Genomic DNA, 72,089 nt, shown 5'->3' on the forward strand with positions numbered 1-72,089 from the left:
ATTCAGTGTTTTAATATAGGCCTCAGTGGGCTGCAAAATGGCTCCCTGTAGACTCTACAAAAAGAGTGTTACTGACCTGCCATATCAAAAGCAAGATTTCACACTTGGAGATGAACTCACACATTGCAAAGCAGTTTCAGAGATAGCTTCTTTCTAGTCTGTATGTCAGGATATTCAGTTTTTCATTATAGGCCTTACTGCACCTTGAAATATCTCTGCAGATTCTATAAAAAGAGTTTACAAACTGCTGATTCAAAAGAAAGTTTTAACTCTCTGAGCTGAAACCACACATTACAAAGCATTTCACAGATAGATTTTTTTTCTAGTTTTTATTGCATGATGTTCGGTTTTTCACTATAAGTCTCAAGGCCCTCCGAAATGTCCCTTTGCAGATTCTACAAAACATGTGTTTCAAAACTGCTGAATTAAAAGTAAGGTTTAATTCTGTGAGCAGAATACACACTTCAGAAAGCATTATCACTGATAGCTTCTTTCTAGGTTTTATGGTGGGACATTTGAGTTTTTACTATAGGCCTCAATGAGGTGTGAAATGTCCCTTCACAGATTCTACAAAAAAAGTGTTTCTAACCTGCTGAATCAAAAGACAAGTTTAACTTTGTCAGCTGAATCCACATCTCACAAAGCGGATTCACAGATAGTATCTTTCCCACAATTATGGCTGGACATTTGATGTTTTACTATAAGTCTCAGTGGGCTGAGGAATGTCCCTTCACAGATTCTACAAAAATAGTGTTTCCAACCTGCTGAATCAAAAGAAAGGTTTAATTATGTGAACTGAATCCACAAATCACAAAACAATTTCAGATACTTCTTTCTAGTTTTTGTGACTGAATATTGGGTTTTGCACTATATGCCTCACTGTGCTCAAAATGTCCCTTCACAGATTCTACAAAAAGAGTATTTGCAAACTGCTGATTCAAAAGTAAAGGTTAATTCTGTGAGCTGTTTGCACATATGACAAAGCATTTTCACAGAGAGCTTCCTTCTAGTTTTTAATCTAATACAATTCTGTGTTTCACCATAGGCCTTACTGCACTAGGAAACGTCCCTTTGCAGATTCTACATAAAGAATGTTTCCAAAATGCTGAATCAAAAGAAACACTTAAATCTGTGAGGTGAATCCACACACCACAAAGCAGTTTCACATATAGCATCTTTCTAGTTTTTAATCAAGAAATATTTGGTTTTTCACTACAGGTCAAAATGACCTTTGAAATGCAGCTTTGTGTATCCTACAAAAGAGTGTTTTCAAACTCCTGAAGCAAAAGAAAGATTTAAACCTGTGAGCTGAATATCCACATCACAAGGCAATTTCACAGATCAGATGTTTCTTGCTAGTTTTTATCAAGGCATATTCTGTTTTTCACCATGTATCTTAATGACCTTCAAAATGCTGCTTCACCAATTCTGCAAAAACAGTATTTCCAATCTGTTTAATCAAAAGAAAGGTTTCATCCTGTGAGATGAATCCACATGTCACAAAGCAGTTCTACAGATGCCATTTTTCCAGTTTTTATTGTGGGATATTCAGATTTTCACTGTAGGCCTCACTACGTTCTGAAATGTCCCTCTGTAGATTCTTCAAACAGACTGTTTCCAAATAGATGAATAAAAAGTAATGTTAGCACTGTGAGCTGAATAAACACAGAACAAAGAAGTTTCACAGATAGCTTCTTTCTAGTTTTTATTATGGGATATTTAGTTTTTCCTTATAAACCTCAGTTTGCTTTGTAATGTCCCTTTACAGATTATACAAAAAGAGTTTCCAACCTGCAGAATCAAAAGAAAGCTGAATCGACCCATCACAAAGCAGTTTCACAGATAGATTTTTCTAGTTTTTATCATGGGATGTGTATTTTTTCACCATAGGCCTCAATGCACTACGAAATCTCCCTTTGCTGATTGTACAAAAAGAGTGTTTCCAAACTGCTTAATCAAAGAAAAAAAAGTTTAATTCTGTGAGCTGAATGTACACACCATAAAGCAATTTCCCAGAGAGCTTTTTTCCTACTTTTTATCACAGGTTATTGGGTAGTTTAATAAAGGTCTCAGGGGCTTCTTTCTTCACAGATTCTACATAAAGAGTGCTTCAAAACTACTGAATCAAATAAAAAGTTTAACTGTGTGAGGTGAATCCACAAATCACAAAGAAGTTTCACAGATAGCTTCTTTCTAAATTGTATTGTGAGATATTCAACATTTTACTATAGGTCTTAGTGAGGTGTGAAATGTTCCTTGGTTGATTCCACAAAAAACAGTTTCTAACCTACTGAATCAAAGATAGGTTTAACTCTGCCAGCTGAATTCACACCTAAAAAAGTGGATTCACAGACAGCATCTTTCCCATTTGTATGGCTTGATATTCTGTGTTTTGCTATAGGCCTCAATGGATTGAGAATATTTCCTTAGCAGATCCTACAAAAATAGTTTTTTCCAACATGCCTAATCAAAAGAAAGGTTTCACTCTGTGAGCTGAATCCACACATCACAAAGCAGTTTCCTATATAGCTTCTTTCTATTCTTTACCAAAAGATATTCAGTTTTCCACTATAGGCCTCAATGCTCTTTGAAGTGTCCTGATGCACAATCTATGAAAATAATGTTTCCAAATTGCTGAATCAAAAGTAAGATTTAACTCTGTAAGCTGAATGCACACATCAAAAAACAGTTTTACAGGCAGGTTCTTTCTAGTTTTTATTTCAAGATATTCAGTTTTTCACTATAGGTCTCTGTGGGATCAGAAATGTCCCTTCGCAGATTCTACAAAAAGAGAGTTTCCAAACTGCTGAATCCAAACAAAGACTTAACTGTGAAGTGCATGCACACATCACAAAATGGGTTCACAAATAGCTCCTTTCTTGTCTTTATTTTGGGATATTCTGTTTTTCACTTAATCCCTCAGTGGGCTTTAAATACTCCCTTCAGAGATTCTGCAAAAAGAGTGTTTTTAAACTGCTGAATCAAAAGAAAGGGTTAACTCTGTAAACTGAATGCAGACATCACAAAGCAGTTTCACAAATAGGTTCTTTCTAGTTTTTATCGTGGGATATTTCCAGATTGATGAATCACTCTGTGAGCTGAAAGAAAGGTTTCACTCTGTGAAACTGTGAGCTGAATCCACACATTACAAAGCAGTTTCACGTATAGCTTCTTTCTAGTTTTCATCATGAAATATTCAGTCTTTTACTATATGCCTCCATGCCCTCTAAAATTTCCATTTTGCATATTCTACAAAAAATCCTTTCCAATCTGCACTATATGTCTCAACAGACTGAAATGTGCCCTGGCTGATTCCAAAAACGGTGTTTCCAAACTGCTTAATCAAAAGAAAGGTTCAACCCTGAAAGTTGAATCCACACATGAGAAAGCAGTTTCACAGATAGATTCTCATTTTTATGTTAGGATATACATGCATTCACTATAGGCCTCATTGGGCACCCAAATGTTTCTTTGCAGCTATTATAAGAGGAATATTTTCAAACTGTTGAATCAAATGTTACATTGAACAATGTGAACTGAATGCTTATGTCACAAAGCAATTTCGCAGATAGATTCTTTCTAGATTTTATTTCAGAATATTGTTTTTCACTATAGGCCTCACTGGGGTCTGCAATGTCACTTTGCAAATTCTACAAAAAGAGTGTTTCCAAAATGCTGAATCAAAAGTAAGGTTGAAATCTTTGACATTAATGTACACATCACAAAGCAGTTTCACAAATAGCTTCTTGCTAGTTTTTATTTTGTGATCTGTTTTTCATTGTAAGCCTTACTGTACTCCAAAATGTCCCTTTGTAGATTCTAGAAAATATGTTTTTCACAATCTGCTGAATCAAAAGAAAGCTTTCACTCTGTGAACTGAATGCACACTTCACAAGGCAGTTTGGCAGGTAGATTCTTTCTAGGATATTTTATTTTGGGATATTCAGTTTTTCACTTTTAGGTCTCAGTGGGCTCAGAAATGTCCTTTTGCATATTCTACAAAAAGAGTGTTTCAAAACTACTGAATCAAAAGTAAGGTTCAACTCTGTGAATTGCATGCACACATCACAAAACAGGTTCACATATAGCTTCTTTCTTGTTTTTATTTCACGATATTTGGTTTTTCACTATAGGGCTCTGTGGTCTCTAAATTGTCTCTTGATGGACTCTATAAAGAAACTGTTTAAAAACATCTGATTCAAAAGTAAGATTCAACTCTGTGAACTGAATGCTCACATCAAAAGCAGTTTCACAAATATCTTCTTTCTAGATTTTATCTAGAGATAGTCAGGTTTTCACTATATGCTTCAAAGAGCTCTGAAACGCCCTTTGCAGATTCTACAAAAAGTGCGTTTCCAAACTGCTGAGTCAAACAAAGGTTTCATTCTATGGGCTGAATGCATGCATCACAAAGTAGTTTCAAAGATACCTTTTTCTAGGTTTTTATCATGCTATATTTGTTTTTTCACGATAGGCCTCAATGCCTTCCAAAATGTCCTTTTGGAAAAACTACAAAAAGAGTATTTCCAACTTGCTGAATCAAAGGAAAGGTTTACCTCTATGAACTGAATTCACACATTACAAAGTAGTTTCACAGGTAGCTTTTTTGTAGTTTTTGTCTTGGGATATTCAGTTTTTCACTAAATGCTTCAGTGCATTCCCAAATGTCGCTTTGCAGATTCTACACAATGAGGGTTTCCAAACTGCTGAATTAAAAGAAAGGTTTAACTCTTTGAGCTGACTCTACACATCACAAAGCAGTTTCACAGATATTTGCTTTCTAGTTTTTATCAGAAGATTTTTCATTTTTCACTATAGGCATCAATACACTCATAAATGTACCTTCTCAGATTCTACAAAAAGAGTGTTTCCAAACTGCTGAATTAAAAAAAAAGAAAAGTTTCACTCTATGAATTTAATGCACACATCACAGAGAAGTTTCATTGACAGCTTCTTTCTAGTTTTTATCATGGGAAACAGTGTTTTTCAGTATAGGCCTTTTGGGCCTTGTAATATCCTTTCACAGATCCTACAAAAAGTGTGCTTTCAAATTGTTGAATCAAAAGTAATGCTGTACACCATGAACTGAAAGCACACAACACAAAGCAGTTTCACAGATAGCTTCTTTCTAGTTTTTATTTCAGGATATTCAGTTTTTCACTATTTGCCTTAGTGGGCTCCTAAATGTTGCTTCACAGATTCTACCAAAATAGTGTTTCCAAACTGCTGAATCAGAAATAAGGTTTAACTCTCTGAGCTGAATGTATGCATCACAAAGCAGTTTCACAAATAGCTTCTTACTAGTTATTTTGGGATATTTTGTTTCTCACTGTAGGCCTTACTATATCCCAAAATGTCACTTTATAGATACTGTAAAAAGAGTGTTTCCAATCTGCTGAATCAAAATAAAGGTTTTGCTCTGTGAGCTGAATGCACACATCCCAAAGTAGCTTCACAGATAGATTCTTTCCAGATTTTTTTTTTTTTTGAGATGGAGTCTCAATCTGTCACCCAGCCTGGGGTGCAGAGGCTTGATCTTGGCACACTGCAACATCTGCCACCCTGGTTCAAGTGATTCTCTGGCCTCAACCTACAAAGTAGCTGAGATTTAGGCTCCTGTCACTGTGCCTGGCTAACTTTTGTTTTTATGCAAGCAATGGGTTTTCACCATCTTGGCCAGGCTAGTCTTGAACTCCTGACCTCATGATCCACCCACACAGGCATCCCAGAATGCTAGAACTACAGGCATAAGCCACCATGCCCAGATAATTTGTTTCTAGTTTTAAAAGTGGCTATTCATTTTTTCAGTATAGATCTCAATGCCCTTTGACATATCCCTTCACAGATTCTAGAAAAAGAGTGTTCCCAAACTGTTGAATCAAAAGTTAAATTTAATTATGTGAGATGGATGCACACATCACAAAGCAGTTTCACAAATAACTTCTTACTAGTGTTTATTTTGAGATATTCTGTTTTTCACTGTAGGCCTTACTGTGTCCCAAAATATCACTTTGTAGATTCTACAAAAAGAATGTTTCCAATCTGCTGAATTAAAATAAAGGCTTAACTCTGTGAGCTGAATGCACACATTACAAAGCATTTTCACAGATAGCTTCTTACTAGCTTTTATCCTGGGCTTTTCAGTTTTTCACTGCAGACCTCAATATACTCTGAAATGTCTCTTGGTAGAGTCTAAAAAAACAGTGTTTCCAAACTGCTGAATGAAAACAATGGTTTAGCTCTGTGAGTTGAATGCACACATCACAAATCAGATTCAGAAATAACTCCTTTATAGTTTTTATTGTGGGATAATCCATTTTTCATTATAGGCTTTACTGCACTCTGAAATGTCTCCCACAGATTCTACAAAAAGAGTGTTTCCAAACTGCTGAATGAAAACAAAGGTTTAAATCTGTAAACTGAATCCATACCTCTCAAAGTGGTTTCACAGAGAATTTCTTCCAATTTTTTATCAAGGAATATTCAATGTTTCACTATAGGCTTCAATGCCCTCCAAAATGTCCCTTTGCTGAATCTACAAAAGGAGTGTTTCCAAACTGCTGAATTAACAGTAAGGTTTAACTCTGTGAGCTGAATGCACACATCAGAAATAAGTTCTATGATAACTTCTTTCTACTTTTTGTTGAGGGATATTCTTTTTTTAACTATAGGCCTTAATGCAATTTAAAATGTACCTTTGTAGATTCTACAGAAAAAGTGCTTCCTAACAGCTGAATCAAAAGAAAGGTTTAACTCTGAGCTGAATGCATACATAACAAAGCGGTTTTACAGATAATTTCTTTCTAGTTTTTAGGGATATTTGGTTTTTTAATATGGGCCTTGCTGTTCTCTGAAATATCCCTCACAGATTCTAAAAAAAGAGTGTTTCCAACCTGCTGAATCAAAACATAGGTTTAATCCCGTGAGTTTAATGCACACATCACAAAACAATTACACAGATTTCTTCTTTCTAGTTTTTATCATGGAATATTCGGCTTTTCACTATAGGCCTTACTGTGCACTGAAATGTCCCTTCACTGATTCTACAAAAAGAGTGTTTCAAAACTGCTGAATCAAAGAAACAGTTTAATTCTGTGATCTGAATCCACATTTCATAATTCAGTTTCACAGACAGTTGCTTTCTAGACTTTATCACAAGATATTCAATTTTTTCCTGTTGGCATAGTGGGCTCTGAAATGTCTCTTCTAGATTCTACAAGAAGAGTGTTTCTCAACTATGGAATGAAAAGAAACTCTGTGAGATGAATGCAGACACCACTAAGCAGTTTCACAGTTAGCTTCTTTCTGTTTTTATTATGGGATATTCAGTTTTTCACTGTAGGCCTAATGGCCTCTGAAATGTCCCTTCACAGATTCTACAAAAAGAATATTTCCAAGTGTTGAGTCAAAATAAAAGCTTAAAGCTGTGATCTGGATGCAGACATCACAAAGCAGTTTCACAGATAGTTTCTTCCTAATTTTTATCATGGGATATTGGGTTTTTCACTATAGGCCTTAATGTGCTCTGAAATGTCCCTTAGCAGATTCTACAGATAGAGTGTTTCCAGGCTGGTGAATTAAAATACAGGTTTGACTCTGGAAGCTGAATCCACACATTGCAAAGCAGTTTCACTGATAGCTTCTTGTTAGTTTTTATCACAGGCTATTTGTTTTTTCACTATAAGCCTCAATGTCCTCCGAAATATGCCTTTGTAGATTCTACAAGAGATGAATTCACACACCAGGAAGCAATTTCACAGATAGCTTCTTTCTAGATTTTATCACGGGATATTCAGTTTTTCACTATAGGCCTCAATGCCTTCCAAAATGTCCTTCTCAGATTCTACAAATAGTGTGTTCCAAATGGCTGAATCAAAAGTAAGGTTTAATTCTGTGAGCTGAATGCACATAACAAAAAGCAGTTTCACATATAGCTTCTTTCTAGTTTTTATCTAGGGATATTTGATTTTTCACAATAGGCCTTACTGCACTTCTAAATGCCCATTTGCAGGTTCTACCAAAAAGTGTTTCCAAACTGCTGAATGAAAGGAACAATTTAACTTTGTAAGCTGAATCCACACATCACAAAGCAGTTTCTCAGATAGCTTCTTTCAATATTTTATCACAAGATATTCAATTTTTCACTACAGGCTTAGTGGCCTTGGAAATGTCCCTCACAGATTCTACAAAAAGAGTATTTCCAAAATTCTGAATCAAAGGAAAGGTTTAACACGTGATCTGAATGCATGCAACACAAAGCATTTCACAGATTGCTTCTTTCTTGTTTTTATCACAGCATATTCAGTTTTATGCTATAGGCCTTAGTGTGCTCAGAATGGTCCCTTAGCTGATTCTACAAAAAGCATTTTCACACGTAGCGTCTTTTTAATTTTTATCTCAAGATATTTGGTTTTACACTCTCAGCTGTACTATGCTCTGAAATATCCATTTGCATATTCTACAAGAGTGTTTCTAAACTTTTGAATCAAAAGACAGGTTTAATTCTGAGAGCGGAATCCACACTTCACAAAGAAGTTTCACAGATAGCTTTTTCTAGATTTTAATGGTGAGATATTCAGTTTTTCAATATAGGCCTTTGTGCACTATGAAATGTCCCTTAGGTGATGCTACAAAAAGAGTTTTTCCAAACTCCTGAGTCAAAACAAAGATATAAATCTGTGATCTGATTCCACACATCACAAGGCAGTTTCACAGATAGCTTCTTTGTATTTTTTATTGTAAGATATTATGTTTTTCACTATATACCTCATGGTGCTCTGTAATGTTTTCTCACATATTCCACAAAAATAGTGTTCCAATCTGTTAAGCCAGAAGAAAAATTTAACTCTTGAGCTGAGTCCTTTCATAACTAAGCAGTTTTATACAGAACTTCTTTCTAGTTTCTAATCATAAGATACTCAGTTTTTCACTATAAACCTCTATGTGCTCTGAAACGTCTCTTCTATAAAAAAAGTATCTCCAAAGCCAGGTGCAGTGGCTCATGCATGTACTTCCAGAACTTTGGGAGGCTGAGGCAGGCAGAACGCCTGAAGTTGGGAATTCAAGACAAGCCTGACCAAGATGGAGAAACCCTGTCTCTACTAAAATTACAAAATTAGCCAGGCATGGTGGCATATTCCTGTAATCCCAGCTACTAGGGAGGCTGAGGCAGGAGAATCACTTGAGCCCGGGAGGCAGAGGTTGCAGTGAGCTGAGATCGCTGCACCCATGCTGCAGTCCAGCCTGGGTGACAGAGTGATACTCCATCTCAAAAAAAAAAAAAAAAAAAAAAAGTGTTTCCAATCTGCTAAATCAAAAGAAAGGTTTCCTTTGTGAGCTAAATGCAGATGCCACATAGCAGTTTCACATAACTTCTTTCTAGTTTTTATCTAGGGGTATTCAGTCTTTTACTATAGGCCTTACTGCCCTCTAAAGTGTCCTTTCACAGTTTCTACAAATAGAGTGTTTTCAACCTGCTGAATCAAAAGAAAGGTTTAACTCAGCTGAATCCACATATCTTAAAGCAGTTTCACAGATAACTTCTTTCTAGTTTTTATCACAGGATATTTGGATTTTCACTATAGACTTATTAGGCTCCAAATTGTCCCTTGCAGATTCTCCAAAAACAAAAAAAAATTCCAAACTGCTGAATCAAAAGAAACCTTTAAGTTTCTGAGGTAAATGCGGACATTACAAAGCAGTTTCACAGACAGTTTCTTTCTAGTTTTCAACACAAGATATTTTTTTTTTCACAATAGGCCTCACTACACTCTGAAATGTCTCTGCAGCTTCTCCAAAAAGTGTGTTTCAAAACTGGTGAGTCAAAAGAAAGGTTTGGCTCTATGAGTTGAATACAGACATCACAAAGCAGTTTCACAGATAACTTTTTTTTCCAGTTTTTATCAGCAATACTCAGTTTTTCACAAAAAGCCTTAACGTGGTCTGAAATGTCTCTTCTCAGATTCTCCAAAGGAGTGTTTCAAGCCTGTGGAATCAAAATAAAAATTTAACTCTGTGAGCTGAATCCAAAATCACAAAGCAGTTTCACAGATACATTCTTTCTCGATTTTATTGTGAGATATTAGGTTTTTCGCTATAGGCCAAGTTGTCTCTGAAATATCCCTTTGCAGATTTTAGAAAAAGAGTGTTCCCAAACTGCTGAATCAAAAGAAAAGTTTAATTTTGTGAGTTGAATGCAGATATCACAAAGCAGTTTCACAGATAACATCTTTTTACTTTCTGTCATGGGATATTCTGCTTTCACAGTATGGCTTACTGTACACTGAAATATCTTTTAGCAGATTTCACAAAAGGGGTGTTCCAATACCAGAATCAAAAGAAAGATTTAACTCTCTGAGCTGAATTGAGACATTCCAAAAGAAGTTTCACAGATAGTTTCTTTAAGATTTTATGGTGAGATCCTCTGTTTTACACTATCGGCCTAGTTGTCTCTGAATTGTCCCTTTGCAGATTTTCCAAAAAGGGTGTTCCCAAACTGCTGAATCAACAGAAAATTTTAACTCTCTCAGCTGAATGACATCACAAAGCAGTTGTGCAGATAGCTTCTTTTTGTTTTTATTGCATGATCTTCTGTTTACTATTGGCCTTCCTGTGCTCTGAAGTGTTCCCTCACATATTCTAGAAAAAGAGTGTTTCCACTGAACCAAATAAAATGAAAGTCTTAACGTTGTAAGCTGAATACACACATCTCAAAGCATTTTCACAGAAAGCTTTTTACTAGTTTTTATTGTAGGCTTCAATGTCCACCGAATTGTCCCTTTGCAGGTTCAAAAAAAAGAGAGTTTCCAAACTGCTGAATGAAAAGAAAGGTTTACTTCTGTGAGCTGAATCCAGACATCTTGAAGCAGTTTCAAAGGTAACTTCTTTTACTTTTTATCATGGGATATTCAATTTTTTACTACATACCTCAATACCTTCCAAATTATACAAAATCAAAAGCAAAAGAAAGATTTCCCTGTGTGAGCTGAAAGCACACACCAGAAAGCAATTTCACAGATAACTTTTTCTAGTTTTTGTTTAGAGATACTTGGTTTTTCATTGTAGGACTTATTGTGCTCCAAAATGTCCCTTCTCTGGTTCTACAAAAACAGTGTTTAAAACTGCTAAATCAAAGGAACAGTTTAACTTTGTGAGTTGAATCCACATTTCACAAAGCAGGTTAACCAATAGATTATCTCTGGGTTTTATCATGGAATATTCTGTAGTTCACTATAGGCCTACTGGATTCCAAAGTGTCACTTTGCAGATTCTACAAAAAGAGTGTTTCCAAACACTGAATCAGAAGAAAATTTTAACACTGTTAGCTGAATAGAGACTTCACAAAGCAGTTTCACAGATAGCTTCTTTCTAGATTTTACTTGAGATATTCAGTTTTTTTCTTACTGCACTGTGAAATGTCCCTTAGCAGATGCTACAAAAAGAGTGTTTCCAAACCACTGAATCAAAGGTAAGTTTAACTTTGTGAACTGAATGCACACATCACAAAGCAGTTTTGCAGATGGCTTCTTTTCAGTTTCTGTCGTGGGACTTTTTGTTTTTTACTGTAGGTTTCACTTTTCTCTGAAAAGTCTCTTCATATATTCTACAAGAAGAGTGTTACCAACTTACTGAATCAAAAGAAAGGCTAAACTCTATGAGCTGAATCCACACATCACAAAGCAGTTTCACAGATAGCTTCTTACTAATTTTTATCACAGGCTATTCATTTTTTGACTATAGGCCTCAATGTCCTCAGATATGTCCATTAAAGATCCTGCAAAAAGAGTTTTTCCAAACTGCTGAATGAAAAGCAAGGTTTAATTTTGTGAACTGAGTGCATACATCACAAAGTGGACTCACAACTACCTTCCTTCTAATTTTTCTTGTGGGATAATTGGTTTTTCACTATAGAACTTACTGCACTCAGAAATGTCTCCACATATCCTACAAAAATAGTGTTTCCAAACTGCTGAATCAAAAGACCAGTTTAATTCTGTGAACTGAATGCACACTTCACAAAGCAGTTTCAAAGATGGCCCCTTTCTAGTTTTTTATCATGGGATATTCACTTTATCATTATGGGGCTCACTGTGCTCCAAAATGTCTCTGCATATTCTACAAAAAGAGGGTTTTCTAACTGGTGAATCAAAATAAGGTTTAAATCTGTGAGCAGAATGCAGAGGAAGCAGTTTCACAGAAAATCTCTTTCTAGTTTTTATCTAGGAATATTTTATTTCTCAATGTAGGTCTGATGGTGGCCTGAAATGTCCCTTCACAGATTCCACAAAAAAAGTGTTTCCAAACGGCAGAACCAAAAAAATGGTTTAACTTTTTAAACTGAATCCTCAAATAGCAAAATAGTTTCTCACATAGCTTCTTTCTAGATTTCATCATGAGATGTTCACTTTTTCACTGTAGGTCTAGTGGTCTAGAAGTGTGCCTGCACAGATTCTACACAAAGAGTATTTGCAAACTGCTAAATCAAAAGAATGGTTTAACCTTGTGAGCTGAATGGAGACTTGACAAACTTTTTCACAGACAGCTTCTTTCTATTTTTTATCATGGGATATTCAATTTTTCACTATAGACCTTACTGTGCTCTGAAAGGTTCCTTCACAGATTCTGCAAAAAGACTATTTCCAAACCACTGAATTAAAAATGGTTTAACTTTGTGAGCTGAATGCACCCCATCACAAAGTAGTTTTACAGATAGCTTCCTTTTAATTTTTGTTGTGGGATATTCAGTTTTTCACTATGGGCCTTACTGTGCTCTGAAGTATCCCTTTGCAGATTGTACCAAAACACTCTTTCCAAACTGCTGAATCAAAACAAGTTTTAACTCTGTGAGCTGTATACACACATCACAAGGCAGTTTCACAGATACCTTCTTTCTAGATTTTATTGTGGGATATTCTGTTTCTCTATAAACAAAATGGGATTCAAAATGTTCTTTGGCAGATGCTACAACAAGAGTTTCTCCAAACTGCTGAATGAAAAGAAAGGCTTAAATGTATGAGCTGAGTCCACACATAACAAAACAGCTTTACAGATACATTCTTTCTAGTTTTTTAGTGGGATATTCCATTTTCAATGTAAGATTCACTGCACTCTGAAATGTCCATTTGCAGATTTTACATAGAGTGTTTCCAACCTGCTGAAAAAAGGAAAGTTTTAACTCTAGGAGCCTAATCCACACAGCATAAAGCCATTTCACAGATAGCTTTCTTCTGTTTTTTTATCACAGGGCATTCAGTTTTCCACTAAAGCCCTCAATATCCCCTCATGGATTGCACAAAGAGAGTTTCCAAGCAGTTTCCAAGCTGTTGATTCAAAAGTATGTTTTAACACTTTGAGCTGAATTCATACATCATAGAGCAGTTTTATAGATAACCTCTTTCCAGTTTCTATTGTGGGATATTCAGTTTTTTAATATTGGCCTTACTCCAATCCAAAATGTGCCTTCACAGAATCTATAAAAAGAGTGTTTCTAAACTGCTGAATCAAAAGAAAGACTTAACTCTGTGTGCTGAATCCACACAAAACAAAGCAGTTTCACAGATAGCCTCTTTCTAGTTTTTAATGTGAGATGTTTTGTTCTTCACTATAGGTCTTAGTGCATTCCAAATTGTTCATTAGCACATTCTACAAAAAGAGTGTTTCCAAACTGCTGAATCCAAAGAAAGCTTTAACTCTGTGAGCTGAATCTGTATATCACAGAGCAGTTTCACAGGTAGCTTCTTTTTAGATTTCACATGGGCTCTTCTGTTTTTGCTGTATGCCTGGTAGGCTTTGAATTGTCCCTTCACAGATTCGACAAAACAGAGTTTCCAAACTACTGAATGAAAAAGAAAGTTTAAATCTGTGAGCTAAATGTAGAACTAAGAAAAAAGTTTCAGATATAGTTTCTTTTTAGTTATTCTCATGGAATATAGATTTTTCACTATAGGACTTACAGTGCTCCAAAATCTTCCTTAGCAGATTGTACAAAAAGAGTGTCTCCAACATGCCGGAAGTAAAGGGAGGTTTAATTCTATGAGTTGAATACATATCATCAATCAGTTTCACAAATAACTTCTTTCTAATATTCACATAAAGATATCTGATTTTCTACTATAGACCTTGCTGCCCTGTGAACTGTCCCCTCACAGATTCTTCAAAAGAGTGTTTCCAAACTGCTGAATGAAAGGAGTGGTTTAACGTTGTGAGCTGAATCCACACATCACAAAGAAGTGACTAATATAGCTTCTTTCAATATTTTATTGTGGCATATTCGATTTTTCTCTGTAGGTCTTACTGTGCTCCAAAATGTTCTTTAGCAGATTGTACAAAAATAGTGTTTCCAATATGCTGAATCAAAAATAAGGTTTAACTCTGTGAGCTGAATCAACAAATTGCAAAGCAGTTTCAGTTTCTGTTTAGTTTTTCTCATGGAATATTCGGTTTTTTACTGTATGCATTACTGTGATCTTAAATGTCCGTTCACATATTCTACATAAAGAGTTTCACACCTCCTGTATCAAACTAAAAATTTAACTCTGTGAGCTGAAACCATTCATTGCAAAGCAATTTCACAGATAGTTTCTTTTGAAATTTTATCATGAGATATTCTGTTTTTCTCTATAGGTGTAATGGGCTTCAAAATGTCCCTTTGCAGATTCTACAAGAAGAGTGTCTCCAACTTGCTGAATCAAAACAACAGTTTAACTCTGAGTTGTATCCACATATCACAAAGGAGTTTCACAGATAGCTTCTTTATACTTCTTATCAAAGGATATTCACTTTTTCACTATAAGCCTCAAGGTCCTTCAAAGTGTCCCTTTACAGATTCTACAATAAGAGTGTTTCCAAACTGCTGAAACAAAAGAAAAGTTTAACTCTGCAAGCTGAAAGGAGACAAAGCAGTTTCACAGAAAATGTGTTTCTTTGTTTCTAGGTATATTTGGTTTTTCACTATAGGCCTTACTGCTCTCCAAAATGACCCTTCGTATATTCTAAATGACCTTTTGTAGATTCTAAAATAGGAGTTTCTGATATGTGGAATCAAAATAAAGGTTTAGTCTGTGCTGAAGTCATATGTCACAAAGCAGTATCACAGATAGCTTCTTACAAGTTTTTATTGTGGGATATTTGGTTTTTCACCATAGGCCTTAAATGCGCTCCAAAATTTCCCTTCACAGATTCCACAAAAGGAGTGTTTCCAAACTGCTGAATTAAAAGAATGGTACAATCCTGTGAGCTGAACCCACACATCACAAAGCAGTTTCATGGATACCTCTATGCAGATTCTCCAAAAAGAGTGTTTTTAACCTGCTGAATCCAAAGAAAGGTTTAACTCGGTGACATGAATCCACACATGACAAAAGCAGTTTCACAGATAACTTCTTTCTAGTTTTTACCCGAGGATATTAGTTTTTACCCAATAGGACTTAGTGGGCTCTCAAAAATCCCTTCATAGATTCTCCAAAAAGAGTGTTTTTAATCTGCTGAATCCAAAGAAAGATTTAACTCTGTGAGATGAATCCACACATCACAAAGCTGTTACATAGATTCTTTCTAGTTTTTACCTGTGGAAATTCAGTTTCTCCTCATAGGCCTCAATGCGCTCACAAAAATCCCTTCACAGATTCTCCAAAAAGACTGTTTCCAAACTGCTCAATCAAAAGAAAAGTTTAACTCAGAAAGATGAATCCATACATCATAAAGCAGTTTCATAGAAAGCTTTTTTCTAGTTTTTGCCTGGGGATATTGGATTTATCCCCATATGCCTCAACGGGCTACCAAATGTGCCTTTGCAAATTTTCCAAAAAGATTGTTTCCAACATGTTGAATCAAAGAAAACGTCTAACCCTAAGAAGAATCAACAAATCACAAAGCAGTTTTACAGATAGCTTCTTTCTAGTTTTTACCTGGAAATATTTGGTTTTTCACATTGTCCTCAATGGGCTTCCAAACATCCCTTTGCAGATCCTCCATAAAGAGGGATTCAACCTGCTGAGTCAAAAAAGTGGTTTATATCTATGGGATGAATTCACACATCACAAAGCAATTTCATAGGTACCTTCTTTCTAGTTTTTACCTGGGAATATTTTGATATTCCCCTTAGGCTTCAATGGGCTCACAAATATTCCTTAGCAGAATCCCTAAAAAAGAGTGTTTCCATCCTGCTGAATCAAAGGAAACATTTAACTCTGTGAGATGAATCTACACCTCACAAAGGAGTCTCACAGACAGCTTTTTTCTTGTTTTTGACTGGGGATATTCAGTTTTTCCCCATATGATTCAATGGGCTCCCGAATATTCCATTGTAGATTCTCTAGAAAGATTGTCTTTTACCTGCTGAATCAAAAGAAAGGCTTACCTCTGTGAGATGAATCCAGGCATCACAAGGCAGTTTCCTTGATAGCTTTTTTTCTATTTTTTACCAGGGAATATTGTGTTTTTCCCCATAAGCTTCAATTGGTTCCCAATTGTCTCTTCTAAGATTCTCAAAAAGAGTGTGTCCAACTTGCTGATTCAAAAGAAACGTTTAACACTGAGAAATTAAGCACACATTACAAAGCAGTTATACTGATAGCTTCTTTCTGGTTTTTACCTGGGTATATTTGTTTTTCCTATGGGCCTCACTGGGCTTCCAAATTTTCTTTTACACATTCTCCAAAAAAAGTGTTTCCAACCTGCTGAATCAAAAGAAATGTCTAACTCTGTGAGATGACTCCACACATCACAAAGCAGTTTCACAGATATATTATTTCTAGGTTTGGGGAAAAATTGGGATTTTCCTTGCTCCCAAATGTCTTTTTGCAGATTCTCCAGAAAGAGGGTTTCCAACCTGCTGAATCCAAAGAAATGTTTAACTCTGTGAAATGAATCCACACAAAACAAAGCAGTTTCACAGAAACTTTCTTTCTAGTTTTTACCTAAGGATATGTGGGTTTTTTCTGCATGGGCCTCAAAGTTCTCTTAAGTGTCCCTTATCAGAATCTCCAAAAAGAGTGCTTCCAACCTGCTGCATCAAAAGAAAGTTTTAAACTGTGTGAGATGTATCCACACATCACAAAGCAGTTTTACAGATAGCTTCTTTCTAGTTTCTACCTGAGGATATTCAATTTTTTCCCTTAGGCCTCAAAAGTGTCCCAAATGCCCCTTTGCAGATTCTCCAAAAAGAGTGTTTTCAAACTGCTCTATCAAAAGAAATGTCTCACTCTGAGAGATGAATCCACTCCTCATCTGTGGAACAAGGCAGTTCCACAGAGAGCTTCTTTCTAGTTTTTACCCGGGGATATTCTGTTTTTCCCCATAGGTCTCAATGGCCTGTGAAATATCCCTTTGCATATCCTTCACAAAGAGTGTGTCCAATCTGCTGAATCAAAGAAATGTTTCACTCTCTGAGATGAATCCACACATCATAAATCTGTTTCACAGATAACTTCTTCTAGTTTTTACCTGCAGATATTCAGGTCTTCTCCATTGACCTCAATGGGCTTCCAAATGTCCCTTTGGAAATTTTCCAAAAAGAGTGTGTCCAACCTGCTGAATCAAAAGAAATGTTTAACTCTGTGAGATGAATCCAGACATCACAAAGCAGTTTCACAGATAACTTCTTTCTTGTTCTTTTCCTGGGGATATTCTGTTTTTCCCCATTGGCCTCAAAAGGCTCCAAAATGTTCCTTTGCAGATTCTCCAAAAAGAATATCTCCCACCTACTGAATCAAAGCAAAATTTAACACTGTGAGATGAATGCACACATTATAAAGCAATTTCATATGTAGACACTTTTTAGCTTATATCTGCAGATATTTGATTATTTCCCTTAAGCCTCAAAGGGTTCCCAAATGTCCACTCACAGACCTCCTGAAAGAGTGTTTTCAACCTGTGAAATTAAATAAATGTTTACCTCTGTGAGATGAATTCACACATCACAATGCAGTTTCATATATAGCTTCTTTCCAATTTTGATATGGGGATTTTTTTTTTTTTTTTACTCTAGGCCTCAATGGGCTCCCAAATGTCCCATCAGAGATTCTCCAAATACAGTGTTTTTTAACTGCTGAATCAAAAGAAAGGTTTAACTCTGTGAGATCAATCCACACACCACAAAGCAGTTTCACACACATTTTTTTTCCAATTTTTATCTGGGGATACTGTGTTTTTCACCTAGGCCTCAATGGGCTACCAAATGTCCCTTCACAGATTCTCCAAAAAGTTTGTTTCCAATCTTATGAATCAAAAGGAAGATTTTACTCTTTAGATGAATCCATGTATCATAAAGCAGTTTCACAGATAGCTTCTTTTCAGTTTTTTCTCTGAAGATGTTTGGTTTTTCCCCATAGGCCTCAAAAGGCTCCAAATTTTCCATTTACTGATTCTCCAAAAAGAATGTTTGCAACCTGCTGTATCAAAGTAAGATTTAATGCTGTGAGATGAATCTACACATCACAAAACAGTTTCACAGACAGCTTCTTTCTAATTTTTTTATTGGGGAATATTCATTTGGTCCCCACATGCCCAGATGAGCTTCCAAATATTCCATTGCACATTCCCCAAAAAGAGTGTTTCCAACCTGCTCAATCAAAAGAAACATTTAATTCTGTGAGATGAAACCACACATTACAAAGCAGTTATACAGATAGCTTCTTTTTAGTTTTTACCTGGTGATGTTCAGTTTATCCCCATGGGCCACAATGGTCTCTCAAATGTCCCTTTGCAGATTCTCCCAAAAGAGTTTTTCCAACCTGCTGGATCAGAAGAAATGTTTAATTCTTTGCAACAAATCCTAACTTCACAAAACGTCTTCACAGAAAGCTTCTTTCAAATTTTACCTGGAAATGTTTTTTTTTCCTTATAGGTCTGAAACGGCTACCAAATATTCCTTTGTAAATCCTCCAAACAGAGTGTTTCCAAACTCCTGAATCAAAGGAAACGTTTAACTCTGTGAGGTGAATCCACAAATTGCAAAGCTGTTATACAGATAGCTTCTTTCCAGTTTTTACCTGGATATATTCAGTTTTAATTTTGGGCTTCAACGGGCTCCCAAATGTCTCTGTGTATATTCTTCAAAAACACTGATTTCAACCTCCTGAATCAAAGAAAGGTTTAACTCTGTGAGATGAAGCCACACATCGAAAAGCAGTTTCACAGAGAGCTTTTTTCTAGTCTTTTACTGGAGGTACTCCTTGTTTCCACAGTGGTAACAAAAGGTTCTGAAATGTCCCTTCACTGATTCTCCAGAAAGAGTGTTTTCAACTGTTGAATCAAAAGAAAGGTTTAACTCTGTGAGATGAATCCACACATCATAAAGCAGTTTCAACGATAGCTTCTTTCTTTTTCTGGCAATATTCAGTTATTTTCCATAGGCCTCAATGGGCTCCCTAATGTCCCTTAGCATATTCTTCACAAAGAGAGTTTCCAATCTACTGAATCAATATAAAGTTTTAACTCTGTGATATGAATCCACATATCACAAAGCAGTTTCACAGATAGCTTCTTTCTAGTTTTTAACTGGGAACGTTTTTTATTGGTCTCAACTGGCTCCCAAATGTCCTTTTGAGATTCTACCAAAAAAGTGTTTCCAACCTGCTGAATAAAAGGAAACATTTTACTCTGTGAGATGAATCCAAAAACTACAAAGCTGTTATACATATAGCTTCTTTCTAGGTTTTACCTGGAGAGGTTGTGGTTTTCCCATTGGCCTCAATAGGCTCCCAAAATTTCTTTGCAGAATCCCCAAAAAGAGTGTTTCCAACGTGCTGAATCAAAAAAAAGTTTAACTCAGTGAGGTGAATGCACACTTCACAAAGCAGTTTCACAGATTACTTCTTTCTAGTTTTTATCTGGTGATATTTGCTTTTTCACCATAGTCCTCAATGACCTCCCAAATGTCCCTGTGCATATTCAAAAAACAGACTGTTTCCAATTTGATGAATGAAAAGAATAGCTTGTCTCTGTGAGATGAATCCACACATCACAAAGCAGTTACACAGATAGCATCTCTCTAGTTTTACCTGTGGATATTTTTTCCCATGTGCTTCATTGGACTCCCAAATGTTCCCCTGCAGATTCTTCAAAAAGAGTGTTTCCAACCTGCTGAATCAAAAGGAAGGTTTAGCTCTGTGAGATGAATCCACACATCACAAAGCAGTTTCACAGATAATTTCTTTCTAGTTTTTACCTGAGGATATTAAGTTTTTCTTCTTAGGCCTCAATGGGCTCCCAAATAACCTTTTGCAGATTGTCCAAAAAGAGTGTTTCCAATCTGCTGAATCAAAAGAAAGGTTTAAGCTTGTGAGGTGAACATCCACATCAAAAAGAAGTTTGACAGATTGCTTCTTTTTAGTTTTTACTTGGACATATTCATTTCTTTCACACAGCTGCAATGTTGTCCCAAATGTCCCTTTGCAGATTCTAGAAAAAGAGTGTTTCCAACCTGCTGATTCAAAAGAAACTTTTGTCTCTGTAAGATTAACTCACACATCACAGAGTAGTTTCACAAATAGATTCTCTGAAGTTTTCATCTGGATATATTCCATTTTTTCTTAGGCCTGAATGGGATCCAAAATATCCCTTCACAGGTATTCCAAAAAGAGTGATTGCAACCTGTGAAATGAAAAAAATGATTTAACTCTGGGAGATGAATGCACACATCCAAAAGCAGTTTCCCAGATAGCTTCTTTCTAGTTTTCCCCTAGGGAAATTCTGTTTTTCCCTTAGGCCACAATTGGCTCCCAAATGTCCCTTTGCAGATTTTCCAGAAAGAATGTCTCCAAACTGCTGAGACAAAAGAATGTTTTATCTCTGTGAGATCAAGCCACACATCACAAAGTAGTTTCTCATATAACTTCTTTCAAGATTTTATTGTGTGATATTCAATTTTTCTCTATAGGTCTTACTGTGCTCCAAAATGTTCCTTAGCAGATTGTACAAAAAGTGTGTTTCCAACCTGCTGTATCAAAATAAAGGTTTAACTCTGTAAGCTGAATCAACACATCACAATGCAGTTTCACAGTTTCTTTTTATTTTCATCATGGGATATTCGTTTTTTATTGTACACATTACTGTCTTCTGAAATGTCCCTTTGAATATTTTACAAAGAGTGCCTCACACATGCTGAATCAAAATAAAAATTTAACTCTGTGAGTTGAAACCATGAAATGCAAAGCAATTTCACAGATAGCTTCTTTTGAAATTTTATCATGAGATATTCTGTTTATCTCTATAAGCATAATGGGCTCCAAAATGTCCCTTTGCAGATTCTACAAAAAGAGTGTCTCCAACTTGCTGAATCAAAACAATGGTTTAACTCTGTGAATTGTATCCACATATCACAAAGAAGTTTCACACATAGTTTCTGTATACTTTTTATCACAGGATATTCAGTTTTTCACTATAGGTCTCAAGGTCCTTCAAAGTGTCCCTTTACAGATTCTATGATAAGATTGTTCCCAAACTGCTGAACCAAAAGAAAAGTTTAACTTTGTGAGCTGAATGGAGACAAAGCAGTTTCACAGAAAATGTATTTCTTTGTTTCTAGGTATATTTGGTTTTTCACTATAGGCCTTACTGCTCTTCAAAATGACCCTTCGTATATTCTAAATGACCCTTTGTAGATTCTAAAATAGGAGTGTTTCTGATCTGTGGAACCAAAATAAAAGTTTATACTGTGTATTGAAATCATACCTCACAAAGCAGTATCACAGATAGCTTCTTACAGGTTTTTATTGTGGGATATTTTGTTTTTAACCATAGGTCTTAATGCAGTCCAAAATGTCCCTTCACAAATTCTACAAAAGGAGTGTTTCCAAACTGCTGAATTAAAAGAATGGTATAACCCTGTGAGCTGAATCCACATATCACAAAGCAGTTTCACGGATACGTTCTTTCTCGTTTTAATTGGAGGATATACTGTTTTGTACCATCAGCCTCAATGGGCTCCCAAATGCCACTTTGTAGATTCTCCAAAAAGAGTGTTTCCAACATTCTACATGAATAGAAACGTTTAAATCTAAGAGGTGAATCTTCACATTACAAAGCAGTTTCACCAGTGGCTTCTTTCTTATTTTTATCTGGGCATGTTCAGTTTTTCCCTATAGGCCACAATGGGCTTACAAATGTCCCATAGCAGATCCTCCAAAAAAAGTGTTCCCAACCTGCTGAATCAATAGAAAATTTTAACTCTGTGAGATGAATCCACACATCACAAAGCAATTTCACAGTAGCTTCTTTCTAGTTTTTATAAGGGGATATTCTGTTTTTCTTTGTAGGCCTTAATGGGCACCCACATGTGAGATATTCCAAAAAGAGTGTTTCCAACCTGCTCAATAAGAAGAAAGTTTTAACTCTGTGGGATGAATCCACACATCACAATGCAGTTTCAAGATAGCTTGTTTCTAGTTTTTATCTGGAGATATTCTGTTTTTCCCCTTAGGCCTCAGTGGCTCCCAAATGTCCCTTTGCAAATTTTCCAGAAAGAGTGTTTCCAACAAGCTGAATCAGAAAAAAATTTAACTCTGTGAGATAAATCCACACATCACATAGCAGTTTCAAGGATCACTTCTGTCTAGTTTTTGTCTTGGGATATTCAGTTTTTCCCCATGGCCACAGTGGGCCCGCAAATGCCCTTTTGCACTTTCTTCAAAAAGAGTGTTTCCAACCTGCTGAAACAAAAGAAACGTTTCCCTCTGTGAGATAAATTCACATATCACAAAGCAGTTTCACAGAGATTCTTTCCAGTTTTTATCTCAGGTTTTTGACTTTTCCCCATAGGCATGAATGGGATCCCAAATGTCGCATAGTGGATTCCTCAAAATGTGTTTTTCCAAACTGCTGAATCAAAAGAAATTTTTAACCCTGTGAGATTAATTCAAACATCACACAGCAGTTTCATGGAGAACTTCTTTCTAGTTTTTCTGGAGATATTCTGATTTTCCCTTTAGGCCTCAATGGACTGCCAAATGTCCATTTTTCAGATTCTCCACAAAGAGCGTTTCAAAAATGCTGAATCCACATAAAGCTTTAACTTTGTGAGTTGAATACACACATCACAAAGTAGTTACACAGGTAGCTTCTTTATTGTTTTTATCTAGGGATATTCAGTTTTTCCCAAAAGGCCTCAGTAGGCTTACAAAAGTCCCTTTGTAGATTCTCCAGTGAGATTGTTTCCAACATGCTGAACCATGAGCATGAAATATTCTTCCATTTGTTTGTGTCCTGTTTCATTTATTTGAGCAGCGCTTTGTTGTTCTCCTTGAAAAGGTCCTTCACATCCTTGTAAGTTGGATTCCTAGGTATTTTGTCCTCTTTGAAGCAATTGTGAATGGGAGTTAACTCATGATATGCCTCTGTTTGTCTGTTATAGGTGTATAGGAATGCTTGTGATTTTTGCCCATTGATTTTGTATCCTGAGACTTTGCTGAAGTTGCTTTTCAGCTTAAGGGGAGATTTTGGGATGAGACAATGGAGTTTTGTAAGTATACAATCATGTGATCTGCAAACAGGGACAATTTGACTTCCTCTTTTCCTATTTTAATATCCTTTATTTGTTTCTCCTGCCTGATTGTCCTGGACAGAACTTCCAACACTATGCTGAACAGGAGTGGTAAGAGGGCATCCCTGTCTTGTGCCAATTTTCAAAGCAAATGCTCCAGTTTTTGCCCATTAAATATGATATTAGCTGTGGGTTTTTGATAAATAGCTCTTATTATTTTGAGATACATCCCATCAATATCTAGTTTATTGAGAGTTTTTAGCATGAAATGCTGTTGAAATTTGTCAGAGGTCTCTTCTGCATATATTGAGACAATCATGTGGTTTTTGTCTTTGGTTCTGATTATAGGATGATTATGTTTATTGATTTGGATATGTTGAACCAGCCTTGCATCCCAGGGATGAAGCCCACTGGATTGTAGTGGATAAGCTTTTTGATGTGCTGCTGTATTCAGTTTTCCAGTGTTTTATTGAGGATTATTGCTTCAATGTTCATCAGGGATATTGGTCTATAATTCTCTTTTTTTGTTGTGTCTCTGCCAGGCTTTGGTATCAGCATGATGCTGGCCTCATAAAATAAGTTAGGGAGGATTCCCTCTTTTCTATTGATTGGAATAGTTTCACGAGGAATGGTGTCAGCTCCTGTTTGTACCTCTGGGAGATTTCAGCTGTGAATCCGTCTGGTCCTGGACTTTTTTTGGTTGGTAGGCTACTAATTATTACCTCCATTTCAGAGCCTGTTATTGGTCTATTCAAGGATTCAACATCTCCCTGGTTTAGCCTTGGGAAGGTGTATTTCATCTATTTGTTTCTTCCCTCTTTTATTCTTTATTAGCCTTGCCAATGGTCTATCAATTTTGTTGATCTTTCCAAAATACCAGCTCCTGGATTCATTTATTTTTTGAAGGGTTTTTTTAATTTCTCTATCTCATTCAGTTGTGCTCTGATCTGAATTATTTCTCATCTTCTGCTAGCTTTTGAATGTGTTTGTTCTTGATTCTCTATTTCTTTTAATTGCGATGTTAGGCTGTCGATTTTAGATCTTTTCTGCTTTCTCTTGTGGGCATTTGGTGCCATGAATTTCCTTCTACACACTACGTTAAATGTGTTCCAGAGATTTTGTTATGTTTGTCTTTGTTCTCATTGGTTTCAAAGAACAACTTTATTTCTGCCTCCATTTCGTTATTGCCCAGTGGTCACTCAGGAGCAAGTTGTTCAGTTTCCATGCAGTTGTGTGGTTTTGAGTAAGTTTCTTAACCCTGAGTTCCAATCTGATTGCACTGTCGTCTGAGAGACAGTTTGTTATAATATTTGTTCTTTTACTTTTGCTGAGGATGCTTTACTTCCAACTATGTGGTCAATTTTGGAAAAAGTGTGATGTGGTGCTGAGAAGAATGTATGTTATGTTGGTTTGTGGTGGAGAGTTCTGTAGATGTCCATTAGGTCCACTTGGTCCACAACTGAGTTCAAGTACTGGTTAACCTTGTTAAATTTCTGTCTTGTTGATCTCTCTAATGCTGACAGTGGGGTGTTAAAGACTCCCATTATTGTTGTATGGGATTCTAAGTCTCTTTGTGGGTTTCTAAGAACTTGCCTTACAAATCTGGGTGCTTCTTTATCGAGTGCATATATATTTAGGATAGTTCGCTCTTCTTGTTGAATTGATCTCTATACCATTATGTAATGGCCTTCTTTGTCTCTTTTGATCTTTGTTAGTTTAAAGCCTGTTTTATCAGAGATTAGGATTGCAAACCCTGCTTTTCTTGTTGTTGTTTGTTTTCCAGTTGCTTGGTAGGTCTTCTTCCATCCCTTTATTTTGAGCCAATGTGTGTCTCTACATAGAAGATGGGTCTTCTCAATACAGAACACTGATGGGCCTTGACACTTTATCCAATTTGCCAGTCTGTCTTTTAATTGGGGCATTTAGCCCACTTATGTTGAAGGTTAATACTGTTATATATGAATTTGATCCTGTCATTAATATGTTAGGTGGTTATTTTGCTCGTTAGTTGATGTAATTTCTTCCTAGCATTGATGGTCTTTACACTTTGGCATGTTTTTGCAGTGGCTCTTACCGATTTTTCTTTTCCATGTTTAGTGCTTCCTTCACGAGCTCCTGTAAGGCAGGACTGGTGGTGACAAAACCTCTCAGCATTTGCTTGTCTGCAAAGGATTGTATTTCTCCTTCACTTATGAAGCTTAGTTTTGCTGGATATGAAATTCTGGGTTGAAAATTATTTTCATTAGGAAAGCTGAATATAGGCCTCACTCTCTTTGGCTTGTAGAGTTTCTTCTGAGAGATCTACTGTTAGTCTGATGGACTTCCCTTTGTGGGAATTCCAGCCTTTCTCTCTGGCTTCCTTTAACATTTTTTCCTTCATTTCAACCTTGGTGAATCTGACAATTATGTTTCTTGTGTTTGCTCTTCTTGAGGAGTATCTTTGTGGTATTCTCTGTATTTCCTGAATTTGAATGTTGGCCTGCCTTGCTAAGTTGGGGAAGTTCTCCGGGATAATATCATGCGGAGTGTTTTCCAACTTGGTTCCATTCTCTCTGTCACATTCAGGTACACAAATCAGATGTAGATTTGGTCTTTTCTCACAGTCCCATATTTCTTAGAGGATTTGTTAGTTTATTTTTACTCTTTTTTCTCTAAAATTGTCTTCTTGCTTCATTTCATTCATTTGATCTTCAATCACTGATACCCTTTCTTCCACTTGATCGAATTAGCTACTGAAGCTTCTACATGCATCACTTAGTACTCATGCCATGGTTTTCAGTTCCATAAGGTCATTTAAGGTCTTCTCTATGCTGTTTATCCTAGCTAATCCATCGTCTAATCTTTATTCCCCAAGTTTTTAGCTTCTTTGTCATGGGTTCAAACATCCTTCTTTAGCTCAGAGAAGTTTGTTATTATCCATCTTCTGAACCCTACTTCTGTCATCTCATCAAAGTCATTCTCCCTCCAGCTTTGTTCTGTTGCTGAGGAGAAGCTTGTTTTCCTTTGAATGAGAAAAGATGCTCTGATTTTTAGAATTTTCAGGTTTTCTGCTCTGGTTTCTCCCCATCTTTGTGGTTTTATCTACGTTTGGTCTTTGATGATGGTGACCTACAGATGGGGCTTTGGCATGGATGTTCTTTTTGTTGATGTTGTTGCTATTCTTTCTGTTTATTAGTTTTCTTTCTAAAAGTAAGGGCTCTCAGTTTCACCTCCATTAACCTTTGTTGGAGGTCCACTCCAGACCCTGTTTGCTTCGGTATCTCCAACGGAGGCTGCAGAACAGCAAATACTGCACAACAGGAAATGTTGCTGCCTGATCCTTCATCTGGAAGCTTCATCTGAGAGGTGCACCAAGCTGTATGAGGTATCAGTCAGCCCCTACTGGGAGGTGTCTCCCAGTTAGTCTACTTGGGGTTCAAGGACCCACTTGAAGAGCTAGTCTGTCCATACTCAGATCTCAAACTGCATGCTGGAAGAACGACTACACTCTTCAAAGCTGCCACACAGGTACTTTTATGTCTGCAGAAGATTCTACTGCCTTTTGTTCAGCTATACCCTGCCCCCAGAGGTGCAGTCTACAGTAGCAACAGGCCTCATTGAGCTGTGATGGGCTCCACCAAATTTGAATTTCCCAGCTGCTTTGTTTAGCTACTTAAGCCTCAGACATGGTGGACGCCCCTCCTCCAGGATTGCAGTTGCCTTGCAGCTCAATCTTGGACTGCTGTGCTAGCAGTGAGCAAGGCTCTGTGGATGTGGGACCCTCTGAGCCAGGCATGGAATATAATCTTCTTGTATGCCATTTGCTAACACTGTGGAAAAGTGCAGTATTAAGATAGGAGTGTCCTGATTTTCCAGGTACCATCCACCATGTCTTCCCTTGGCTAGGAAAGAGAATTTCCCAACCCCCTTCCTTCCTGGGTGAGGCAATGTCCCAGCCTGCTTCAGCTCACACTCCATGGGCTGCATCCACTGTCCAACAAGTCCCAGAGAGATGAACCCACTACCTCAGTTGGAAATGCAGATATCACCTGTCTTCTGTGTCACTCTGGGAACTGTAGGCTGTTCCTATTCGGCCATCTTGGATCAGTCCCTCAAGTCTTTCTAGTTTTTAAATGGAGATATTTGGTTTTTCCCCATATGCCTCAATGGGCCCCCAAGTGTTTTATTGCAGATTGTCCTAAAAGAGTGTTTTCAGGCTAGTGAATCAACAGAAAGATTTAACTCTGTGAAATGAATCCAAATGTCACAAAGCAATTTCACAAATAGCTTCTTACTAGGTTTTATCTCTTGAAATTATGTTTTTCCACATAAAACTCAAAGGGCACTCAAATGTGTCTTTGCAGATTCTCCAAAAAAAGTCTTTCCAATCTGCGGCACAAAAAGAAAATTTTAAATATGTGACATGAATCCACATATCACAAAGCAGTTTCACAGATAGCTTCTTCATAGTTTTCACCTGGGGATATTCAGTTTCTCCCCAAGTACTCAATGGGCTCAAAAATTCCCTTTGGACATCATTTAAAAGGAGAGTTTCCAAACCACTGAATCAAAAGAAAGGTGTAACTCTTTGAGATGAATCCAAATATTACAAAGAAGTTTCACAGAAAGCTTGTTTCTGGTTTCTATCTGGGGATACTTTGTTTTTCACCACACACTTCAGTGAGCTCAATATATGCCTTTGCAGATTCCACAGAGTGTTTACAACATGCTGAATGAAAAAAAGGTTTAACTCTGTTACATGAATCTGCACATCAGAAAGTAGTTTCACAGAGAGATTCTAGTTTTTATCTGAAGATATTTGGTTATTTTCCCATAGGCCTCAATGGCCTCTCAAATGTCTTCATGCAGATTCTCCAAAAATAGTGTTTCTAACTTCTCCATCAAAAGACAGTTTTAACCTGTGAGATGAATCCCCATATCAAAAAGCAGTTTCACAGGTAGCTACTTTCTAGTTTTTATCTGGAGATATTCAGTTTTCCCTCATAGGCCTCAATGTGCTCTCAGATGTTTCATTACAGATTCTCCAAAAAGAGTGTTTCCAACCTGCTGAATCAAAAGAAAGTTTTATATCTGTAAGATGAATCCACACATCAGAAAACAGTTTCATAGATAGCTTCCTTCTAGTTTTTACCTGTGAATATACAGTTTTTCCCCATAGATTTCAATGGGCTCCAAAATGTTCCTTCACAGATCACTTTCCTGGCATGGTAATCCAAAATGGCCTTTTGAACCGTGTCTTGCAAATGGGTGACAAAATCTGGATAAGGCTCCCTTGAAACCTGTTGAACTGAGATAAAATGCGGGTAAATAGTACCAGGGTCATGAATTTTTTCCCTGGCTCTTAGGCATATAGTTCTGAGCTGATGAAAGTTTTCAACACCCATTATCATTGCTTGATTTTCAGTACTTCATGTCTGTCCAATTCCAAGCAACTGATCAGATGTGATATTAATGGGAGGTTAGGCTTGAGCATTTCTGCGTGTCTGATTTGTTGCTTGATCCATCCACTAGGTTTTAAATTACAGAAATTGAGAGGAGAACAAGGTGGATCAGGTTAATGACTCCTAATCTATAAGTATTAAGTGTTGGTTATAAGCCACAGATTGTAATAAGGAATGAACATAAGGAGAATTTGGTCCATATTGTCCAATTGCTTGCTTTAAGTCTTTTAATATTTTAAAATAAAATAGCTCCCAGTCTGCTTCATCATGTTCTCTGGACTTCTCAGCTGGCAAAATATTTAATGAAAACTGCCAAACATCCAAATACCCCATTTCTCCTGTTGGGAGAATGGATGCCTGCATTATCCCTGAGCCATCATTAGTATTTGGGGTGGCTCACAACATTCCTTTACCATAATTAGCAGGTGTACAAGCTTGGGTCATTCCCTCACTGTAATTGGCTGTTGGGTAAGCCTGAAGCTTTCCTTCACCATAGTTAATGGAGGAACATGAAACAGGAGTGGCAAGCCACATCTCAGTCTCCCTTTCCAGAAATTCATAAGGCTCAGGCAGGGGTGACCATTCCAGGCCTTCCCCTAAAGGCACAGTAGGTGGCACTGTTTCTGCAGTAGATGGAACTGATCCTTTCATAAGTTTCAGGAAGTTAGCATATATAGTTTCCCATTTCTCCCCCTTTTTAAACCTAGACTGTGATGGTTCACTTTGCTGATCATCAGACTTCTGATTATTAAAATTTTCTATGTCATCCTGAAACTCCTACTCCTTCCACTTCAGTGAGGAAGCACTTCAGTGCTCTTTTAATTGCCAACCACCCAGACCAAGAGGAGAAAGGAATATTGTGGCTCTCTTGTTGTGCTCATTTTAAGTCTGATCTGACCTTATACCAATCTTTTACATTCTTTTTTCCACATTCCAGGAACCAAGGAGAATACTCTCCTATGAGATGGAACAAAGATGTGAGGTTTTGGATACTCACAATTGCCCCACTGCAGCACAATGACTGCAGCACCAGCCTTAAGTAATTAGCAAACTTACTTTCAGCCTGACCCATATTTTCCTGTGGTTACCATGGAATTCTCCATAAAGACTGAAGTGAAAACTTACGTGGGTGTCCTTTGTCAGTCATGCTCCACTTTCCATACTCTGGCATATCTTCACTGGATTATTTGTAGAGATTATCGGGAGACCCATGTTGGGTGCCAGATGTTGGGGAATCCAACCCCACACCACCCAGCAGGTACCTCGTCTCTGGTGGAGAAAAAAGGAGTTAGAAAGAGACAGCATAAGTGTTTAAAAGGTGGGTCTAGGGGACTGGAGCATTGAAGGCTTGCTCACAGCCCAAAGTTCTCAGGCTCCACCCAATTTATTGGTATACAGGCTCTTTGTTCTTACAGTAGATGGGAAGGGGAGGAAGGAATGAGGAAAAGGATTAATCAGTGAAGGAGAGCTTGTGAGTCATTCCATAAAATTTATAGCACTGGTGATTTATGTGAATTTCCTTGAGGAGAGGCGTGTGTCTAAACTACTTAAGACTTTTAACTTATTGGGACTGAAGCAGGTGGTAGCAGTTTTTAGGGGAAGCTAAAATGTTTGACTATACTCCACGGTTTCAATGGAGTATTATCACCCTGAGAAAACTGTGGAATGCTGCTGAGTGGTTATGCTCTTGGGGCATAAAATCCTGAAGGCAATAAGGAGACTTTTCTTCTCAGAGGCCACCTATGGCTTTCAATGTATGTCCCATACAGGGGAGATCAACACAAGTGGCACCCTAGAAACTCTCTTTCCCACATTTCCAACCAGATAAATCAAAAGAAAGGTTTAACTTTGTGAGGTGAATCCACACATCACAAAGCAATTTCACAGACACTTTCTTTCTAATGTTTTGCTGGGGATATTGGGTTTTTCCACATGGGCCTGAATGGACTCCCAAATATCCCTATTCAAATTCTCCAAAAAGAGTGTTTTTAACCTGCTGAATCCAAAGAAAGGTTTAACTCAGTGAGATGAATCCACACGTGACAAAAGCAGTTTCACAGATAGCTTCTTTCTAGGTTTTACCTGAGGATACTAGTTTTTTACCCAATAGGCCTTAATGGGCTGTCAAAAATCCCTTCATAGATTCTCCAAAAAGAGTGTTTTTAATCTGCTCAATCCAAAGAAAGATTTAACTCTGTGAGATGAATCCACACATCACAAAGCTGTTACACAGATTCTTTCTAGTTTTTACCTGTGAAAATTCAGTTTCTCCAAATGGACCTCAATGGGTTCCCAAAAATCCCTTCACAGTTTCTCCAAAAAGAGTGTTCCCAACCTGCTGAATCAAAAGAAAGGTTTAATTCAGAAAGATGAATCCACACATCATAAACTAGTTTCATAGAAAGTTTTTTTCTAGTTTTTACCTGGGGATATTGGGTTTTTCTCCATATGCCTCAATCGGCTCCCAAATGTGCCTTTGCAAATTTTCCAAAAAGATTGTTTCCAACATGTTGAATCAAAGAAAACATCTAACTCTGAGAAGAATCAACAAACCACAAAGTAGTTTTACAGATAGCTTCTTTCTAGTTTTTACCTGGCAATATTTGGTTTTTCACATTGTCCTCAATGGGCTTCCAAACGTCCGTTTGGAGATCCTCCACAAAGAGTGTTTTAAACTGCTGTGTCAAAAAAGAGGTTTATCTCTAAGAGATGGGACCACACACCACAAAGTAGTTTCACAGATACCTTCTTTCTAGTTTTTACCTGGGAATATTTAGTTTCCCCATAGGCTTCAATGGGTTCACAAATATCCCTTAGCAGAATCTCTAAAAAAGAGTGTTTCCATCCTGCTGAATCAAAAGAAACATTTAACTCTTTGAGATGGATCTACCCATCACAAAGGAGTTTCACAGACAGCTTTTTTCTTGTCTTTACCTGGAGATATTAAGTTTTTCCATATGGGCCTCAGTCGTCTCCCAAATATCCCTTTGCATATACTCCAAAAAGAGATTTTCTTTTTCTTTTCTTTTTTTTTTTTTTTGGAGGTGGAGTCTTGTTCTGTCACCCAGGCGAGAGTGAAGTGTTGCAATTTCCCAATCACTGCAAGCTCCACCACGCAGGTACATGCTGTTCTTCTGCCTCAGCCTCCCAAGTAGCTGGGACTAAGGCACCCACCACCATGCCTGGATAACTTTTTTTTGTATTTTTAGTAGATATGGGGTTTCACCATGTTAGCCAGGACCGTCTCAAACTCCTGACCTTGTGATGCACCCACCTCAGCCTCCCAAAGTCCTGAGATTAGAGGCATGAGCCACCCCACCTGGCTGAGATTTTCTAACTTGATGAATCAAAAGAAAGGATTAATTCTGAGATGAATCCACAAATCACAAAGCAGTTTCACACATAGATTCTTTCAAGTTTTTACCTGAGAATATTCTGACTTTCCCCATGATCTTTTAAGGGATCTAAAATGTCCCTTCACAGACTTTCCAAAAAAAAAAAAAAAGTGTTTTCAACCTGTTGAATCAAAAGAAAGTATTAACTCTGTGAGAAGAATCTGCAAGCCACAAAGCAGTTTCACAGATAGTTTCTTTCTAGTTTTGAATCATGGGATATTCCATTTTACCCCATTGGCCTCAATGAACTTCCAAATGTCCCTTCACAGATCCTCCAAAAATAGTGTCTCCAACCTGCTGAATCAAAAGAAAGTTTTAACCCTGGGCTGTTTGACAGACAGCTTGTTTTTAGTTTCTACCTGGGTACATTCCGTTTTCCACATGGTCCCCTAGTCTCCTAAATTTAACTTTACAGATTCCCCAAAAAGAGTGTTTCCAGCCTGCTGAATCAAAAGAAAGTTTTAACTCTGTTAGATGACTCTGCACATCACAAAGCAGTTTCACAGATACATTCCTTCGAGTTTTTCCTGGTGATATTTGATTTTTCCCCATGGGCCTCAATGAGCTTCTAAATATCCCTTCCTAGATTCTCCAAAAAGAGTGTTTCCAACCTGCTGAATCAAAAGAAAGGTTTAACTCTGTGACATGAATCCACACATCATGAAGTCATTTCTCATACATCTTCTTTCCAATTTTTATCTGTGATATTCTCTTTTTCCTCTAGACCTCAATGGGGTCCCAAATGTCCCTAAGCAGATATTCCAAAAAGAGTGTTTCCAACCTGCTGAATAGAAAGGACATTTTACTTCTGTTACATGAATCCACACATCACAGAGTAGTTTTACACATAACTTCTTCCTAGTATTTACCTGGGGATATTCAGTTTTTCCCCATATGATTCAATGGTCTCCAAAATGTTCCATTGTAGATTCTCCAGAAAGAGTGTTTTTTACCTGTTGAATCAATAGAAAGGTTTATCTCTGTGAGATGAATCCACACATCACAAAGCAGGTTCTTGATAGCTTTTTTCTAGTTTTTACCTGGGGATATTGAGCTTTTCCCCATAATCTTCAATAGGTTCCCAAATGTCTCTTCTCAGATCCTCAAAAAGAGTATTTCCAACTTGCTGAATCAAAAGAAACGTTTAAAACTGAAATGAAGCATACATCACAAATCAGTTATACCAATAGCTTCTTTCTAGTTTTTACCTCAGTATATTTGTTTTTTCCCCATGGGCCTCAATGGGATTACAAAATTTTCCTTTATACATTCGCCAAAAAAAAAGTGTTTCCAGCATGCTGAATCAAAAGAAACGTCTAACTCTGTGAGATGACTCCACACATCACAAAGCAGTTTCATAGATATATTATTTCTAGGTTTGGGGAAAAATTGGCATTTTCGTTATAGGTCTCAATGGGCTCCCAAATATCTTTTTGCAGATTCTCCAGAAAGAGGGTTTCCAACCTGCTGAATCCAAAGAAATGTTTAACTCTGTGAAATGAATCCACACAAAACAAAGCAGTTTCACAGATACTTTCTTGCCAGTTTTTACCTAAGGATATATGGTTTTTTTCTGCATGGGCCTCAAATGTCTCTTAAATTTCCCTTATCAGAATCTCCAAAAAAAGTGCCTCCATCCTGCTGCATCAAAAGAAAGGTTTAAACTCTGTGAGATGTATCCACACATCACAAAGCAGTTTTACAGATAGCCTCTTTCTAGTTTCTACCTGAGGGTATTCAATTTTTTCCCTTAGGCCTCAAAAGTGTCCCAAATGCCCCTTTGCAGATTCTCCAAAAAGAGTGTTTCCAAACTACTGTATCAAAAGAAATGTTTCACTCTGAGAGATGAATCCATTCCTCATATGTGGAACAAGGCAGTTCCACAGGGAGCTTCTTTCTAGTTTTTACCTGGGGATATTCTCTTTTTCCCCATAAGTCTCAATGGCCTGTGAAATGTCCCTTTGCATATTCTTCACAAAGAGGGTGTCCAATCTGCTGAATCAAAAGAAACGTTTCACTCTGTGAGATGAATCCACACATCATAAAGCAGTTTCACAGATAACTTCTTTCTAGTTTTTACCTGCAGATATTCAGGTCTTCCCCATTGGCCTCAATAGGCTTCCAAATGTCTCTTTGAAAATTTTCCAAAAAGAGTGTGTCCAACCTGCTGAATCAAAAGAATTGTTTAACTCTGTGAGATGAATCCAGACATCACAAAGCAGTTTCACAGATAGCTTCTTTCTAGTTTTTTCCTGGGGATATTCTGTTTTTCCCCATTGGACTCAAAAGGCTCCAAAATGTTCCTTTGCAGATTCTTCAAAAAGAATGTTTCCCACCTACTGAATCAAAGCAAAATTTAACACTGTGAGATGAATCCACACATCATAATGCAATTTCATAGGTAGACTCTTTCTAGCTTATATCTGCAGATATTTGATTAATTCCCTTAAGCCTCAAAGGGTTCCCAAATATCCCATCACAGATCTCTTGAAGGAGTGTTTTCAACCTGCTGAATTAAAAGGAAGGTTTACCTCTGTGAGATGAATCCACACATCAAAACACAGTTTGATACATAGCTTCTTTTCAATTTTGATACGGGGATATTCTGTTTTTACTCTAGGCCTCAATGGGCTCCGAAATGTCCCATCACAGATTCTCCAAATACAGTGTTTTTTAACTGCTGAATCAAAAGAAAGGTTTAACTCTGTGAGATGAATCCATACATCACAAAGTAGTTTCATAGATAGTTTCTTTCTAGTTTTTATCTTGGGATACCCCATTTTCCTCCATAGGTTTCAAAGGACACCAAAATGTACCTTCACAGATTCTTCAAAAAGAATGTTTTCAACCTGATGAATCAAAGAAAGGTTTAACTCTGTGAGATGAATCCAAACATCACAAAATAGTTTCAAAGATACCATCTTTCTAACTTTTATCTGGGAATATTCAGTTTTTCTTCATAGGCCTCAAAGGACTCCCAAATGTCGCTTCACAGATTCTACAAAAAGAGTGTTTTCAGCCTGCTAGATTGAAAGAACTGTTTAACTCTATGAGATTAATCCACACATCACCAAGTAGTTTCACAGATAGCTTCTTTCTAGTTTTCATCTGGGGATATTTTTTTCTTTTCAAAAGACCTCAATGGGCTCCCAAATGTCCCTTTGCAGATTCTCCAAAAAGAGTGTTTACAACCTGCTGAATCAACAGGGAGGTTTAATTCTTTGAGATGAATTTACACATCCCAAATCAGTTTCACAGATAGCTTCTTTCCAGTTTTCATCCAGGGATATTTTGTTTTTCACCATAGACCTCATGAGCTACAAAATGTTCCTTCACAGATTCTGTTAAACAAGTGTTTCCCAACTGCTGAATGAAAAGAAAGTTTTAACTCTGTGAGATGAATCCACACATCACAAAGACATTTCACAGATAGTTTCTTTCTAGTTTTTGTTTGTGGATATTCTGTAGTTCATTATAGGCCTCAGAGGACTCCCAAATATCTCTTCGCAGATTCTCCAAAAGTTTTCCAAACTGTTGGATCAAAGAAATGGTTTCACTCTGTGAGATGAACCCACACATCACAAAGCAGTTTCACAGATAGTTTCTTTCTAGGTTTTATGTGGGGATATTAGGTTTTTCACCATAGGACTCTATGGGCTCCCAAATGTCCCTTTGCAGATTCTACAATTAGAGTGTTTCCAACCTGCTGAATCAAAAGAAAGGTTGAACTCTATCAAATGAATCCATGCATCCAAAGTCAGTTTCAAAAATAGCTTCTTTAAGTTTTTATTTTGGGATATTTGAATATTTTCCATAGGCCACAAGGGGCTCCCAAATGTCCCTTTGCCACTGGGAATTGCTACTGCAAATAAAGGAAAGAATAGTAAGGAGACAGCTAGTTCTTTCAGGCAAGGATCTGCCAGTCAAAGCAGAAGATGAAAAATAAGTTTTAGAAAAAGCATGGAAAAATCACAACTAGACATAAAAAGAAAGCGTGATAGTTGAAGTGATAACCAGTGATGCTAGTCCCCGTAAGTCAAAATTATTGCATCTCTAATGAACGATACTGTGACCTACCCTTTTAGAAAAATTTGTGGTGAGGAAAAAAGGATAAAAAGTAATGCCACAACACCAAGAATGTTCATTTTGACAATGAAAATAGATGTTATATTCGTATGTCCCAGTCAACTTTGACTAATTCACATACATATGTGTATGTATATACACACACACATATATGTATTAGATACTGTGTTACATCATTTCTGGGTGTCCAAGACAGACAGACAAGAAAACTAATTTGATAGATAAGAAGCAACTCCTGGAAGGAGTGATGTCTGTGTTGTAGGAGTCTTAAGTAGGCAAATGGGGGAGAGACTTTTATCTCCAAGAAATAAAAAAAATGGGACTCAAGTTACCAGATGGAAAACGGCAAGTCTGAAAGTGGAGCTGTCTGAATCTCTCACTGTGGTGAAACAGAAGGACATGAAGCTGAAACAAAAACAAATATCAGGTCTGGAAGGGATTTATTTAGCCATGCTGAGGATCTGGACTCAGAATCTAAAAGGTATTAAATCCTGACAAAAGCAATTAAATCTGACTTTGTATGGAGAATGAAACCAATGTAATGAAAATCTGCATTAGAGGTGGGGTTTGGTGGCTCAAGCTTGTAATCTCAGCACTTTTGGGGGCCATGGTGGGTGGATCACATGCAGCCAGGAGTTCAAGACCATCCTGGCCACAATGTTGAAACCCCATTTCTACTAAAAATATAAAAATTAGCCCAGCGTGGTGGGCATATATAATTTTACCTGCTCAAAGGTTGAGGCACAAGAATTGCTTGAACCCAGAGGTTGAGGTTGCAGTGAGCTGAAATAATGCCACTGCTCTCCATCTGGGGTAACACAGGGAGAAGTTCTCAGAGAAAAAAAAAAAAAGGTAAAGAAATGTGCATTAGAAAACATGAAAAGTGGACTCTAGCAGGAGGTAATGAAAGTCACAAGCATGTTGGAATGCTTTGATATAAGATCAAATGTTGTTCTGTTAATTCCAGCTGTAAAATTCCACCATGTGCTGACAGTGATGCAATCCAAGAGCGTAATATGATGTAAATCTTATTATTCAAGTGATGACACAAATAATTGTGATCATGGACACTGAGCTCACTACGTATGAATTGCAATGAAGAAAATCTTTGCCAACTAAAATCTAAAGTTAAAACAACTGAGGAAATGTAACTGAGAAAATACTGAAGTATATAGTGTGTGTTAACCTTTCTCTAAATGTTCTCTGTATGTGTGTCTGTGTGTGTTTATGTGAGCATCTATTCCCTTTGTGCCATCCAAATTTATGCCCTATTTGATTTATGCCAGACTACCTGAGAAGTCACTTACTACTTTTTCCTAACTGCAGTTGTTTCCTTTCCCTTGCCTACTCTCATGGTTTTGTATGTCCTCTCCAAATTTCACATTGAAATTCTGTGTTCATTGTGATAATGTTGGGAGGTAGGACTTTTGAGAGTTGATTAGCCATGTGTTTAACCTCATGACTGAATTGATGGTGTTATCTGGAGAACAAATTAGTTATTTCGTGAGTGAGCTTTGATGAAGGATGAGTTTGGTCCCGATTTTCTGTTCATCTCATGCCCTTCACCAGATAAGGTCCACCTGCATGTTGTAACATAGAAAGAAGATCTCATGAGATGCAGCCCCTTGACTTCCCCACCTCCAGAACCATGAGCAAAATAAGCCTTTCTACAAATTACCCAGGCAGTGGTACCATGTTGTTTCAGCAGCAAGTGGACCCAAATACCTTATTATTTTTTCCTCTTTAAAGAACTAAACTACTTAACTTACAAAGGAGCACATCAAATTTCCTTACAAATAATCAAAAAGCCCACATATATTTTTATAGGAAGTAGTACAATAGCCTGACACAGAAAGAAAACACCATTTTACTTTTAACTATACTTTGAGAAATAAAAAGCAAACATATAAGTTGACATGCAGTTTTATTTTTCAGTAAGATAATTGCAGATATTTTTAGGGTTTTTTTGGTCTATGTAAATGTTATTCTCTGTTGTCATGCATAATCTGATACTGTTTTAATGGAAGATCATTTGTAATTAGGGTGATATTTGTCCAGTTCTGATGGTTGAAGATCTAGCCTGGAATGAGGGACAGCTGATGTATCAGGTATCGTAGGCATTTGCAACCATGGTTTGCCTACTGGTAGCAGGTTAGGATGTGGAGCCTCGTTGACTAATACCACAGGATATCTTGTTGGAAGAGCAGATGGTTCCACTATCAGCTCCAGAAAACCGTTTTGCAAGGGAGATAGGTTGTGGTATTGAGAAGTTGTGGTTGTAATGAAATTCACAATGTGGCCACTTGCTTGGATGCAGGTGCTATGAGAGTGCATATGAATAGTGGTCAACTGATTTAAAATAGCATGCTGATCTGTTGCAATTTGTTGAGACAAGTGACAATAACAAACACTTAAAATATCAGATTTCTGTTTCATCACACAAACTTAATATCATCAAATAATTCATGAACTTGGTTTACTATTTTTAAGAAAGTGCTTTTGGGAAAAAAGCACTAAAGTTGTTAAGGCCTCAAGTGAAAACATGTTATATATTAATAGTAACATTGCATTAAGTGGCTTTGGTAGATTTATTTTGATTTCACTGGTAAGATTCAAAGTTGTTAGCAAAATTTCTTAAAATGCTGGAAGGTTAAAGCTCAAGCTGAACTCAATAATTTCAAAAAATTAAAAAAAAATTTACCTTAGTATTTTAGATAATTTTCAAAATCTGGCCTTACTGCATGTATTAACATATTTACTGATGTACAAAGTAAAATTACATATATACTCTATGTAAGGTGGTAACTGAAATATGTTAAATATCTTGCTTAAGACAACGGATTCATTCTCTTCTGCAAGAAAGGTGGCTACAAAGGCAGATCTTTGAAAATTCTGTCAAATTTTACTAAATCCATAAAGGCTGACCTGTCAAACAAATCTTTTGATTCTGTCATCTTGAAATATTCTGTAAGGAGTCTTTCTATCCAAAATTTCTTTCTTGACGAGTTCTTCATTAATCACTCTGCAAGTTCCATTCTCATCCCATAGAATAGACTTGAATTGGTCACTCTCAAATATTTTCTGATATTTCCTGGGGAAGATCACAGAAAAAAAAATCATTACCTTTATCTGGCTCAGAAACACACACTGTGTCACATGGCCATTTTAACAAGGATTCTTGTGAAAAAACCTAAACAGCATTTTCTTCAATCATTGACCTTAAGTCTGAGTCCCCAAGGAATGTGTATTTACACAGTGGAGATCTAGCAGAGGCTTCTGAATCAACTAATTCATCTCTGGGAGAAACAACTTGAGTTTCTGAAGAAACATGTGCCATCTCAAATAAATATTTCTTTAGATACTCTTCCAGCCTGTATAGTTTTCAAGACTGAAGCTTCAAACGCAGCTTCAGAAGGTCTATGCAGGTAAGGCAATCTAAAGCATCACTCTAGTATATGTCAAGCTGAATAGCAAAGACATCACAAGAGGACTTTAGTCTCCTAGCAATCAACAAAAATCTGGCCAAAAGTGTTTCCTTCCCAGTCTGAGAAACGTATCCAGTGAAAATAAAATATAGACTGCTCACTTACACATTGTAGGCTGCAAAATCATATCCCTGTAGCAGCATTTAAATAAATAAGAAAATAATGTCCTCAATCCCTGAAATAAATGTAATTCTCTCCCTGACACGGACATTCTTATTAGATTGGTGAGAGGAGAATAGGTCCTGGTAATTGCAAAATGAAAAAAAAAAAAAAAAAGAAAAAAGAAAAGGAAAACAACAATGAACGATTTTAAAACCTCTATGACTTTGGCATGTCGGATTGAAAACTGTTGCAGTGCAAAACCAATGTGGTAAAAAGACAGCCATAGAGAAAAAAGTAGGTTACTGGTTATCAGAGGCTGGGAAATAAAAAGAACTGTTTAGTAGGTATGGAGTTTCCTGCTAGGCAATAGAAACATTTAGGAACTAAAGATAGATGATGATTGTACAACATCATAAACATATTAAATTCCATTGAATTGTATACTCAAATGTAATTTTTCATTATGTGAAACTTACCTTGATAAATCAAGGGGAGAACAATTGCAAATAAAACTAATGAATTATGTTTCAGAATAAAAAGTTATTTATATGCATATCTCTTCAAAACCTTTTTCAGTCATATCAGAAAAATAAATAATGATTTTATTTGGTATGTCTGTAAATATCTGACAAACCTTAACAACAAAAGAGATTTTAAATGAAGGTGATTTACTTGTAAGGAGATCCCAAAGAATAGGAGATGTAAATAAATAATAATAACAATAAAAATAATAACAACAAGAAAATGTAAGAAAAGTAAGTATGTACGTTTGTCTAAGCAGTAAAATTTTTATTTGGCTCCAAGAACATAATCTCTATAAAAACGATTTTGTAAGGAATAATCTTTGTGTCCTGCAAATAATTGTTATCATTATTAAGCAGGATTTGAATTTATAATGTAATGTTAATATTGAATAAAATAACAATGCTGCATTAGCAGTAAGACTTTTTATATCTTTATGGTTGAAATTTGACATATTAAAATTTCAACTCTGGCATTGATAAGTGTTGAATGCGTGTAGAAGAAAGAAATAAAATATAGATATTTCTCATATCGTAGGAGGTAGTTCTCTCATACTGGAAAGAGGTGTCATTGTAAGAAGATTGTCTTGGTTTAATATCCTTTAGGTTTTGGGTTTTTTTTTTTTTTTTTTTTTTTTTTTGGAAAACGTAGACTTTAAATAACTGCTTTTATCAACACTTTAAGCCATGCAGTTACAAAGTAGTTAGAAATTTCTGAAAGGTGTTATAGTTTAAAAAAAAAAAAAGCTGATTCTTGCACATGTATTATCTAGCACTTCATGGGAACACTACTGTTCAAAAGGCCATGGCAAAATAACTCCCAAATGAAACACTCAACCCAAGGTTGTTTTCAGCTCTCTGTTAGGGAAGCTGGGTGCAGAACGGAAAGCCTCTAAAAGGAGAGGATACAAAGTCAGGTGAGTAGGGGTCATTGGCAATGCTCAGAGCCTGCCAGACTCCAAACAGGGAGCCAAAGTGTTTTTTTTTCTGGGACACTCTACTTGAATTATAGTTTAGTCACCATAGATCTTCAAAAGAGAACAATTAGTTAACATGATAAAAAGTTTCCTGCATTCTTTGGACTATGTGTCTTAATTATAGTAAGCAAATTCTGACTGTTTTAACGAAAATAGCCTCCAACATTTTGCATGTTATGAAGAAAACTTAATTATCCACAGGGCTTTTAATGTTTGCTGGACAACAATACATGAATGATAAGCTATAAATAATATTGTTTTATGATATAAAAATACTAGTTTTTTTCATTTATTATTTTTATAGGCATTCACTATTTGAGTCAAGGTTAGGCTTGTTAAGTGATTAAAGACAATTTTATTACAGCAGCGTGTACTTATTCTATTCTAAAATAATAAAATTCATAAACAGAAACAGCTTTTGTATTTGTTTGCAACCTGCAGAATTGAGTTATTCTGCTGATATAAAATACTAAGAACTCACTTGACGACCATGCCACCTTTTGAAAAGGCCACAAACCTACTTCTTAAATGTGTTACAGTTACAGCATGTCCCAGACTCATCCAGAGCAAAATAAGTAAGCAACTGACTGCTCTTGACTCTCCCTTCCCCAGCACTAGCACTGATTGTGTTGAGAAAAGCCACGGAGCAAGACTGCACAGCCAGATGGAGGAGGCTTTTTATTTGAAGGCAAAATACCAAAATGGCTCTCCGGTGTAGGTGACTTCTACTTTCACACTCAGCTTGTACATGATCCTCTAACCTTAACTTATTTCTCCTTAACGGGCTGATTTGGATTGATTGTTGAGAATGGTATCCATTATTAATGAGTCAGGAGAGAAAGGGATTTCTGTAGTTGCATGTAAACTTGTGATAAGTCTGCAGAAGTTACACGTGAAGAGGATAGTGAGGAAGTCAGCCATGATCCATCTATGTGAAGGTCACACCAGCTTCATTGTACACTTTGAAGACTTTCTCAATGGTATTGACATAAGCAGCTGTTCTCAGGTCCAATCCAAGGTTATACTTCCTGTCTGTGTACATGATTTGCCTCGCAAAACGCTCCATTGTGTACACCAAGCCAGAGTGCTTGATGTCTTTCTCAGATGCACCCGGTGTCCTGTCTTGGAACTCTGCCGTGGGTACAATGGGAATAGTTCCACCATGCTTTCCAAATTGTCTTTCTAAACTCTCTTGAACAGACTTAAGCAAGTGGTAGTTAGAATCCCTTTCATATTTGAAAGTCAAACGGCTACAGCTGACATGATTTAGATTCTTCAGCCACTCAAAGTAAGATACTGTCATTCCTCCAGCATTCAAGTAGAGATCTGGAATAACAATTATGTTTCCCTCCAGGAAGATCTTGTCAGCTTCTGGAGTTGTTGGCCCCTTGGCACCTTCAGCAATGATATTGCCTTTGACTCTGGGTTCATTGGATTTGGTCAACTGCTTCTCACTGGCAGCTGGGATCAGTATGTCACAGTTGGCTGCCAAGATGCTTCCTTCATAGGGCTTTGCCTTGGGGAAGCCCAGAATGGACCCACGTTGCAATTTGAAGTCTTCCACTTCCTTTGGGTAAATACCACCTGGATTCCATATACTCCCTTCAGACTCACCAACATCAATACATTTAGCACCAAACCGATGTAAATATCTCATAGAGTGTAGGCCCAGATTACCAAATCCCTGAACGACAAATGTTTTATCTCCAAACCCTGGTGTCATTCCTAAAATGCTCATGTAAGAAGCTTCATTGATGATGTTTTCAATCCCATGAAAGACACCATGGCCAGTAGCAGAGATGCGTCCATGGATTACCCCTTGGCTGATGGGTTTACCAGTAACATGAGCTTGTGTATTAATGTCATAGTGTTCTATGGTACTGGCATAGGCATCAGTGATCCAGGACATCTCCCTCTCACCTGTGCTCAGGTCTGGAGCAGGCACATCAATGCCACGACCAATAAAGTCCTTTGCCAGCTCCATGGTGAAGCTCCCTGTGATCTTTTCCAATTCATTACTAGTATAGTTCTTGGGATTGATCTTAATACCAACTTTAGCACCCCCAAATGGCACATCAACCACCGCACACTTGTGTGTCATCAGAGAAGCCAAAGCTTTTACTTCATCTACACTCACATCAGTGCTGTAATGGACACTTCCCTTGCACGGCATGCGGTGCTGGCTGTGCTGGGCCGGGTAACCTTAGATGACCTCCCAGGAGCCGTGTCTTGCCCGATGCGGAAGGAGAGACTCAGCACATGGTTGCAGGGCTTGATTATCCACAGGATGCCGCACAGCCTGTTCTCCTTCTGCTTCTCGCTCTCCCAGGTCCTCAGGTCCTCCACCAGGTTGTCCTCCACGATGCTGGCGCCGCAATTGAAGAAGCCCTCCACCATCTTGAAGAAGTTGTGGTCGTCCTAGAGGTCGGCCACCGCCTCGCTTTAGTGGCTCCAGGCGGCCAATGCGAGCCCCGACTGCGGGGTTGGGGTGGACTGTCCCCGGGTCTGGCCCAGCAACGCAGCAGAGTGGGCAGCCGCTGAGTCCAGGGCAGCGGGGCCGGCCCGGGACAGCAGCAGGGCTTCACCCCAGGTTTTGCGGTTTTTTGTTCTTGCTTAATTCAGATATTTTTCTACTAATATTATGTAACAAAAATGTTCACATCAGTAAATTCTTTGTGAAGATAAAACCCGTCTCCTACCAGATGCATATGGTTCCTGAATTTTGACCGTTTTTTTAAATTAAAAAAAGTGCAAAATTAAAATATATATATTTTTTAATTTTTTACTTTTCTGGAGAATTTTCATGTTGCTCTATCTGAAGGGAGTATACGCTTCTTTTGTGATGGGAGGGGTTGAATGATTACTGACAGTAGCAAAAGATGGGACATGAGTGTGGAGAAAAGAGATCGTTAATGGGAGAATAAGAAGACAAAATCACATTAAATATAGGAAAATCTAAGTCAAATTCTGGCTGAGCATTTTGGGTTGCTAAGATGGGTGACTGTGTAGGGAGGAAGAATGCCTTGTGTTTTCAGGGGGAGATGGCTCAGCTAAAGCTGTCTTCTGACTCCAAACAACAAGCCTACCTATAGTCATAAAAAGGCAAGAAAATAAGCATTTTTACATGAAAAAGATAAACGTAAAGTAGGCTGTATCCACTTAGCTACGTAAAAGAATCAGGTATCTGTCTGATCTCCTTAGGGGCAGCCTGTGATACGCATGTTCTTGTAGCTTCAGTCTCCCAGTTTGCTGGTTCTCCAGGAAAAGGCCAGCAGGCTCAGATAATTATTCAATTTCTTTAATTATTTTAATAATTTTTATAGACAGAATCCTGCTATATTGTTCAGGCCAGCCTCAATTTATTGGCCTGAAGTGATCCACCCACCATGGACTTATAGATTGCTAAGGTTACTGGTGTGAGCTACCATATCTTCCTGATTTGTAAAAACTTTCGTAGAGATTGTGTTTTGTTATTTTGCCAAACCAGGTTCAAAATTCTTAGCCTCAAGCGATCTTTATACCTTGGCCTTCCAAATTATTGGAATTATTAATATGAGCAAGAAAACCTCAGCTAAAATATGTTATTATCTTTTTAATTATTACTTAATATTTTATTTAGTAAAGGTAAAGCTTCATACTTAATGATACACTGGAAAAAGGTGCAATACAAAGTTATTGGAGTAAGAACCAATTTTGAAATAATAAACACACACTTAGATTAGACAATTTTAAGTTTATGAAGAATTCTCTCACAATTACTGCAAAAATGTTTAATGTATTTAAAATTTGAAATAATATTTTTATGGTTAGGAAAATGTAAAGCAGTATAATAGACAACCAAACCAATTACAATTCCCTATGAGTAAAATCCAAAGACATATACCAGTCACTGGGAGGAACACAAATTAGTTTTTTAAAATGTAAAATACAGTGATAATGAGGAATATAGCAGCAATCTGTGTACTAATCATAGTAATTTATTTTGATTCAGGCAGAAAAATAATTCTGCTCTTTGAATAAAAAGTACCTATACAGTCAAAAACAGTTGTATTTTAAAGCTCTTTCTTAACATAATTCTTATTAGTTAACACTAGATTTTACTGATGATCTTACCACTTCACTAACCCACATTTTAAACTAATGCTTGAGTAAAAAATAATAACTGGTATAATAAATAAATGCTTTTCATATATCCATGCATTAATGTCCACTATTCTGTGGTAAATATATCTTAAATTTTTTAATTTAAAATAACTAAACCAGAAACGCAACACAGTCACATAAATTAAGCCTAATGATTCTATGAAAAAAGCAAAAAGAAGACTGAAGAAAAGTATTAAAAACATGTTGATGCCTTGTAAAGAATCGTAGAAGCCAAGCACACATTATTTTTATTACTAAGAAGCTAATCTAAAAGCTTAGCATGAGCAGGGTTTAAATAAACACCATTACAAGTAAGCAGTTCTTTCACAAACTGCAAATACTCAACTTTATTGCTTTCACTTAGGAATAAATGTCATTTTTTTTTTTTTTTTTTTTTTTTACCATACACTTTTCTCAAAGGCAGGTGACATGATGATATGATATGGTCTTGCAAAAGTTAGCCATAATATATGTCTTATCATCTCATCTTCTTCATCAATCATGTCCATTTGTTTATTATTTCAAAACTATGTAAGCATTTTATCACCTCTTCTGCTGTCTATATGACATGCACTTCAGCGTGTGATCAAATACATTCATGTACTCTCCATCAAAACACTAATTTTTAAAATTTCTTTTTTTTATCATTACACTTAAAGTTCTAGATTACATGTGCACAATGTGCAGGTTTGTTACATGTGTATATATGTGCCATGTTGGTGTGCTGCACCCATTAACTCCTCATTTATATTAGGTATATCTCTTAATGTTATCCCTCCCTACTCCTCACTCCCCCCATCCCATGACAGGCCTCATTTTGTGATGTTCCCCATCCTGTGTCCAAGTGTTCTCATTGTTCAATTCCCACATATGAGTGAGAACATGTGGTGTTTGGTTTTCTGTCCTTGGCTATAGTTTGCTCATAATGATGGTTTCCAGCTTTATCCATGTCCCTACAAAGGACATGAACTCATCATTTTTTATGGCTGCATAAGTATTCCATGGTATATATGTGCCACATGTTCTTAATCCAGTCTATCATTGATGGACATTTGGGTTGGTTCCAAGACTTCACTACTGTGAATACTGCCACAATAAACATACGTGTGCATATGTCTTTATAGCAGCATGATTTATAATCCTTTGTGTATATACCCCGTAATGGGATGGCTGGGTCAAATGATATTTCCAGTTCTAGACCCTTGAGGAGTCACCACACTGTCTTCCACAATGGTTGAACTAGTTTACAGTCCCACCAACAGTGTAACAGTTTTTCTATTTCTCCACATCCACTCCAACAACTGTTGTTTCCTGACTTTTAATAATCACCATTCTAACTGGTGTGAGATGGTCTGTCATTGTGGTTTTGATTTGCATTTGTCTAATGGCCAGTGATAATGAGCATTTTTCCATGTGTCTTTTTGCTGCATAAATGTTTTCTTTTGAGAAGCATCTGTTTATATCCTTTGCCCACTTTTCGATGGGGTTGTTTGATTTTTTCTTGTAAATTTGTTTAATTTCTTTGTATATTCTGTATATTAGCCCTTTGTCAGATGAGGAGATTGCAAAAATTTTCTTCCATTCTATAGGTTGCCTGTTCACTCTGATGGTAATTTCTTTGTCTGTGCAGAAGCTCCTTAGTTTAATCAGAAGCCATTTGTCAATTTTGGCATTTGTTTCCACTGCTTTTGGTGTTTTAGACATGAAGTCCTTGTCCATGCTTATGTCTTGTATTGCCTAGGTTTTCTTCTAGGGTTTTTATGGTTTTAGGTCTAACATTTAAGTATTTTCAGAGAATACTTTAAACACCTCTACACCAAAGAACTAGAAAATCTAGAAGAAATGGATAAATTCCTGGACACATACACACTCCCAAAACTAAAGCAGGAAGAAGTTGAATTCCTGAATAGACCAATAACAGGCTCTGAAATTGAAGTAGCAGTTAATAGCCTATCAACCAAAAAAAGTCCAGGACCAGATGGATTCTTAGCCGAATTCTACCAGAGGCACAAAGAGGAGTTGGTACCATTTCTTCTGAAACTATTCCAATCAATAGAAAAAGAGAGAATCCTCCCCAACTCATTTTATGAAGCCAGCATCATCCTGATACCAAATCCTAGCAGAGACATATATACAAAAAAGAGAATTTCAGACCAATATCCCTGATGAATAGCGATGCAAAAATCCTGAATAAAATACTGGCAAACCGAATCCAGCAGCATATCAAAAACCTACCCATCATGATCAAGTGGGCTTCATCCCTGGGATGCAAAGCTGGTTCAATATGCACAAATCAATAAATGCAAACCATCATATAAACAGAACCAAAGACAAAAACCACATGGTTATCTCAATAGATGCAGAAAAGGCCTTCGATAAAATTTCTCTATCATCATCCATTTTAAATCCTGTTAAATCTTCATCATCAAATTTATACCAGGAATCTCAGTTATCATCCTACCATTTTTTGAATAATATAAGAACAATAATGCCTACTGCTTGCTTGACCACAGTATACAGGCACACTTAAAAGTCTGCATTTTGTGATCTTTGTAGTTTTATTTTCAGGTTACTCTTTCTGTTAAATCAACTGATTTTCTGATTTGACAGTATTCTCTTCCAGCTTTGCAATGTCTGCTTCTATGTAAGGTCCCATATCCAACTCCCAAGGAAATTCAAAATAATCACTGAATGTAAATGCACCTTTTTATTCATACTCAAATCATTTCTGTTGGCCAAAAAAAAGAAAAAAAATTATTTAAATAGCAAGTGCTTAATTATGTTAACATACCATAAACAGAGAACATGTAAAATGTTCACATTCCCTGAGCAAACATTAAAACAATTTAATAATAATTTTAAGGTTTATAACCTTTTAAATTTATTTATAAAAAGATAAGTAAATAATAATTAACATCATTAGGGTGATTATGCCATCACAAACTTAAGCAATATTTTCTTACCAAAGCTTAAAATATTTACATATAGCAATCCTTTGATTTATAGGGGATTGGCTCCAGGAGCCTCTTAAATACTATAATTTGTGTCTGCTCAAGCTCTGATTTACAATGATGGAGTATGTAAATATAATTCTTACCTCTCCTCCTGTGTAGTTTACTTTTCCCCTACATAAATATTTAATAAAATATAAATGCTCTGTAAGCAGATGATATACTCCAACGGCTTTAAATTTGTTATATTTTACGGTCGTATTGATTTGTTTTTGTTTTCAAACATCTTAATATACGTTTGCAGAAATCTGTTTGCAGAATCTGTGTATGTTAAAGTCTCTTATTTGTTGCAAATCAGAAAACATTACTGACACAGACACTGATGGCTATGTGCTCTGAGATAAATAACTTATGAGGAATAAGATAGTTTGTTCCCCTAGAATTCAGTGTCCTCTTGTGAGTATAATGTATTTTTACAGATTTCATGATATAATTTATGTGATGTATTTGGAATTATTACCACACAACAAATATGGCTGTTAAACTAGTTGTGGAAGGAATGAGAACATACACAGGAGCTCCAAAGGTCATAATTTCCTTGTAGCTACAGGGAAAAATAATGTTATTTTACACATATCTATCATGTTTCTATATGTTTTTCTCTACACCTGAGGTTATTGATACAAAAATAAACAATATCCAGTATATGCCCTGATGAAGTTCATCGCATAGAAAAATTAGCTAGGCAGACATGCACGCCGCAGTGAAGTGCTAAGAAAACATAAAGCATAAGCAACCAAGAGCAAAGATGGAGACTTTATTAGAATTTTATATTCTGTGTGCCTCATTCACTTTTTGTCAGTATAATTAACCATCACTATCTGTTTTAAATTCAAAACCCTAGGGGTAAAACCAACTACAATACCAGGACTTGAATTTTACTTTTTTGTTGTTGCTGTTTGTTAGTGGCTGTTAATCAAGTGTTAGTGAACATCCCATATGGAGATTCTAATAAAAGAAACACTGCCAAGGTTGCAATGACTGCATGGTGTGATGTATCAGATCTAGAAAGGCAGAGGAAAGTTTGTGTTTTAATCTCCATTGATGATAAGTGCTGAGATGCTATTTGAAAACCAAACTATTTCTGATCACTGAGGAAGATAAACAGAAATTTAAGAATTATTTACTACAGTTAAAGTATTCTAATTTCTTTATTTAGTTTCTGTCAATATCTATGCAAAAAAGTAACGGAATGATAAATTACTTGAGTACAAATGTTTCCAAAATTAAAGTTTTCTGGGTTCACTTACTTAATAGCTATATCTTAAATATGCAAACTGCCACTAAAACCTAACTTTTTTTCTGCTTTATTTTCAATCAGATACTTTTTATTTTCAACCAGATGCTTTTATACTCTTAGCAGCCTGATTTTAATAGTTATATCATGTTGCCAACAGGTCCATGTAGCATTATCTCAAAAACAATTTTTTTCCTTTGCAGAAAAAACCTTAATTTGAGAAAAATATTCAGAGAATCCAAAAAATAAGCACAGCTTATATGACACAGACAGAACAACAGTAAAAAAAAAAAAACAAAAAATGCCTACTTTAAAAAAAATGTGAATATAATTATTAAAAATAAAAGGCCTGTCATGGTGGCTCATGCCTGTAATCCCAGTGCTGTGGGAGGCTGAGACAGTTGGATCAAGAAGTCAGGAGACCACCCTGGCTCACAGTGAAACCCCATCCCTACTAAAAATTGAAAAACAATATAGCCAGGTTTGATAGTGGGCGCCTGTAGTCCCAGCTACTTGGGAAGCTTAGGCAGGAAAATGGCATGAAGCCAGGAGGCAGAGCTTGCAGTGAGCTGAGATTGCATCACTGCACTCCAGCCTGGGTGTCAGAATGAGACTTCATCTTAAAAAAAAAAAATCTCATTATTCGAAAGCTGAATTTCATTTACCAGGTCATACAAATGTGATTACATCTACCATGGTTTGAAAACAAACAAACAAAAAGTGATAATTATTATTCACTAAAATTTCAAGTTACTAGATAGTGAGCACAATAAATATGCCAGTCATAGTATCATACATATTCTAGCCGTAACATCAAAATGCAGTCCTGATAAAAGTCTCATTAAAGTACACTAATCTCAGGAAGAACAACAGTATCTACTATCAGAATATTAAAAAAAAATAATTAAAACTTACCTTACAATTTTGTTTCTCATCTTTGAACAATCATCATCTTTATCACTGTTTTTTCAATTGCAGAAAAACTGTTTCTGATGACTAGGATCAGGTATAGTTGCTGGATCACAGAATTTATGTGAAAAGTAGCAGCAGCTTCTCTGAGTCCCAGCAATCTTTTTGGTGGGCAGGGTCCAACAGGGGGCAGATAGTCCTACTCACTGAGTGCTTCACAAGCTATGAAAAATGAATGCTTTTGCAACAAAAATAATGATTTTTTCCATTGTTCTCTTAATTGGACTGTGAAATTTATTTTATAAGGTTAACATAGCCATTTTGAAAGAGTACTTTAAACTTTTACATCATCAATGTGAGCCACTATAATGGCTATTAAATACAGGCTATTATAAAAACTATTAAATACAGGCTATTATAAAGACTATTAAATACAGAATTTTTAAGTCCACACTTTTTAATGGCATTGCTTTTGTAACAATTTTCTTAGAAAGAGTCATACACAATGATGTAATATTAAATTCTCATGTGTTAAAAAGAGACTTAGCATTAATCGTTATGACTTTATATATTAAAAAACTTTTGCACTTAAAATAAATCTATCCAATACACTTTCATCAGAACATTATATAAGTAGAACATTAGGTTTTTCTCAGTTTTAATTGAGCACTTCATTTAAATTATTGTTCCAACTCATAAAAACTATAACATTCACATAATTATCACTTTCTTCCTCAGCTAATAGTGATAATTGCTTTATATATGTTCACAGTTTTATTGTGAGAAGAAGACAGATGGTATCTTTAAAATACCTATGAAAATTGTAAATGCTACTTTTTGTAAAACTGAATACAACTTACACATCACTCCGTCTTAGAAGTGGATTGCATAAATTAGAGCACGTTGAACTGCAAGTTATGTAGCTACAAAAGAGAATTAAACAGATCTTCATGTATTGACAGGTGTGTGACTAAGTGCAAAACAAAGTTAACCATATTGCATATTGCATATGCTCATTTCTGTAAAAAAAAAAAAAAAGGTAAGTGTTTGGAGATGTGCATATACCTAAAAGAAAATCTCTGGACCAGAAATATATTATTGGTGACAAGTTCATAGTTTTTACCGCATGTCCTCTTATATATTTGAAAATATATACTAATCACAAGAAAACAATGGCTAAATAGTTTAACAAAAATAATGTTTGGTTAAACATATATTTACTATTCCAATACAATAGTTAAAGAAAATAACAAAAAAAGTGTTTTCAAAAAAAATTTTTCTGTCTACATAGATCCTACAAAACACATAAAGATCTGAACTTTCAAGAAGTCAGTTTAGCTACAAACTCCTACAATGTACTAAAAAATATACCCATACAGAAAAAAACATAAACAAATATAATTTCATATTTCCAATTAAATATCTGTACAGAATGCTGTTGTTAATTATATTCTTAACCCTCAGGTTTCTCTTGAAATCAACTAAACTTCCTCTTATTACTTGTTAACTTACTTACTCTGAGTTTCAGTTTTGTGTAAGATTTCAACATTGCCACCCATTTTGCTTAACTAATATGGACATTTAAAAGTAACAGAATGCACTCAAATGTTCTGTTCTCACATTATGATTTTTTTTAAAAATACCTCTCAGAATATAATTAAAATACATTAAGCAACATTAACATTTGGGTTATGAAAATCTTTTTCATGAATATATTTTTAATATAAAATTTTGTAGCATTAAATTAGGTTTCTTGTTACCCTAAAGGATTAATGTCTTTTTTTCGCATACGAGTAAATAAAACCCACTGTGGTAAAGTACCAAAACCAACTATAGGAGAGAAGTTAAGAAATACATGCTTATTAAAAAATTAATGTTCTCTTACTTAAATGGTTTTAATTATATACCTGGTGACTACAAAATGGTAAACTAGTTGACCCAAAACAAAGGAAACCATGAGTTAATTTTTCTAAATGAAACAACAGAATTTTAAACAAAAGTATGATTAATGAACAAAACTGCTTTATAATTTAAAATACTCACAGTTTTTACTTTGTCTATGTAATATGTTTCAGTCAAATAGTCTAGCATCACTGTGAGATTTTTTACACAGCCAACAGCTGGTGCTGCAGGTAGCTCAAAACCAGGGTTGATGGTAATGGGTGACTTACAGACTGGAACAGCCTTCTCTGTTAACAGTTCTTTGCTTGTCATATACTGCAGTTGAACTTTAGGTGCAGGGAAAATGAAAAAAAATAATTTCTAGTATGTTAGAAAAAATAATCACATGTTATTGGTAGAAAATATAGGTTACAAAAACTTTCTTTTCAAAGAAAATACCTTTAAGTTTATTTCACATAATTGAACATCTCAATGTATCTTGAAGAAATTTTGAATTTTCTTACAAAAGAAAATCCTGTGGAAAATAACCTGAGTACAATCAAGTAATGTAATTAATTATCCAAATTTGTTTTTTAAAGAAATTTCTACAACCTCATAACTTTACACACAGCAAAAAAAAAACACGCTAAATATACTTACTATTTTAATTAGATATTAATAAAAATAAATTCATTTTCACTTACAAGAAAATACATTAAAATTATACCATTTTCTTTAATAATGAGATATATAAAGAAACACATCAAAAATATAATATGGAAAATAAGGTTTTGCAAGACACATTTTTTTTGAATTAGAAATTCAGTCAGGGGCCAGGCATGGTGATTCACACATGTAATTCCTATACTTTTGGAGGCCAAGGGAGGCAGAGTACTTGAGTTCTGGAGCTTGAGACAAGCATGGCCAATATGGTAAAAATCAATCAGGTGTGGTGGTGTGCATCTATATTCTCAGCTATTCAAGAAGCTGAGGAAGAATAAACACATGAAGCTGGGAGGCAGGGGGTTGTAGTGTGCTAAGATTGCAGCACTGCACTCCAGCCAAAGAGACAGCATGAGATTTCATTCTAAAAAGAAAAGAAAAGAAATTCAATCAATTAAAGATTGATATATGCTACTCATTTGCATTTCAATGAAGTTTGTGACAACGCTGATTTGTAATTACAAAATGTTTTAAATAAAGTGTGGCACACATTTCAAAGCTATTATAACCTCACATCCAGAAAAAAAAATTATTTGCATTTAATTAATTTAGTATTGTTTTATATTAAGTTCTATGGTACATGCAGGACACCCTGGTATTTTTCACAAATTACAGAATGTTAGAATAGCAGCAAGTTAGAGAAAATTTCAGGATGTTGGAATAGCCAAAAATTAGAGAAAAATGAGATCTCATATAAAATTTCTGCACATGTTTTTTAAGACAGAGGTTTGCTCTTGTCATACAGGCTGGAGTGCAATGGTGTGATCTCAGCTCACTGCAAACTCCACCTCCCAGATTTAAGCAATTTTCCTGCCTCAGCCTCCCAAGTAGCTGGGATTACATCTGTCCACCACCATGCCCAGCTGATTTTTCTATGTGTGTATGTGTGTAATTTTAGAGAAGACGAGGTTTCACCCTATTGACCAGGCTGGTCTACAACTCCTAAACTCAGATGATCCTCCTGCCTCAGTCTTCAAAGGTACTTGGATTACAGGTGTGAGCCACCCCTCCTGGCCTCCACAAAATTTTAAAATGTGGTTTTTAATTTCTTCTTCAGAACTCTCTAGAATAGTAAATGTCAACAATTTAGATTCCACGAGACACAAACTTATTAGGGTATTTCAACCACAGAAAATGGATGTTACTATTGCATTTAGCAGAAAATGCCAGAAATGCTGCTCATCATATTATAATACTGAGCAAAAGTGACTCTCAATAAGAAATTATATAAGTACAAAACATCAAAGTCCAGGAATTAGAAATGCTCTTTCATAAGTAAGCTTCATAACCTACTAGGAGAATGCTAATCTGATCTCCAATGCCATGCTGGGCACCGTGGTGGGTGCTTGTAATTTCAGCCCCACAGGAGGCAGAGGCAGGAGGTACAGTGAGCTGAGAAAATGCCATTGCAGTCCAGCTTGGATGACAAAACTGAAACTCTGTCTTAAAAAAAAATACAGTGTACATAAGATGGATAAAGTGATTCAATGCAAATAATAATCTTTCAAATTTGATTTTGTAAGAATTTTCAAATATAATCATTTGCAAAAGAGGTTAAAAGATACCAAAATGTAGGACACTGAATAGTCATTATTTCAAGAACCAAAAGAAGTAAGTCATTTAAAAATAACCAGCTATTGCTTTTATTGCTATGGGATTTTAGGGGCATCAATTTGCCAGATGAAAACCTCTGTGGCCTGTGGTGCCTTTCCCTGAGCTTTAATCGGGCCTGCTAAGTTGTTCTACACACACTATCTGACATGCTGCACTCATCTGGCATTAACAGCTAGGGTTTATCACCTGCCAAGGAGAAACATGGATGAGTGGTGAGGGGTGTATGAGCAAGTGTGTGCTCCAGCTGCTAAACAAGGTCAGTCATGCCAGCTATATCAGGCCAGGAAGTTTTAGTTGCCAACAGAACTGCTAGATAATTGAAAAGCTGGAGCTGGACCAGTCCTACTGCAAGCAGCTTCCACAGCTGATACTGGGGAAGGTAGTGAAACTCAGAAACTTGGAGATGCTGGAAAACCCAAAGCCACAAAGGGTGTGACAGCCCTCCCTGGCTTTGAGAGCTCCTAGGTCTGTGCACACTGAAGGGCCACAGCTCTTGTTTTATTTTTGTCTTACCACAATGTGATAAGCCAGGGGAATCTTTTATCCCTGTTTGAGTTCCAGGTCATTCAGCCCTGCCATTCAGATAATCTCAAATTATGTTTCTGCATCCAGGAAGAATGAGATTCATGCTGCCATCAGCCTTTTCACCTGTTTCTGCAGAGATAATCCCCATGCTGTTTATGGCAACAGTGATGGCCTCTCCTAGAAGATGCTTGAGCTTTCATTCTACTCAACAGCTAGAATTCTCTAACCCTGGCTATAATCCTTGAAATCTCAGTTTCCATTTGGCTTGGTTATTGTAAAATCTTAGCAACTTTTATGTCATAAGAAACATTTAATATTGTCTTATGACAATCATTATGCCCAGTCTGTATGCATAATGAAGTGCACTAATGCACTTATATACATCTGTATTCTGTATGACTTCCAGTTGTATTCAAGATTAGTTCTATCCCAAAAGCCATTGAGTGTTCTCCATGGCATCCTCAGAAAAAAGTGTGCCTAGGGTTTTATTTTGCTATATTCGTGTTTTACAGAAATATTTTAAATTAATGGAAAAGAAAGGGGGAGAAAAAATGAAATAGTTTACTTTCTTTTTTTTTTTTTTCCAGAGATGGAGTCTTGCTCTGTCACCCAGGCTGGAGTGCAGTGGCACCACCTCGGCTTACTGCAAACTCCACCCCCTGGGTCCACGCCATTCTCCTGCCTCAGTCTCCTGAGTACCTGGGACTACAGGCACCTGTCACCATGCACAGCTGATTTTTTTTTTTTGTATTATTAGTAGAGACAAAGTTTCACCATGTTAGCCAGGATGATCTTGATGTCCTGACCTTGTGATCGGCCCACTTTGGCCTCCCAAAATACTGGGATTATAGCCACTGCACCTAGCCTATACTTTACTTTCTAATCATTGATTAACTGAACTGACTTCACTTTATTAACACTTACCCTAACTTGAATCAACTGACCTTTACAGGAGCTTCTTAAAATCCTTCAGATTTACAGAAACCAAAGATTGAGTTAAGTAACCTTGAAAATATAAAATCAATGTTTTCTAAAAGTGTGCTTCTTCTTTTTTTTTTCACAATTTTCTGGAGACATAGTTGAATACTGTTAATTGCTCAAAGGTGCCTGAGACTAGATTTTAAGGTATTCAACCGCATTTCTAGCCTCTTGACACTAGATGCTAGTAACAATGTTACCACTTCCACTTCCAGTCATGAACTTGGCTTAAAGTGAAACTAAAGTAAAATCTACTGACCTATGGAAACCCTAGACAATCACAATGACTGTGAGTTACCCATATAACTCATTGTCTACAATCATTTTCCTTCGACATTCTGCTTCATCCATAGTGACCTGGTTGTTTTTCAAACAATTTATTCAGGCTTCTGTCAGAGATCATCACACTTGTAGATCTTGCTGCATGCCTACATAATTATTCCGTTATTGTTTTATTTAGATATGTACTTGAAAGTCGCTTTGGAAACAAATAATTGTATACATGTTTTACATAAAACCAAGATGTAATTCATAATAGAGAATATTGCCCTTGCCTTTTATATGAAATTGATAGCATCAATTAATTAAAAGCAAACAAAAAACTTCATACCGTAACCACTAAAACAAAAACCTAACAATTAGAAACACAAATTAAAAGTGTAAAATTCAATTTAAATATTTTAAACAAAATTTTCATAGGACAAATCATAGATCTCCTAAATAAAAATAACCTCTGAGATTATAAAATAATCAGTGCTTCTCAAATAAAAATAAAGGCAAAACTGCAGGGTTGGCAGCTTCAAACCATTCAAGGAAACATCAAACTAATCAAAAACTGTCTGTACACTGTAAATAAGTAGTTGGTATCAACCAAGCAAACCATCAAAAGAGACAATTTCAAAGTAGTAAATATCTTTTTGGATTGCCATACTGCCTCCCAGGCACAGACGAAGGCTTCAAAATTGAAATTTTCATTTTCCGTTTCAGGCCTTCGTTCCTAATTCAGGGAGGAGTGAAGAAGCACTTGTTTGCTAATTTATTGTTTTTGTTGTAGTCTCTCTAGAAGGTAAGTAAAGAATTGATGAAACATATTTATTTCTGTTTTGCCAAACTCAGAAGTCACTCTTGGTTGAAAAATGCCTGGAATTGGTCACAAACAAAATTTTTAGTTGTTGAAAGCAAGAATACAGTTATTTCATACAATAGACAATACAACAGATTTGTTAATACAGATCCAGTTTTTTTTTAAATAATAGTTTTTATATTGCTCTTATTGATAATGTTAATGTGTTAATGGAATGCATTCTAAGCTATCAATAACTAAAAAAAAACACTTTGGAGAAATGAAGAAAATCTATATCTTGTAAAAATGATACTCAAACAAAAAATGTCTATATATAGAAAAGCTAAAATAATCTGTGATTAAACTTTCCCTTAAAAAAAAAAATGCTATTGCAATCCTGGCAAATTTAGCTATTGCTATTACAGACCTCATAGGCAGCTATCACATAAAAAGTTACAAATTTACTATAATGGACACTCAGGGTGTACAGATACAATCTGAGACAAGTTATATTGAGAAAGAAAAGTATAAGAGCAGAATATACTTATATTGTTGAAATTAAAATTTTGATTATTCAAACAATTTAATGTTATTCAAAGTCTATATTATGTTAAGAATATAATTAAAGTCCAAATATAATTAATTATCACATGAAAATACAGAAAAAAATTTTAAAACTTTAACTTTTTTAATGGACAAAGGAGTAACTGAGGATCAAATAAGAAAAAGAACATATAAAAAAGGTAAGTAAATGTCACAGTAAGTAATTTTTTTACTTGTAATAACAGTAAATGTGAGCTCTTGCATAAAAACAAAGACTGGCACAAATGCATCTTTGGAAGGAAAATTCACAAATGTGATGTCTATGCATGTCTTACTTTATGTTCAAAGAAACAGAGATTGAAATTAAAATAATACAGGTTCTTAGGAAAGCATGCCAACTTATTTTCAAACTTAGAAAAAAATTCTGGGCCAGGTTCAGTGGCTCTCAGGAAAAAAAAATTCTGGAGATGAAAATAAAACAACTGACATAAAAATTCACAGCTGGGCGTGGTGGCTCACACCTGTAATCCCAGCACATTGGGAGACAGAGTTGGGTGAATCAAGAGGTCAGGAGATTGAAACCATCCGGACTAACATGGTGAAACTCCATCTCTACTAAAACCACAAAAAAAAAAAAAAAATTACTAGAGGCATGCAATCCCAGCATTTCGGGAGGACTAGGTGGCAGATCATAAGGTCAAGAAGTCATGACTATTCTGGGGAACATGATGAAACTCCATCTGTACTAAAAATACACAAATTAGCTGAGTGTGGTGACAAATATCTGTAGTCCCAGCTACTCAAGAGGCTGAGGCAGGAGAATCATTTGAATCCAGTATGCAGAGGTTGGAGTGAGCCAAGATTTTGCCACTGCACTCCAGCCCGGTGACAGAGAAAGACTCCATCTAAAATAAATAAATAAATAAATAATTACTACAGACATTTAAAAGGAGACTTGAGCCTATAGAACAAAATGTCAGCGAATTGAATAAAAGAGGCAAATGAAATTATTAAGTCAAGAAGAGAAAAAAATAAGAAAATGTGAAAACAGTCTAGAAACCATTGTGACACCATCAAGCAGATCTACTTATGCATTTTGGAAATTCAAGAAGAGACCAACAAATAGGGAGGCTAAAAAAGTGGTCAAACATGTCACAAATTTAAGGTAATAAATAACTAAGAAACGCAACAAACTCCAAGTAAAATAAACTCAAAGAAACACATTCAAATATACATGATAGTTAAACTGTCTAAAACAAAGACAAAGAGAATCTTGAAAGCAGAAAGAGAAATCTTGACTAGTAATGTACAAAAAACCCTCACAAATAATAGGGGAATCTCTTATCTGAAAATTCAGAGAAGACTCATATATTCCAAGTGCAGTAAGAAAAAGTTTGAAAGAGAAAAGTAATGTTTAAACAAAGTGTCCATCAAAAGTGAGGGTGAAGTTATGAAATTCCCAAATAAAAGTCACATTCTTTTGCCAGTAGACAACCATTTAAGAAATGCCTTATGGATTATTCCAGGATAAAATGAAAGGACACTGAACAGCACTATTAACAAACAAAGAATAAAGTAAAGATAAATATAAGAACAATTATAAAAGATAAAAAGATTAACAATATGCAGCTTCACAATATGTTCTCCACATAATTTAACACACTATTATATCAAAAAAACTCACTAGCTTCTGTTTCTGAGATATAATGCATATTGTTATAATTTTGAGAACTCAATAACTGAAATAAAGTAGGGCATGCTATAAAGGATTAAGGGTTTTCTATGTTAAGTGAGAATAAACTAATGTGATTTTAGAAGTGTTTTACTTTTAGAATGTTTAATATAATCACTGGAGCAACTACAAAGCAAAGAGTTATAGCCAGGAAGAAAGATCTCTGCACCATACCGGAAAGTAGGAGTACCTGAGGCTACCTAGCCAGACACCTTGGCATGATAAACAGAAGCCTCAGCTGTCACACCATGGAATAAGTTAGGAGATACTAAGGTACATAGCATAGCTCCTTCTTCAGACAACTTTTACTACACCAGTGGCCACAAAGTGGAACAGGCTCATGCATACCCAGGGCTGGTGCAGCAATGGAGGCAGAAAGCAGTGACAATATGGAGACTCAACAGAAAGAAAAATGACACAGTAATTGCTCCAATCCTATCTCTTCCTTCATGGCATCCCAGGAGTTTGAGGTTGAAACTGTTGTTGACAAAAGACAAGACAAAAATGGGAAGACAGAGTATTTCTTTCAGTGGAAAGGCTATGACAAACACAATGACACTTGGGAAGCAGAGCAGCAATTCGTAAACTGTGAAAAATGTATTTATGACTCTAAGAGATGACAAATTAAAAAACAGAAAAAGAAGGACATCATTGGCAAATAAGTAGAACATTTTGAACATTTTCAAGCAAAGCCAGAAAAGGAACTTCCGAATCTACCAACTCCAACTTTTTAAAGAACCTTCCTAAAACGCTAGTGACTTGCAAACACCACACATCTGAAACTGCCAGTTGTTTGCTACCAACCACAATGCTAGGAGAAACACAATTTCACGTCTCTTTGACCCAAGGAATATGGAGCTAGGAAATTAAACTATCAAGACTCTTGCACCTCAGAGCCAATTTAACAGCAAGAACACAGTGGATTTCAATAACTCGGGAAACTGGATCCTATTTTACTGGATCAGCAGGACACCACGGTGCTCAAGTTGGCAGCTGAGAAGCCCTTCAGAGCTGTATTATATCCTGATGCAGAACAGACTGGAGGAGAGAACAGGTGCAAGATATACCCACTTATGTCTCAGGGGTCTGGCTCAGTTACTGCTTCCATGGTTACAGGCCTAGCTAGCAAGGATAGTACATTGGTATAAGCAATTCCATGAACAGCCAACAGAACAAAAAGCTTGCATATATTTGTTCCAGGTGTGAGAGGGGGTCAAAGAAAGATTATTGATGATGAAAAAGACCAGCCTTTTATCAAAAGCATGTATTTTACCATAAGGCTAACAGAAAATGCCAGTAGACTCGGAGACATTTCGATGAGGAAAAATGATGGCTTTACCCAGAAAGTGCTATCAATAGGATTGACTGAGAATAACTCACTAAATATAGAAGTAATGAAAAAAAAAAGAGAATGTTCTGCATAGGACTGCTGCAGATGACAGGAAGCTTATGCTGCCCAGTGCAGCTGGCTGTGTCCTTTTCTGAGATCTTGATTTTGTGTGCATTTAAGAAATGACAGAAACAGAGCAAGTATTGAAAGATTGGATACCATAAAGAACATTGTGAATAGTTTCATTCAGTTTAAGAAGCCTATTGTATCAGCCAATAGCCCAGCCATTTGACTAGCTGCATCCATACTGTCTCTTTGTGATTTGGTTAAAATGCTTGGTTTTAAACCCCTTATATGACTTTTGGACAGAGCCCAGGTAGCTTGTTTGCCATTAAATTTCACAAGATGATGGGTGAAGCATCGGCCAAGATAATGTTAATTGGTGGGAGAAAGCTTAAAACATGGGAGGCATGTGCAAAGAACTGGTCTCTAAGGTGTCTTGAACTGCAACTTTTTCTCCAAGTGGTTATGATTCAAATTAAGGGATTTGCTTCATATAATTCAGTTGTGCTACAGAAAAGTAACACCCTTATTTACTATAACATTAAGATGAAGTTGAAACAGGCCAATGAGAGAGTGTGATGTGTCAAAAGAATCTGAATCTCAGCACAAGGAATAGAATCTATGTTCAAGGATATGCAAAGGAAAATTGGTAAGTTTTAATAGTCAGTCTGTCTGCTCAGGACACAAAAAATGTGCTGAGCAAAATAAATCATTAGCTGCAAGATGAACTAATTTGTTTTAATAGCCCTAAACAGTATCACCCATTACTGCTATGGGTGAGCCAGGCACAGAGTAGAGAGAGATGCTTGAGTGAGCAACTGTTGAGTCCAGCCACTTCCCACCTCTAGGCATGTCAGCAATGATAAGATGAGAAGTTCCAGGTGCCAGCTCAGGAGCCAGGTCCCTACATATATTTGGCTGAATCAGGCATAACACAAGCTGTTTCCTTCAGAGGGACTGAGGAATGCAGTGGCATCCAGAAGCTTAGAAATTCCAGAAACTGCAAATCTGCAAAGATAGAGTTACAGCCCTGGCTTGGAAAAGGTTTCAGCCTGGGTTCTTTAAGGGCTGAACCTCTTCTATCTTTTTTTTTCCTGTAACCAACAATTTTGTAAGTGTGAGTTGCTGGGTTTCTGTGTTTCAGTCTTGTGCACCATTAAGTGGGTCCTGAGTTCTTGCTGCATATCCAAAGAGAATGAGGTATTTGGACAACAGCAGAATACTCAAGATCCTTTATTGAGTGAAGGTACAGCTCTCAGGAGAGAGAAAGTGGGTAACTCCATTTCAAAAACAGGACATAACTGCATCTGTGCAACACTCAGTGAAGACTGGACCAAGAGTGAACAGTTTCAGTGGAAAAGCACGTTGTTAAAACATCTCTGAAGGCCTCAGTGGAGAGAAGTTTCAGAGAGGGTAGCTTCTATCTGCAGGAAGTTTGTTGAGATGTATCTGCAGCTTTAAGTTTGGAGGAGACTTATCTATTTGCAGCTGTGCAATCCCAAGAACGGTACAACCCACAAAGGAGAGGTAGCATATAATTGGTAGATCCACTTTAAGTCAGGTTATTTCACAATCTGATGCTGGGCATGGTGACTCATGTGTGTAATCCCAGCACTTCGGGAGGCCAAGGCAGGTGGATCACTTGAGATTGAGGTTCAAGTCCAGCCTGACAAACATGGAGAAACCCCATCTTTAATAAAAAGACAAAATTAGTTAAGTGTGATAGTAGATGCCTTTAACCTCAGCTACTCAGGAGCTGAGGCAAGACAATAGCTTGAAACTGGGAGGTAGAGGTTGCAGTAAGCCCAGTTCACATCATAGTACTCCAGTCGTGGCAACAAGAGTGAAATGCCATCTCCAAAAATAAATAAATAAATACATACATACATACATAAAATGAATAAACAAATAAATAAATAATCTAAATAAGTGTGGAGTACATATGAGCTTCGGAAGGCAGAAAGAGTGTGCTGATTGTGCCATGGGTTGACATGGGTGAAAAAGACGTCTAACCCAAAAATATGCCACAATACTAATGCTGAAACACTAACAATAAACCTGAAACCCTAACCCTAATCCTCACATAAACTCAACACAAACCATTAACAAAACATATGCCTAAACATAAATGTAACCCTACCTGAAACCATAACACTATACATACCCCTACACCTACACCAACCCTAAACCTACCCCTGACCCTAAATCTACCCTAAACCCTAACACTCACAAAAACCCTAACCTAAATACTAAACCAATCCCTAACTCTAACACTAACTTTAAACAATGAACTCTAACCCCTAACTCTAACTCTAACCCCTAAAGCTAACTTCATACCTCATCCTAAATACAACCTTAACTCTAACCATAATACTAAAACTCAAACCTTAAAAATGTAACCTAACACCTAACCAATATCCCTAATCAAATCTACTTCTAACTCTAATTCTAACCATACATTGAACATACCCCAACCTTAAAACCCTGACACTAACACTACTCCTAACTCTAACCCACAGCTCAAATGCAACTGCAATGATAGCTCTTAACACTAAAACCTAAACTCTAACTATGATCCTATACAATAAACTCTATCCCAAATTTAACCCTAAACCTAACCCCACCATAACACTAAACCTAAACCCTGACATTAGACCAAACCCTAACCCCTTCTCCTAACCCTAAACTGACTCTAATCCTAAACCTAATTGCTAAACAATAGCCCTAAAAATAAAACTGAACCTTAAAACACTAACCATAAAGCTCAACTGAAACCCTAACCAGGACATGAAACTTAAACCCTAAACCCTAAACCAAATCTTTATTCCTCTCGTAACACTAACCCTAAACCCAAACCCTAACACTAATGCACTAACCCTCTTACCTTAACACTCACTGTTACCTCATCTTTCACCTTTGGTACTAACCCTAATCCTCACTATGATATTAACCCAGAGCCTAACCCTACACTAACCCCAACCTCTAACTGTAAGCCTATTTCTTACCCTAAACCTAAACATAACCTGACCTTAAAACTAACATCTAATCCTTATTCTAACTCTAGTCTTAAACATAACACTAACTTTTACCCCGTCTTTAATCCTAATCCTAACCATAACCCTACTCCCACCACAACACTAACCTCTAATCCAATGCCAGACCTAACCCTCAATCTAAACTTATTTCTGCAATTGTAAACCCCTATCCCTAATCCCAAACTTTTATCCCATTCTTAATATTATCCTATAACCCTTCAAAAGAATTTTAAATATATCATCTGTGACTCTAATCTCTAACCCCTAATTCCCATAAGAGTACACTAAACCTTACCTATTATTAACTCCAATTGAAAATTGAATTAAACAGATGATATAACTGGGACAAAACTCTAAATGTTAATAAATATGATAATTAGAGACATGTTTAACCAAATAATAGTACATGAAATTTGCTACATGGGGAAGACATTATGCACCTCAATAATTACATTCATTTTTTAGAAACTTTAAGATTTGTTTGTTTTTAACATTCTGAAGCCAACCCTTTTCAATATACCATGTAAACTAAATGATGGGAAAACAGTACATGTTTATCTCAACTGTTACAGAAATTACTTAAAGTTAGTTAACATATTTAATGGTAAAACATCCAATAAACCGTGCTTCAAATTTCTTTCACATGATGAAATGTCTTTATGCAATACCCATAACAATCAGCGTCTGAATTTTTGGGAACAAAAGCTTTAAGACAAGGAGCACAGCACTGATGCTCACTTTCATCATTGTATTTGATACAGTACTAGATGTTCCATCCAAAATAATTGGAAAAGAAAAATATATATGAAGCTATTCATATGTGGAAAAATAAAAGTAAAACTATCTACTCATGGATCTCATGGCCTCATGTACAGAAAATCTTAAGAAAACAACAAGAAATAATAAAATCTAGTAAACAAATTAAACAAACATACAGTATAAAATACAATACACTAAAATCTATTTCTATACACTAGCAATAAACCATATGAAAATGAAATTAACACAATAATTTTATTTGTAAAAGCAACAAGCTGTGTGTCATCCAACTTCCTTGGAACGTACAGGATCATGCAGCTAGGGGTGAAGGGTGGCCTTGGAGTGGAGTCTGTACTGCTATATTGGGACCCATGCTGCACTGTCCGTGGGGCCAAGAAGAAACCACTCAAATTCTGAGGGAGTCAAAGTAGCATCACTTAAGTACATAATGCATGAAGAGTAGAACATCTACAGTGGTTTTGAAAGCCCTAAAGCCACAATGCCAAATGGATATTTTCAGAGTCATAAATTTGTTGTAAAAGAGAACATGCGTGAACATCAGCAAAAATGAAAGTCATGTTGAGTGGCCCAGGTCATTTTGCTGAGAAGAAAAGCATTGAGGTTAATTTGGAGGAATCCCTTCACAAGTGCTGCCAAATCTTGGATGTATTTTACCTAAATATTTCACTACACCTACAGCTCCACAGAAATTTCTAAATTCCATTTCACCTGAAACTGTAGTAGAACTGTTGATGGCAGTAAACTTTCAAGATTGTACATAAATACAATTGATTGATAGGATAAAATAAATTATAATAAACTGTTAATTTTTTTCAGTGTTTAAGATCTGTAGTTCAGTTAGTATTTTTTATAGATAGCACAAGGTGTGTATACAAGGTAACTGTAAAATTAAATGCAAGGTATGTATGCAAGATAACTATAAAATTAATTGAAAAGAAGATTCTCTTGTGTTTTTTGCATAACACAATTGAAATTTTTTGCATTGTGAGAAAACTAATGACATTTTCACAGAGAAATAAACAAATATGCCAATTCATAGGTGATTTTGCCTTATCCTTAGAATGTGACTTTAAAATGACTAATGTTGACACATAAAATGATGAAAATTAGGTATAAATAAAAAATTACATTAATTACATGTTCATAGCTTATCTTAAAGATTGATTTTTATTATTATTATTATTATTATACTTTAAGTTTTAGGGCACATGTGCACAATGTGCAGATTAGTTACATATGTATACATTTGCCATGCTGGTGTGCTGCACCCATTACCTCACCATATAGCCTTAGGAATATCTCCTAATGCTATCCCTCCCTCCTCTCCCCACCCACAACAGTCCCGAGTGTGATGTTCCCCTTCCTGTGTCCATGTGTTCTCATTGTTCAATTCCCATCTATGAGTGAGAACATGCGATGTTTGGTTTTTTATCCTTGCAATACTTTACTGAGAATGATGATTTCCAATTCCATCAATGTCCCTACAAAGGACATGAACTCATCATTTATTGTGGCTGCATGGTATTCCGTGGTGTATATGTGTCACATTTTCTTAATCCAGTCTATCGTTGTTGGCCATTTGGGTTGGTTCCAAGTCTTCGCTATTATAAATAGTGCCGCAATAAACATACATGTGTATGTGTGTTTATAGCAGCAGGATTTATAGTCCTTTGGGTATATACCCAGTAATGGGATGGCTGGGTCAAATGATATTTCTAGTTCTAGATCCCTGAGGAATCATCACGCTGACTTCCACAATGGTTGAACTAGTTTACAGCCCCACCAACAGTGTAAAAATGTTCCTATTTCTCCACATCTTCTGCAGGATATGTTGTTTCCTGACTTTCTTTTTTTTTCCCAACACACAGAAATGACACTTGTTTTTTTATTTTTTTTTTTCATTTGTTTTTTTTTTTTTTTTTTACTATTATTATACTTTAAGTTTTAGGGTACATGTGCACAATGTACAGGTTACTTACATATGTATATATGTGCCATGCTGGTGTGCTGCACCCATTAACTCGTCATTTAGCATTAGGTATATCTCCTAATGCTATCCCTCCCCCTTCCCCCCACCCAACAACAGTCCTGAGAGTGTGATGTTCCCCTTCCTGTGTCCATTTGTTCACATTGTTCAATTCCCACAATTGAGTGAAAACATACGGTGTTTGGTTTTTTGTCCTTGAGTTAGTTTGCTGTGAATGATGGTTTCCAGTTACATCCATGTCCCTACAAAGAATATCAACTCATCATTTTTTATGGCTGCATAGTATTCCATGGTGTATATGTGCCACATTTTCTTAATCCAGTCTATCTTTGTTGGACATTTAGATTGGTTCCAAGTCTTTGCTACTGTGAATAGTGTCACTATAAACATACGTGTGCATGTGTCTTTATACCAGCATGATTTATAGTCCTTTGGGTATATACCCAGTAATGGGATGGCTGGGTCAAAGAGTATTTCTAGTTTTAGATCCCTGAGGGATCGCCACACTGACTTCCACAATGGTTGAACTGGTTTACGGTCCTACCAACAGTGTAAATGTTTTCCTATTTCTCCACATCCTCTCCAGCACCTGTTGTTTCCCGACTTTTTAATGATTGCCATTCTAACTGGTGTGAGATGGTATCTCATTGTGGTTTTGATTTGCATTTCTATGATGGCCAGTGATGATGAGCATTTTTTCATCTGTGTTTTGGCTGCATAAATGTCTTCTTTTGAGAAGTGTCTGTTCATATCCTCCACTCACTTTTTGATGGGGTTTGTTTGTTTTTTTCTTGTACATTTATTGGAGTTCATTGTAGATTCTTGATATCAGCCCTTTGTCAGATGAGCAGGTTGCAAAAATTTTCTCCCAGTCTGTGGGTTGCCTGCTCAATCTGATGGTAGTTTCTTTTGCTGTGCAGAAGCTCTTTAGTTCAATTAGATCCCATTTTTTAATTTTGGCTTTTACTGCCATTGCTTTTGGTGTTTTAGACATGCAGTCCTTGGCCATGGCTATGTCCTGAATGGTAATACCTAGGTTTTCTTCTTAGGTTTTTATGGTTTTATGTCTAACGTTGAAGTCTTTAATCCATCTTGAATTAATTTTTGTATAAGGTGTAAGGAAGGCATCCAGTTTCAACTTTCTACATATGGCTAGCCAGTTTTCAAGACTAATTTTTATGTAACCCTAACATAAACATTTTATTAATGCCTATAATCTCAGCACTTTTTGAGGCCAAGGCAGGCAGATCACCTGAGTACAGGCATTTGAGACATGTCCAGGCAACATGGCAAAGCTTTGTCTCTACCAAAAAATACAAAAAGATAGGCAGAGTTGATAGCTGAGTCTAAGGTGAAGGATCAGTTGATCTTCAAAGCTAGAGGCTGCAGTGAGCCATGATGGAAATTCTGCACTCCAGGCTGGGAAAAAGAATGAGATCCTGTCTCAAAAAAAAAAAAAAAAAAAAGAAGAATAGGAATAATTGTGGAAAATTTTATGTCCTGTGATAAACTTCAGTATTTTTTAATACTGTCTTCATTTTGTTTACTACTACAATTTAAGAAATTTACTTAGAAACAATTTTGGAAAGTTACTAGGTACAATATTTGAAGAAGCAACAGAACTATACACAGATGGTCAACAAGTCAGCTATATGACTTACAAGCAAATCATCTCTAAGAACTTTAAAAACAGAGAGAATAAAAAATCTGGCAAGGTGTGGTGGCTTAGATTTTTTAGCGTTTTTTTTTTTTTAATTTAAGAAATCCCTTTTTCTCTTAGACTAATTATAGTGTATAACAATTTATTGGTTATAATTTTGTAAATAGAAGTGAGACATTGTAAAAAAAAATTAACTCTCAAGTCCCCCCACCCACCACAGTCATCTGAATGGACCCCACCTTTTGACCAAGGGCATTCCAAAAGTGGTCCAGTTACCGACAGGAAAGAAGGACACACATGATTCATTACATGCTCCTCCCTTTTGAACTTTAGAAAAAGTTGATCATCATTAACAGCAACACATACCTTAAGTCTGATAAGCAATATTTACCTTCTATTCTCTCAAGCCTGCTACATGGAGTATTCATCATCATGATAAAACTTTGGTCTCTACAGCCCTTACTATTTATTGTAACCCAGTCATTCCTATCTTTTGATTTTAGGTTTTTAGGTAATAACTTAACTCTTTCAGACAACTGCCAATGAAAACATATTAAAATCTACCCGTAACTTGAAAGTCCATCCCCGCACCATCGCTGTTTCCAAGTTGTCCATCCTTTCTCCACCAAACTAATGTACATCTTACATATGTTTGATTGATGTCTCCTGTCTCCCTAAAATGCATAAATATAGGCTGTTTACACACCACCTGTGGCACATGTTGTCAGGATCTCCTGAGTAGGGCTGTGTCATGGACCATTTGTCAATCATATTTGGCTCAGAATTCTTCAATTAATTTCATGGTATAATATTAAAATTTGATACTGTTAGTACATCTCACCTAATGTGGGATGTCAATCTTCATAAAATGGACATTTTCATCGCCATTAGAAATCCACTCTCAATTAAACTGTGACTGTCTCAGGAAAAGAAAATTGTTGCTAACCAGTCATATATCATATATTTAAACTTAAATAATAATTCAAGTTCTCATATACCTACTTAAAAATTTTTTTATATTGTTTGAACTACTTTAGTTCTCTAAGAAAAATGAGTCATTAAAGCAAGAAAAAAGTTTTGTTGGAGGTTGTGATTTCTCCCCTGGCCTCAGCCAGTCATAGTGGTTCCACTCAGCGCCTCTCCTTTCTCTGTACCAGAATCTCCCACAGAAACAAGTTCAGATCATCTGCAAACCATACATTGGTAGCTGTGACAATGCATGGTCACTGACTCACTCAAGGGACACTTTCGTATAGTCAGAATTGTAGGCTAAGGCTGGGAATTAAGGCTCAGGGCAGTGCCCCTCCTCAGTTCTGGGTGCGGCAGACACGGTGTCTTTTCCTCTCCTGGCCACTAGAGGTCTGAATGCCATGTCCTCTGCTGGAGGGTGCCGAGGAGACGTTTTTATTCTCACCTGGTCACAGCACCAGATCTCTTGTAGCAACGGCCACTCCTGGACATGTACGGAAGAGAAAGAGGCTTCATCTTCATGGTGGACGCGACCCCAGGTGTGCCAAAGCCGCGACCACACTTGGGCGGGTCCTGAGATGAAGGAGGCTTAGTCTTCACCATGAACGTGCCACAGGTGTCCCCAGGTACCTTGAAACAACGGCCTTTCTCCGGTGTGTCCTGAGGAGAAGGAAGCACTGTTCGAGGAACTGTGAAGACAGAGAGTTGGTTTGCGGGCTCTGCGGGCTCAGTGCCTAGGCTCCGTGGTACCCCGGGAAAATCTCTGAAATTCGGGGTGGGTTCATACAGGAGGTAATCTCAGGAAGTGGAAGTGAAATAGAGCCAACATTCCTATACCTGAATGGAGATAAAAAGAAGCAAAGAAGACGGGCAATAGATAAAACTCAATTGAGTTTTTGTATATCAGTAATAATGAATAGAAATCATTGGAATTTCAATATTAAAACACCACTTACAATACTACCCACAAAATTGAATCCATTAAGTATAAATGTAACAAAATATGCAAGATTCATTCAGTAAACAACAAGTCACCTTTGAGAGAAATCAAAAGAAATGTTAGTAAATGCAGAGAGGCCTGGCATGTTGGCAGATGCCTGTAATCCCAGCACTTTGGGAGGCTGCCACAGGCAGATCACTTGAGCCTAAGAGTTGGAGACCAGCCTGGGGAACAGGGTGAAATCCATCTCTACCAAAAATACAACGCCTGTAGTCCCAGCTACTTGAGTCATTGAAGTGGGAGAATCTCAGTGAGTTGAGATAGCAGCACTGCACTCCAACATGGGTGACACAACTCTTTTTCAATCAATCAATCAATCAATAAACAGATGTTTCTCGTTCTGGAGAAGTACATTTTTGATTATTTCAGCCATATCCCAATCAAACTCCAGGTAAATATATCAACAAACTCTTCCTAAACCTAGAATAGATGAAATAAGACTGAAGAAGAACAAAGCTAAGGGACTTGCATCTGGATAGGAATACTTACACTAAAGCTAACGTAATAAAGAAGAGTGTGGCATTCATAATTTAATAGACAAGCAGATAAGTGGAAGAGAATAGATAGCCCCAAAACCATCCCAAGTCAACTGATTTTGTCAAAAATGCAAAGCATATTCTTTGGAAGAGGCAAAGCTATTTCACAAGTGTCAAGAAAACTGCTGGAAACTAAATGGAAACCAATGAATATAGACAAAAATTTTACAGTTAAAAAATTAGTCAAAAATACCCATACATTAAATTTATTCAATGCAAAGTTGTAATTAGAAAATATCTTCATGGGTCTGGGTTTGGTAATGAGTTATTAGCAAGTCCATGAAAGAAAAAGAATGGATAATATGAACTTTATTGGAAGCTGAATTGTCTACTCTGTAAAACACCCTGTTGCCATTGGACATGGCAGTTCAAGCCCGTAATCTTAGCACTTTCGAAAGTCAAAGTGGACAGATACCTGAGGACAGGAGTTCCAGATCAGCATCGTGTACATGGTGAAATCACGTCTGTACTAAAAATACAAAAATTTAACTGGGATTTCTGGTGTGCGCCGGTAATCCTAGCTGCTCAGGAGTCTGAGAAAGGAGAATCCTTTGAACTTGGGATGTGGGGATTGCAGTGAGGCTAGATCTGGTCATTGAACTCCAGCCTTGGTGACAAAATGAGACTCCACGTCAAAAAAAATAAAAATCCGATAAAGGGAAACAAAAAGCCAGCCACAGGTAGAAAAATTTAGCAAACTCATCTGAAAAGTGACTTGTATGGACAATATACGAGGAAACTCTCAAACTCAAAAAGATAAGCAACCCAATTCCAAGGTAAAAACCTGAGTAGATACATCACTAAGGAAGATATAGAGATGGAAATCAGGCAGGCACGCCAAACACTGCTTGCGGAAAGCCTGCTGTTTCTGCTGAAGGCTGAGA

At 36.5% G+C, this 72,089-nt stretch overlaps 2 pseudogenes; both read right to left on the reverse strand.

Annotated features, from left to right (window-relative positions):
• Positions 1 to 38,429: 38,429 nt before the first annotated feature.
• Positions 38,430 to 39,602, reverse strand: LOC134760956 (heat shock transcription factor, Y-linked-like; annotated as a pseudogene).
• A 2,694-nt stretch (positions 39,603 to 42,296) lies between these two features.
• Positions 42,297 to 43,898, reverse strand: LOC129053133 (glutamate dehydrogenase 1, mitochondrial-like; annotated as a pseudogene).
• Between the last annotated feature and the right edge of the window lie 28,191 nt (positions 43,899 to 72,089).

Source organism: Pongo abelii, chromosome Y (assembly GCF_028885655.2).
Source record: "Pongo abelii isolate AG06213 chromosome Y, NHGRI_mPonAbe1-v2.0_pri, whole genome shotgun sequence".
Lineage (NCBI taxonomy): Eukaryota > Metazoa > Chordata > Mammalia > Primates > Hominidae > Pongo > Pongo abelii.